A 72,089-nucleotide genomic window follows, 5' to 3' on the forward strand; every position below is an offset into this window, starting at 1 on the left:
AGGCGGTGCTGACTGGATCAGGATCTCCGGATCTCCGGATCTGTAGCCTCTATCTGATGCGTAACCTCCTAATGCGGGGCAGCCTGCTCTGTGGCTGCCCGCTGATGGGTCTCCTCCTGGAAATGAGTCTCCTCCTCGTGCTCATCCTCCTCCGCCTCTGATGGCTCAAATGGTGTGTCGGGCTCAGAGGGGATGTCACCACCCTGTCAGATCATCAGCTTCAGATGCGAATAGCGTCGCTGGCTGTGACGCTCCAATCTCTCATACCGGGGCCGGTTACGGCGCTCCATCTGATCAAGCTGTCAGAATAGGCGGTGCACGAGATGGTATGCAGGCTCAGAGGCAGGTGGAGGTGCAGTGGTAGCAGCAGGGGCAGCAGTGGCAGCTGTGGATGAAGAAGGTCCAGCAGACGGTGGGGCTGTCTCATCAGTAGCAGTGAAGGGTGGTGGTCTGTAGCCCAAGGCTAGGAAGTTCCTGCTGTGAGGAATGATCTTCCTGCAGTCCGCCGCTGGTGGTCTCTCATCGGCATCCTCCCATGGCACGTCAGCTCGACGGCCTAGCTGTGTAACCAGATACGGGAAAGGAAGGGTGCCTCGGACGTGGACCCTGGCCATATAATGCCGGATAAAGCGTGGTAGATAAAGGTCCTTACCCTCCAGCACACACCATAGGAGGGTGATCATAGCAGCTGGGATCTCCGTCTCATGAGTACTCATGCATGACATAATTACTCAAGATCTGGTGCCATAACCGAGCCTCATCATTTAAGTACGCCCTCTTGATCCCTCTAGGCATGGTGGTGTCCTGACCCATCTCCCAAGGAACAGTCGGGTCGAGAGCTATCCGTGCCTTTACAGCATCCCAATCAAACTGCATCATGCGCATGTCCTCCTCAGCCTTTGAATAACCATCAGGCTGATCGGACTTGGCTGGGAGCTGGTGAATGTTCTCGATGGCCTCCTCATTGACCAGAATTTGTTTTCCTCTCAGGTGTACGGCATCTAGGGTGGTGAGGTAGTAGTTGTAGTAGAATTCCCGGACCCAAGATGTGTTGACCTCTGTCAGTGTTCTCTCCAGAAAGAACCAGCCTCTCTGCTTGATTTGCTCAGTGGTGTACTGCTAGAGTGCTTCTGGAATCTTCAGAGTTCTCTCCAGGTATAGATTCCTGGAGTTTGCAAAAGCCGGGTACTTCAGCTCACAGTACCGGTTTGCAAATTTTATTGGATCATTTGCAGGGAGCAGCTGGTCAGCTTTTTCCTGCTGTGTAAAGTTCTTCTCCCACCATGAGGAATCATTCATGAGTGCAATGATGGACTGGGAGGAATCTCCTCTCTTGCGCTTGCCAGTAGCCTTGCCTTTTCCTTTCCTTTGTGAGGCAGACATGCTGAAAAATGGGAAACCAGGAGATGGATAAAAATAGGGAAGCAAATAGACAATTTAAACAAAGAAAACTCAAAGCGGCAAAGGAGAATTAGAATGAGGTAAATGAGTAAAGTAAATGTGCATTAAGGATTGTTTTGTAGGGTAAAATTTGGAAAGAAAGAATTGACAATCCAGAATGTATCAGAATTTCGAGTTAAATAGAAAAAAAAATCATTATGCCATGGTTAGAAAGTTAGAGGAAAGTAAAAAAATCAGAAAAGAGATTTTGAAAAGGTTAGTATGGTTAGAATTTGAAAAAGAAGTTAGTAAATTAAAATTAGTGAGTCAGTAAGTGGCATAAAGGAAATATTCCATATAACAAGGATTCACAATTATGACTAGAATTAACTCGCAACCGAACAAGGAAAACAGGGTGATGTTGATTCAAAGAGATATAAAGAAAGCAAGAATTGGAATCAGAATATCACAGATGCAGTTTATAAACCAGGAAATCAAAGAGGATAAGAAAGTCTGCCATAGCATTCATGAAGTGGTTTGGGTAAGGCAGAGGACAACAGAGTTTAGATTGCCAAACCAAAACATGAATGAAAACAATTCACAAAAAAATTGGGCAGCATTCCGGCTAAAATTGGATTGTCCCAAAAAATAAACAGCAAACAAGGCAGTTTATATGAATTAAAAACTTGCTGGAGGTATCTATAATTAATAGAAACATGAAAATTCAGAGTAACAAGCAGCAAATGCAGGAAATCACAGCATATGAACAAGGTCACAGGAACAACAGAATTACAATTTTGATAAAATGGAAGCATGAACAGTGTAAGTAAAGAGACCTAGATCCACTAACCACAGTCTAAGCTACTTAACAACCTAAAAATCCACTACAGCATGCATATCTATCTATCCTAATTATGAACAGAAACAGAAAAAAAATTGTAAAATAACGGCGAAGGACGGGAAGGCGGCGTTCATCGGAACCTGGTAGGCGTGAGGAGTAGAATAGGGTAAGAAAGCGGTTGGGTGGTGGCTGCAGTGGCGTCCGGCGCGGTGGCAGCTGAGGGGGGCAGGAGAAGGGGGTAATGGGGATAGGGTTTAGGGTAATTGATAGAGGGAGGGAGGGGGGTTGCTTCTGGGTGGCGGAGGGGGCGCGGCTAGGTTGGGTGCGGCGGTGTGAGGTGGACAGTGGCAGAGGGCGGTGGCGGAGAAGACGGGAGAAAGAGGAAGAAGGAGAAAGAAAGAAGGGGAGGGAGGAAGGGGGTCGGTGGCGGTGGTGTCTGGGCGGCGGCGGCGACTGGGTGGTGGTCGGGGCGGCGGCAATGGTGGCTGGGTGGTGGTTGAGAGAAGAGGAGGAAGAGAGGGAGAAGAGGGTTGGGGGGGCTGCGCGACTGATAGGGTTCGCGTGGCTGGAGGGGTTATATTTTTGAATCCATGCGGTCGCGTGGGGGACGCGGTCGCGTGGTGGGGGTGAAAATGGGGGTGACGCAATCGCGTAGGTCGCGCGATCGCGTGAGAGGGGTAGGAGAGGGGGTGACGCGATCGCGTGGGTCGCGCGATCGCGTCGCTGGACATTGTGCTAAACGCACGACTCCAGCACCGTTTCAGCACAACTCTCTGTCTCCTTCTAGGGTGATGTGCAATCCTTGCGACGCGATCGCGTCGCTCACGCGGTCGCGTGGAATTGGTACTGTGCAAGTGACGCGATCGCATGGGGCATGCGATCGCGTGGGCCAAATTGTGCAAAACGCACAAGGGCCGCACGATTCCAGCCTAACTCTCTGGACGTTGGATTTTTGACGCCGATCTCTACGGCACGCGGCCGCGTGTATGACGTGGTCGCGTGGATAGTATATTCGCAGTATGACGCGATCGCATGGGGCATGCGGTCGCGTCGTGCATCTTTTTTTTTATTTGAATGCAGGATGCAATGCTTAATGTGAATGCTATGCATGACTCCAGGTTTAATAAAAATAAAATTCAAAACTAAATAAAATTAAAATTGCAAAAGGAACGATCATACCATGGTGGGTTGTCTCCCACCTAGCACTTTTAGTTAAAGTCCTTAAGTTGGACATCGGAGGAGCCTCTTGCTATGGCGGCTTCTGTTTAAATTCGTCAAAAAATCTCCACTAGTGCTTGGAATGCCAATAGCCTCTGGGGTCCCATACTAGGCATGTAAAACTTCTGAGCAGCTTCAGACAAATTTTCAGACTCCCGGGGTGATGAATGTCAGAATAGATTCCAGGATCCCAATCTTTGCTATTAAATCCGCCTCCTTCTCGATCTATATGCTTCCATCCGGGCGGTTTAAAAGGTAGAATCTCACCATGGTAACCAAACGTTCTCCGTGATCCATGCAATGGAGCATGATACCAATCCGTGTACTTCGAGGTGAAGCGTGGAATCTTATTGAACCTTGTGCACCAACTCTGAGTACGAGCCATTTCCCTCTTACTCTTAAAGCCGCAAAGAGCTCTAAGCTGGCCATCTGTTTCAAGCAAATCATATTCAAGTGAATAAGTAAAGTTAAAGGCTAAGAATTGTACCCACTTGAAGCTTGTATTAGGTGGCAATGGCCTTGGGGTAGGTGTTTCTGGTGGTTCTATAAGTTCTTCTCCCTTGGGTTCTTCTGTGAATTTCTCCACTTCCTTGCAAGAGTCTTCCGATGTAGTATCACCCTGGTCAAAGTCTTCTATGTCTTCCTCATCACTCGAGTCATAGATTGGAGGTTGAGAGAAATCTACCTCTGCATCATCTTCGTATTCATCTGGGGAAGATTCTTCAATCTCAGAGAATTCACTTACGGATGCAAGTTCATTGCTAAGAGAATTTGACTTGTGACTATCATCATCAAGGGAATTTGTGTCCTGGGTTATTCCGTCTAATTCTTCATAAACAACTTGCCTTGGAGATTGTACAATATCCTCCTTAGCATCAACTGTAGCGTCCTTGACGGAGTTCTCCTCAGTTCTGGATTCCCATGGAGGTTCAGCATCTCCTAGATCTTCAACCAACTCTTCTTCTTGAACAATGACAGCTTCTTCTACTTGTTCTAGTACGAATTCATTCTCTGTCTTATCCACTGGAGTTTCTGGTATTTCCTTCATGCTACGCTCTTCGGTAGACTGTTCACATGGGGCTGTGGCTGATCCTTGTGTATTTGAGCGTCTAGAAACCCATTGAATTACTACTTGCTCCAGTTGTCGAATGGTTGTTTGAAATTTATTTATTGTTTCCTTTAGGCGAACCTCTGCTTCTCGGGTTGCCGGACTTGGGCATGATACATAGGAAAGTGGTGGTGATTGGGAGTGATTGGATTGGTACTGGGGTAAGGAAGGATCATATGGTGGCGAATGGTGAAGAGAAGCTTGTGAGTGTGATGGTTCGAGGTTATGTTGAAAGGATGGTTTATATGCACGGGGTGGGGTTTGTTGGTAGTTACAAGGTTGTCCACCATATCTTTCAGCTGGGTATGCACGGTAGAATGGTCTTTGTCCAGGATATCTCGGAGGGTGTTGCTGCCTAAAGGGTTGATTAGATCCTCTTGGCTCCAACCATCCTTGACTGGTCTGACCTTGATGCACATTCCTACTGTAACTTCTATTTCTTTCAACAAAGTTAGAACCAAACTCAAAGCGAGAGGGGTGAGAACTCATGGTAGCAAATAAAGATAAAAAGGAAAAACAAAAATAAATAAACAAGCAAAAGAAAAATATTTACAATAACCAATAATAAGGCACATGTTAGCAGTTCCCCAGCAACGGCGCCATTTTGATGAGAGAACTTTTGCGTGGTCAAGAAAATTGCGGATAAATCCTCGTTGCAAGTATAGTTTCTAAACCTTCAAAAGTCCTTTCATACAAACGTTTTGGGTGTCACAAGTAACAAACCCCTTTTAAAAATTGTTAACCGAGTATTCAAACCTCGGGTCGTCTTCTCAAGGAACTGCAAGGAAGTATGTTCTTATTATTGGCTATAAAGGTTGTAATCAGGGTTTAGAAGGTGAGAAGCAAGTGATTTGAATGACAAGTAGAGTAAATGGCAATTAAAATAAATAAATACTGTAAAATAAACTTCTGGCAAGGTAAGAGAAATTGGAAGTCCAACTTAGTTATCTCTCTCAACAATAATGAAAGTTGAATCTAAATTCCACTTAGTTAACATTTACTAAAGTAAAGAAAAGTCAAGGGACTAATTAGTTTAACCTTCGAATCCTTTTTATTTCCTAAGAAAAAGTTGGGATTATTGAAGTTCAGTTCAATTAGCAAGATAACGATTATCAATTATGCTGAGTTTAATAATGTTGAGTTACTGATTTCTTAACCAAGACCAAAAGGGAAAAAGTAAAATTGTTGGAATAAAAATATCCTTAGATAGAAAGCAATGATAACACAAATTAAGGAGAAAACAATCAATAACTGAAATACCTCAAATAATCATTAATTCAAATCATAACATGGGAAGGATTCATAAGTCAAGTTGGTAACATTTATAGGTACAAATAAAAGCATTGAAGTAAATATTAAACCTGGATCGAGAGTCACTCTTACAAACTAAGAGAAGTCCTAAATCCTAATCCTAATCCTAAGAGAGAGAGGAGAGAACCTCTCTCAAGTTAAATATAAATCATGGAAAGTGAAAATTGGCGAGCTCTCTCTGAATGGATGCGTTCCCCCACTTTGTAACCTCTGGTCTATGCCTTCTGGACTTGGATTTGGGCCAAAAAGGGCTTCAGAATTTGCTATGAGTGTTTTCTACAATTTTTAGTGCGTGGCCTCTGTCACACGTCCGCGTGGGTCACGCGGTCGCGTCATTCGGAGCATTTCTTTGCCACGCGGTCGCGTCAGTCATGCGACCGCATCATGTGCGTTCTGCTTAAGGCGCGTGGTCGCGTCAGTCATGTGGCCGCGTCGCTACTGATTCGCGCTTGGCACGTGATCGCTTCGTCCATTCGATCGCGTGGATGCCAGTTTCTTCAGAAGCTCCGTTTTGTGCTTTCCTTCCATTTTTGTATATTTCCTTTTCCATCCTTTAAGTCATTCTGCCTTAGAAAATCTGAAACTATTCAACACACTAATCACGACATCAAATAGAAATAAAGGTAATTAAAATAATTAATATTAAAGCTTTGGAAACATGTTTTTCACATACATCACATAATAAGGAAGGGAAAGTAAAACCATGCAATTAATATGAATAAGTGGGTGAAGGATTGAATAAATCACTCAAACTAAGCACAAAATAACTCATGAAATATGGGTTTATCAAGGTCACTAAGTTACTAGAGGCTGGGATTATTTATCCTATTTCTGATAGCCCCTGGGTGAGCCCTGTCCATGTTGTCCCTAAGAAGGGATGAATGACAGTGGTTCATAATGAAAAGAATGAACTGGTTCCTACAAGAACAGTTACAGGGTGACGTATGTGTATTGACTACAGAAGGCTCAATACAGCCACCAGGAAGGATCATTTTCCTTTACCATTCATAGACCAGATGCTGGAGAGACTAGCAGGTCATGAATACTACTACTTTTTGGATGGCTATTCAGGATACAACTAAATTACAGTAGATCCTCAGAACCAAGAGAAAACAGCATTCACATCTCCATCTGGAGTATTTGCATACAGAAGAATGCCTTTTGGTTTGTGCAATGCACCTGCAACCTTTCAGAGGTGCATGCTCTCTATCTTCTCTGATATGGTAGAGAAATTTCTGGAAGTCTTCATGGATGACTTCTCAGTATTTGGAGACTCATTTAGCTCTTGTCTTAACCATCTAGCACTTGTTCTGAAAAGATGCTAAGAGACTAACCTGGTTTTAAATTGGGAAAAATGTCATTTTATGGTGACTGAAGGAATTGTCCTTGGGCATAAAATTTCGAACAATGGAATAGAGGTGGATCAAGCTAAGGTAGAGGTAATTGAAAAATTACCACCACCCACCAATGTTAAGGTAATCAGAAGCTTTCTGGGTCATGCAGGATTCTATAGGAGGTTTATAAAGGATTTTTCAAAAATCACAAAACTTCTGAGCAATCTGCTAGCTGCTGACATACCATTTGTCTTTGACACAGGGTGTTTGCAGGCCTTTGAGACTCTGAAGGCTAAGTTGGTCACAGCACCTGTCATTTATGCACCAGACTGGACATTACCATTCGAACTAATGTGTGATGCCAGTGACCATGCCATTCACAGAGGCATAACAAGCTTCTGCACGTCATTTACTATGCTTGTCATGTTTTGAATGATGCACAGAAGAATTACACAACTGCAGAAAAGGAGTTGCTTGCAGTGGTTTATGCCATTGACAAGTTCAGATCTTATTTAGTGGGATCAAAAGTGATTGTGTACACTGACCATGCTTCTCTAAAATATCTCCTCACAAAGCAGGATTCAAAACCCAGACTCATAAGATGGGTGTTGCTTCTGCAAGAGTTTGATATAGAAATAAGAGACAGAAAAGGGACAGAGAATCAAGTAGCTGATCACCTGTCCCGGATAGAACCAGTAGCAGGAGCGACCCTCCCTCCTACTGAGATCTCTGAAACCCTTCCGGATGAGCATTTGTTTGCTATTCAGGAAGCTCCGTGGCTTGCAGACATTGCAAACTATAAGACTCAAGGTTCTCCTTCTGTAACAATGGAGAGGAAGCATGAAAAGCTTCTCTCAATATAGAGTCAAACAAAACCCCCACAACTAAACTCTAAGTTTGGTGTTGAGAGGCCACAACCAAACTCTAAGTTTGGTGTTTAGAGGCCCCAACCCTGCTCTGATTATCTGTGAGGCTCCATGAGAGCTCACTGTCAAGCTATTGACATTAAAGAAGCACTTATTGGGAGGCAACCCAATGTTATTTAATTATATTTATTTATTTTCCATTGCTATTTTATGTTTTCTTTAGGTTGATGATCATGTGAAGTCACAAAAAAAACTGAAAAATCAAAACTAGAATGAAAAATAGCATTAAAAATAGATCACCCTGGAGGACGAGCTTACTGGCGCTTAAACGCCAGTAATAAGCATCAGACTGGCGTTTAACGCCAGAAAGAAGCATCAAGCTGGCGTTAAACGCCAGAAACAAGTACCTGACTAGCGTTTAACGCCATAACAGAGCATCAAGTTGGCGTTTAACGCCAAGAAAGGGAGAAAACCTGGCGTTTAACGCCAGAAACAAGCAGCAGTCTGGCGTTAAACGGCAGGATTGCACACTAAGGGCGTTTTTGCACGCCTCAATGGAGCAGGGATGATAAGTCCTTGACCCCTCAGGATCTGTGGACCCCACAAGATCCCCACCAACCTCAACTCATTCTCTCTTCCCCAGGATCCCCACCTACCTCACCATACCAATTCAAACCATTCCCCTCCCAAACCCACCCATTCACACACCTTCATCTCCTCCACTTCTCCTTCTACTCCCTTCTATCTTCTTTTGCTCAAGGACGAGCAAACCTTTTAAGTTTGGTGTGGAAAAAAGCGTTGCTTTTTGTTTTTCCATAACCATTTATGGCACCTAAGGCCAGAGAAACCTCTAGAAAGAGGAAAAGGAAGGCAGTTGCTTCCACCCCCGAGTCATGAGAGATGGAGAGGTTCATCTCAAGGGTTCATAGTTCAGTGGTAGAGGATTTGACTGCAGATCAAAGAGCCATGAGGGAAGAGCAACAAAGGCAAGGAAGAGACATAGAGGAGCTCAAGAGCACCATTGGTTCTTCAAGAGGAAGAAGACGCCACCCTCACTAAGGTGGACCCCTTCCTTAATCTCCATGTCTATTTGTTTTTCTGTTTTTTGATTTATATGCTTTATGTTTTATCTATGTTTGTGTCTTTATTACATGATCATTAGTGTCTAGTGTCTATGTCTTAAAGATATGAATGTCCTATGAATCCATCACCTTTCTTAAATGAAAAATGTTTTTTGAAAAAGAAAAAGAAGTACATGAATTTCGAATTTTAAAATAGTTTAATTATTTCGATGTGGTGGCAATACTTTTTGTTTTATGAATGAATGCTTGAATAGTGCATATTTTTGAATTTGTTGTTTATGAATGTTAAAATTGTTGGCTCTTGAAAGAATAATGGAAAAGGAGAAATGTTACTGATAATCTGAAAAATCATAAAAATGATTCTTGAAGCAAGAAAAAGCAGTGAATAGAAAGCTTGAAAAAAAAAGGGGTGAAAAAAAAAGAAAAAGAAAAAAGCAAGCAGAAAAAAGCCAATAGCCCTTTAAACCAAAAGGCAAGGGTAAAATAAAAAGGATCCAAGGCTTTGAGCATCAGTGGATAGGAGGGCCCACAGGAATAAAATCCTGGCCTAAGCAGCTAAACCAAGCTGTCCCTAACCATGTGCTTGTGGCGTAAAGGTGTCAAGTGAGAAGCTTGAGACTGAGCGGTTAAAGTCGTGGTCCAAAGCAAAAAGAGTGTACTTAAGAGCTCTGGACACCTCTAACTGGGGACTTTAGCAAAGCTGAGTCACAATCTGAAAAGGTTCACCCAGTTATGTGTCTGTGGCATTTATGTATCCGGTAGTAATACTGGAAAACAAAATGCTTAGGGTCACGGCCAAGACTCATAAAGTAACTGTGTTCAAGAATCAACAAACTGAACTAGGAGAATCAATAACACTATCTGAATTTTGAGTTCCTATAGATGCCAATCATTCTGAACTTCAAAGGATAAAGTGAGATGCCAAAACTGTTCAGAAGCAAAAAGCTAATAGCCCCGCTCATCTAATTAAGACTGATCTTCATAGATGTTTTTGCAATTCATTGTATATTCTCTTCTTTTTATTCTACTTTGTTTTTAGTTGCTTGGGGACAAGCAACAATTTAAGTTTGGTGTTGTGATGAGCGGATAATTTATACGCTTTTTGGCATTGTTTTTAGGTAGTTTTTAATATGTTTTAGTGACTTTTTATTATATTTTTATTAGCTTTTAAATAAAAATTACATTTCTGGACTTTACTACGAGTTTGTGTGTTTTTCTGTGATTTTAGGTAATTTCTGGCTGAAATTGAGGGACCTGAGCAAAAATCTGATTCAGAGGCTGAAAAAGGACTGCAGATGCTGTTGGATTCTGACCTCCCTGCACTCGAAATGGATTTTCTATAGCTATAGAAATCCAATTGGCACCCTCTCAATTGCGTTGAAAAGTAGACATCCAGGGCTTTCCAGCAATATATAATAGTCCATACTTTGCTCAAAGATAAACGACGTAAACTGGCGTTTAACGCCAGTTCCATGTTCCATTCTGGCGTTAAACGCCAGAAACAGGTTACAAGTTGTATGCCTAAAACAGGTTACAACCTGGCGTTTAACTCCAAAAACAGCCTAGGCACGTGTAAAGCTCAAGTCTCAGCCCCAGCACACACCAAGTGGGCCCCAGAAGTGGATTTCTGCACTATCTATCGTAGTTTACTCATTTTCTGAAAACCTAGGTTACTAGTTTAGTATTTAAACAACCTTTAGAGATTTATTTTGCATCTGATAACATTTTACACATTTCACATTGTATTTCTGATGGCATTAGTCTCTAAACCCCATGATTGGGGGTGAGGAGCTCTGCTGTGTTTCGATGAATTAATGCAATTACTACTATTTTTCATTCAATCACGCTTGTTTCTATTCTTAGATATTCACTCGCACTTCACCCTGATGAATGTGATGATCCGTGACACTCATCATCATTCTCACCTATGAACGTGTGCCTTACAACCACCTCCGTTCTATCTGCACTAGCTTGAGTGTGTATCTCTTAGCCTCCTGGTTCATGATCAGAGTCTTCGTGGTATAGGCTAGAATTATTGGTGGCCATTCCTGAGATCTGGAAAGTCTAAACCTTGTCTGTGGTATTCCGAGTAGGATCTGGGAAGGGATGACTGTGACGTGCTTCAAACTCGCGAGTGCTGGGCGTAGTGACAGACGCAAAAGAATCAATGAATTCTATTCCAACATGAGTGAGAACCGAAAGATACTTAGCCGTGCGGTGACAGCACATTTGGACCATTTTCACTGAGAGGATGGATGGTAGCCATTGACAACGGTGATCCACCAACATATAGCTTGCCATGGAAGGAGACCTGCGTGCGTGAAGAAGAAAACAGTAGGAAAGCAGAGATTCAGAAGACAGAGCATCTCCAAAACCTCAATCTGTTCTCCATTACTGCATAACAAGTATCATTTATTTTATGCTATTTACTCTTCATAAATATAATCACTCTTATCATTGATTTTCTGACTAAGAATTACAAAATAACCATAGCTTGCTTCAAGCCGACAATCTCCGTGGGATCGACCCTTACTCACATAAGGTATTACTTGGACGACCCAGTGCACTTGCTGGTTAGTGGTACAAGTTGTGAAAAGTGTAATTTACAATTCGTGCACCAGCAATCAAAACCAAAGATGGAACAACTCTTCTTCTCATTACAATAATAACCAATCTTCATCTCAATACCACCATAACAACAACAACCAACAAGCCAACCAAAATCACCACAACCAAAACCAAAACAACTAAACCAAATACCAAGCACCACACCATAGACAACAATCCAACCAATCCTCTTCATCTTCCACCAATCAAGTTGATGAGCTTAGAGCCGCTGTGGATAAATGGGACGAGGGCTATAAGGCTCAATTCGAGGCCATGAGTGCTCAATTGGCCAATCTTACTGATATGATTTCAAGGATATCCATGTCCTCCTCCGACAACACCAATCAACCCTCAAGCTCTTCTAGCCTTCCTTCCCAACCCCAACCAAACCCCAAGGACGGTCTCAACACCATCACTCTACGGTCGGGGACCACATTAGAGGAGATACCTCCTAGGGTCATGGAAGACATTCATGAAGAAAGGTGGTTGTTGAAGCTCCACATGAAGAGGAGGAGGTAGGAAAAAGTCATGATGAAGAAGGAGTAAACCTTAAGGAACCCAAGAGGAAAGCTATAGTAGATGAGTCCATTCCTATCCCATTCCCTTCCTTGGTGAAGAAAGCAAAGAAGACCCCGGAATTTGATTTGAACATGCTTCAAGTGTTCAAGAAAGTTGAGGTAACCATACCACTTCTTGATGCTATCCAACAAATTCCAAAGTATGCAAAATTTCTGAAAGGCTTGTGTATACACAAGGATAGGATATGAAAGTTGGAGACATTATCCTTGGGAAGTTCAATTTCTTCCTTGATGGAACCTATTCCAAAGAAATGTGGTGACCCTGGACCTTGTTTGGTGTCTTGTTGTATTGGTGGACGCATTTTTCATGACTGTATGTGTGATCTAGGAGCTTGCGTAAACATCATGCCACTCCATTTTTGTGCAGTTGAATTTAGCTCCATTAAAGAAGTCGGCAGCGAAGTTTGCCTTAGCCGATAAGAGTGTGATCACTGTGATGGGAATAGCAGAAGATGTACTTGTGGCAATCAAGGACTTGGTCTTTTCGATTGACTTTTACATCCTTAAAATGCCTCCAACAGAAAATAGAAGCTCATCCTTCGTTATACTTAGTAGACCCTTCCTTAAGACCTCTAAATTCAAGTTAGATGCCTTCACCGGCACATATTCCTTTGAGGTTGGAGACAAAACTATCAAGTTCAATTTAGAAGAAGCCATGAAGCATCCTCCCGAAAAATATTCCGTTCTCTGATGTGATGTAATCGATGAAGTGGTAGTGGAAGTGCGAAAAGAAGACTACAACAAGTTATGCTACCCTATTGTTGAAGAGACGGATGACCAAGATGATGAACAAGATAAAATTGTTGAAAGTGAACTCCGTGAGCTTGATGAAAAGGAACCTCAGCTTGAGGGAAAGAGTGAACTGAAGCCTCTTCCATCTTATTTGAAGTATGCTTTCTTAGAGGACAACCAAAAGTTTCCGGTCATTATTGCTAGTGAGCTTTCTAGTGAAGAAGAGGAAAAGCTCCTAGATGTTCTAAGAAAGTACAAGAAGACAATTGGTTGGAGCCTAACCGATATTGTGGGGATTGACCCTTGCAAGTGCATGCATCGTATATTTCTCCAAGAGGGAGCTAGGCCGGTTAGGTGATGCACGGAAACTTGTCCCTTAACAAATCTCCCTCGGTAAGGATACCGAATTGTCATCAAGTAAAAACTCACAGTAGAGTGAGGTCGAATCCCACAGGGATTGATTGGTCAAGCAACTTTAATTGGAAGAATGTTCTAGTTGAGCTAAGCAGAAAGTGAGTTGAGAATTGCAGGAAATTAAATGGCGGGAAAGTAAATAGCAGAAAATAAATGACGGGAAGTAAATTGCAGAATCTTAAATGGGGAAGGGAAGTTTAGCATGAAGGTAAATGGCATAAAGTAAAGAGAATGGGTAAGATCAGAAATGGGAAATTCATTGGGCTTAGGAGATGTTGCATTCTCCAGATCAAGTTCATTTTCATCTCTTCCTCAATCAATGCATTCATTGATCTCCTTGGCAATCTTAAGTGATTGAATTCCAATTCCTTGGTAATTCAATCTCTCAAATCAGATCAATAGCCAATTCTTTGGTCTAATTACTCATGAGAAGAGATGAAGTATGGTCACTGATTATACTACATGTATTTCCAAATCAAAGTATTAGGAGAATTATATGTCAACATATCCGCCCAAACCCCAATTTGGTCCAACATGAGAAAACATTTCTAGCATGATCTCTTCATCCCTTTTCCAAGGTTCAGAAAAGATCCAAGTATGAATAGCTTCTTTTCCAAGATAACTACTCAATTGGATGAAGATTGAAAGCTTTCTAGTAAAATCAAGAGAAAAGAAAGAAGAAGAATAATGAAAACTATTATTGATCCATCAAACTACAACAGAGCTCCCTAACCCAATGAAAGGGGTTTAGTTGTTCATAGCTCTGGGAATGGAAAGCAAAGATGGAGAGTACATTCTGAAAGTTAAACTAGAAGTGCAGAGAAAGTAAAATACAGATAGTAATTCTAATAATGCCCAAAAGCTTTTTTCTAGTTCAAAGCTCTCCCTATTTATACTATTCTTCTGATCTTCTAGTTGGCTCTTCAAGTCTTGGATATGGGCCTTTGGATCTTGAGTTGAAGAAGTTATCTTCTTCAGTGGGCTCAGCTTTACTTGCAGAAAAAGTGTGAAGTAGGCAGGGACTTTAGCTTAGGGCGTTAGTGGTGTTAACGTTAAGTGAAAATGTGGGGTTGAGAACGTTAGTGACAATCACCTTTTTCACTAACGTTCCTAACCCAAAGTGGTCCACGTTGACTTCAACGTTAGTGGCACTAACGTGACCACTAACGTTGACCCTTGGCCCTTCGCAAAAGTTACTGGGGTTTACCTTTTTCAATAACGCTGAGAGTACCCCTTTCTCCCTACGTTAGAGTTCACGTTAGAATAGTTAACGTGGCCTTTAACGTAGGCTTGCCAAATCTTCGAGAGCGTTAGTGACACTTACCTTTGTCACTAACGCTTCAGAACGACCCAACTTCCCACGTTAGAGTTCACGTTAACTAGGTTAACGTGACTTCTAACGTGGTATTGATAGCCATCTCCAACGTTAGTGACAAAGGTGAGTGTCACTAACGTTAGCTCATCATCAATCTTCTCCACGTTAGCTTCCACGTTAATGTAATTAACGTGGCAACTAACGTGGCTCATAGTGGCTCAATCCAACGTTAGTGACAAAGGTGAGTGTCACTAACGTTGGTGATTCTTGCTCCCTCCACGTTAGAGTCCACGTTAACTAGGTTAACGTAGCTTTTAACGTAGCCAATATGGGCTTAGTCCAACGCTAGTGACAAAGGTGAGTGTCACTAACGTTGGCATCATCTTCTTCTTCCACGTTAGAGCTCACGTTAACTAAGTTAACGTGGCTCTTAACGTGGCCAATTGCCCCTTTTGGAATGTTAGTGGCACTTACTTTTAACACTAACGTTGGAGTTCTACTTCTCTTCCACGTTAGCATAGTTAACATGGCAACTGACGTGGGCTATGATGGCTCACGAAGGCGTTATTGGCAATCACTTTTCTCATTAACGTTGCAAGCTAGCCTTCATTCCATGTTAGTGGTCACGTTAGCTAGACTAACGTGGCTACTAACGTGGTTCTTCCTTGCTTCCTTTATCCTGAAATCAAGCAATAAAGTGTATCAAAGCTCTAATCCAAGTTATGAGACATGTATCATTCAATTTGTCCTTTAATTCATGCATAATTCACATGAAATCATGTAAAATTCACAATGTTTGCTTGAATCAAGATGTAAGTGATTATTTACCCAAAACTTGCTTATTTCCTAAGAAATTGCATGAAACTACCTTAAAACCATAAAGAAAAGGTCAGTGAAACTGGCCAAAATGCCCTGGCATCACAACACCAAACTTAAAGCTTGCTTGTCCCTAAGCAAGTACTAGAACAAGAGAATGATGAATGAAATGACAAGATGAATGGATCATTATTGTGGAAGTCATGTTCTAGGTTTTATGGGGTTTCATGCATAGCAACTTAGGTTCATTCCTTTACTGGGTTTCAAATCTTTATCATGCCTTGGAATACTCACTTGATTGCACCCTTTGAGACTTTTATTTATTGATCCCTTTGTCTTTCCAAGGTTTATTTCATCCTTAGGCTAAGTGTTCTGTGAGGGGGCGACTCTTTAAGATAAGCTTTCAGCCAACACTCCTGAACCAGTTGGTTCAAGGTGCTAGGTGTTGAAACACCCCTAAGAACTTACTCCCTCAAGTCTCTCTCCCCTATACATGCACACCACAGGCACATGGTTTGTTATTTTCTTTCCTTGAGGTCTTGGTGTCCAGCACCTCTTTGGGTTACTAAATGTTCTGTAGCAAGGTTGCTCTTGATAGTGGATTTTCAGTTGATAATTCCGGGTTAGTTAACCCAAGTTACCAAGTGATGAAGCACTCCTAAGAACTTATTCATCCAAGCAGATCCTTGGTACAAGAGCACCACAGACACATCCCTCAAGTTTCAAGCCCTTGGTGCCTAGCCTTATTCTTTATTAACTTTTCTTTCTTTTTCAACTCTCATTGTTCTTTTCCTTTTTCTTATTAGGATCTTATTATTTAGCTAGTCTCATGGGGTGTGTTTCAAGTATATGATTCAGGACAGATAGTTGCCTTCCCACCTTGTTGGTGAACCAACTTAGCTAAGTGATTACTACACCACAAATTTAAGGACCTGCTCCACAACTTGAATATCACTCTGGTCTTTCATAACATCTCTTTTTATTGGACTTAAAAGGACAAGCATACAATAAGCAAGATGAAAATGAAGGCAGACAATTTGACTAGCAAGCATAGACCTAAGCAAAAACAAACTTAAAGACAGAATTGAAAATTCCTAAGCTACTATGAAAGCATGTTCTATTTCATACATGATTTTCCTTATTTAAAACTTGAAAAAGATGGGACAGTGAGGGAACTCCACCACCTTTTACTCATGGGGTTGTTCGCGCTCTCCTTCTTGTTTGTCCTCTTTGTGTCCACTTGTGCTTTCTTGCATACGTGCCAGTCTAGCATTTTTCCAATCTTCAAGTGCCTTTCTTACTGATTCATGACTCTTTTCTACCCTCTCTCTTTCTTCTCGTGCTAATTCATCCTTCACTTCTTCATAGCTTATGATTCTCGGAGGTAGTATAGGCAGTTGTCCGACTAAGTATCCGAGCCTGGCCTGAGTGTTCACCTGGTGTCCAGTCTGGCTCATGTAAACTCCTTCTGAAAACGCCCTGTGTTCGTCGAAGAGTTCTGCCTGTTCTAATTGTTTTCGATGCATTTCATGTATGTGTGCACCTTGATGTGCTTGGATATTGATTAGCTTTTGGATGGCTTCTTGTTGTTGATCCTGCCTTTGTTCCAACCTGTGGAAGAATTCTCCCCATTGTTTTCCTTGCTCCAGTTGCTGCTCCATCAATTGTCTTTGCCACTCCCCTTGTTGATTCATCCATCTAGATAGTGACTCTTCTTGACGGTTTATTAACTGTAGGTGAAGCTCTTTCTGTGCCCCTTGATTTTCCAAGTATTGTCTAGATAAGCCATCAATGGCTTCCTGTAGTTGGTGCATGTCCAAAGGGGCTTGCTCCTCTAGGTTCTGTCCTTCTACCACTTGGTGCACTGGCCTCTTTCTTATCCTTCGTTGGGGTAGGGGAGATACAACAGCATGCATACGCCGGACAGTAATTGGGATACCAACTTTTATCCATTCGGGATTTTCATCTTCGAACACCACCCCTGCCTTGTCACACAGGCGGAAAATGGTGCTGGGATAGCCTAACCTTTCCCCAGAATCACTTTTCTCAGCCATCTTCCTAATGCCTTGTGCTATGAGTTCATGCACCTTGATCTCTCCCCCTTTAAGTATACATTGCACCATTGTTGCTCTCTTAAGATTCACCTCTGAATTGTTTCCGACAGGGAGGATGGATCTCCTTACAATTTCGAACCACCCCTTTGCTTCAGGGGTGAGATCACCTCTTTTATGAATTTGGGCTTTCCATTGGGATCTCTCACCCAATCCGCTCCTTGTACGCAGATATCTTTCACAATTTGGTGATAATTAGGATTACCATCTATTCGAGATTGATAGCTTTCTTCCTTGAATGGTATGGTTCGTAGCTTCAACACCCTCATGATGCTCATGGGACTAAAATCCACAGTTACTCCTATCACAAAGCTTATATAACATTCCTCTTTCCTATCATACCTCACTGTGTTTGCGTAAAACTCTCTTACGGACGTTGCATTTATCCTCGCGGTGACTGGATCGATAAGGAGCTCCCATCTTTTCTTTTCTACCTTCTCTGTGATTTTGGGGCACTCAGTTTTCTTGACTTGAAAGCCTAGCTCATATATGATCTCCTTATCAGCCATCCATCCAAATTGAAGTGCATGGTAAAAAATTGTAAACTTCTTTTCATCAAAGGGGCATTGCTCCATAGGCTCCTTCCCCTTTCTTCTTTTAGAGCTTGATGATGCCATGAGTAAGAGTTGATGTGTGAAACTGTTGAGGGGTTATGGATAAGTGGTGGAATTTGGTTAGGTTTGGATAGGATGTAGCTTGAAGAATTGTACTTTGAGAGTGAGAAGTTTGAAGAAATGGTTGCTGGAATGTGAAGGGAAGTACGGACTAGGAATCACTTATATAGGAAAGTGATGAGTGAATGAAAGGTGTGGATTGATGGGGTGGTTGTGTGATGGACGGATGGGGTTTAGCATGGGATGAGCACAAGGATCATCAACTTTATGATGGTGTTGGTTCAGTTTCCAAGCTTGTTCTTCTTCCAATGTTTCATGGCAACAATTCCCAATTCAATCCCCTTGGAGACACGTGTACAGTCCTCTCCTTTTGTAGTAGCCGACCCCTTCAATTGTCCCAACGATTCTCCTACAAAATAAAAGAAACGTGATTAAAAGAAAACTTGTGGAACGTGGCTACAAAATTTAAAAAGAAGAGAATAACTACTTTTTAAAGTTTTTGTTGTTAACTACTAAGTGCTATTCACAAATGCAAACCAACTGACTAATTAAATTTCCATGTATGCAACTTTGGTGACACCAAACTTAGTTTGTGGCAATGTGGTGTACGATGATTTGTTCAAGGTGCTAAGAGTGACATGCTATGAGTTGCATTCATGTCCTCTTAGTGTGCCTAGAACACCAAACTTGTTCTTCACTATATGTTGCATAAAAGGATTTATTCAAGGATATGTCAAAGTTGATTTGCGATCCATGAACCTTGCTTTATTAACTACTTTAAAAGCATGTAAAACACAAGTTGCCTCCCATGAAGCGCTTCTTTAGCGTCACTTGCTTGACGTTCTTCCTTTGTCAGGGTGGTTGGTAATGCTTCAAATCTTCCCCTCTTGCAATAAACCTATATCCATTGGCTTCATCAATGATCTCTACATGTTCTAGGGAGAGAACTTTGTTGATAGTGAAAACCTTAGGTAACTGAGATGGGATGGTGGGGAGATGAGGTGGCATATCTAGGAAGTAAAATGAGATCACTTTATCCCCTAGAGAGAAATCTTCTGTAGGGATCTTTTTGTTCCTCCATCTCCTTAGTATCTTCTTCTTTGTTTCTTTTGCTGTTATCCTGCTCTTTGTGGTCTCTTTTCCTAGGGGGATTTTATTGCTGGTCCCATATGATTCTGGTGGTTTTGGCTCCACTTGAGTTTCCTTTAGCTGTGACAGCTACTGATTATTTTGTTCATCACCCAAAGGAATTCCTGAGTGTACAGCTTGTGCCTCAATGCTTGTTTCTCCCACCATTGCTCTGTCATGCTCTGTCCTTAGTTCCTTGCCTTCCTGACTTGCTTCTTGTGAGGGTTTGAAGATATTGAAGGTGAGTTGTTCGTCATGTACCCTCAGTATTAGCTCTCCTCGCTCCACATCTATGAGCGCTCTGGCTGTAGCTAAGAATGGTCTTCCCAATATGATTGGGTGAAGATGACTTTCTTCTATTTCCAGTATGACAAAGTCTGTGGGAAGGAAGTAGTTCCCAACCTTCACCAGCACATTTTCAACCACTCCTATTGCTTGTTTTTGAGTTTTGTCCGCCAGTCTGATGACTACGTCTATAGGCATCAGCTCATTGATTTGCAGCCTCTTCATAAGGGATAAAGGCATTAAGTTGATGCTTGCTCCCAGATCACAGAGTCCTTTATCAAACATTGTTTCTCCTATGGCACAGGGGATGTGAAAACTCCCTGGGTCCTTCCTTTTGTAGGCAGCTCTAGTTGAATGAGAGCACTGCACTCCTTATTCATCACTATGATTTGTCCTCCCTTGAGTGAGCTTTTCCTGGTCAGCAGCTCCTTCATGTACTTAATGTATGAGGGCATTTGTTGGAGGGCCTTGATGAATGGTATGTTTACATGGAGAGATGCAAATATGTCAAGAAACCTTGAGTATATTCTCTTCTCTACACCACCATTGAGTAATTGGGGAAAGGGTGCATAGAGTCTCAGCAGCTCCTTCTGTGTAATTGTGGTTTCTTGATGATTCTCTTCCTGCTTTCCTGCTGATGTATCTTCAGGTTGTTCTGATGGTTTGTTCGGCTTTTCTTCAGTCTCCTTATCACTTATAGTAACCATCTTGCAATCTTCCCATCTGACTTTCTTTGCTTCACCTCTCGGATTTTTCTCTATGTCACTTGGGAAGCTATCAGTAGGTTTAGGAATCTTCTTAGATAGGTATCCTACTTGAAATTCCAGCCTCTTGATGGTGTCTCCCTAATTCTTGATATTGGCTCGCACCTCCTCTTTGAACACCTTGTTATCTTGAATCTCCTTGCATATGCCTTCAAGTAGAGTCTCAATCCTTGATAGTCTTTCTTCCGATGATGGAGAGTTGAGATTGGAAGGATGAGAAGGTCCATTTTGACTTTGGTATGGATGTTGAGAAGTGTTGTTGGGTGGGTGTTGGTATAACCTCTGTGTGGAGTGTTGGTGAGTTGCATTGTTGTTGGGGTTGTGGCGTCTCTGATCTTGGCCTTGGTCTTGTTGATTTCCTCAGCCAAAGTTTGGGTGGTTCCTCCAACCAGGATTATACATTTTGGAGTATGGGTCATGATTCTGCCTAGGTGAATTCCCAATGTAGTTGGCTTGTTCCTGATCACCCTCTGCTTCTTCATTCACTCCTTCTTGGGTTGCTGCTGAAGTGGTGATTGCTGCTACTTGATTCCTCTCCATCTTCTTGGTGAGGTCAGCATTGCTTGGTAATCATCTTGTTTTGAGCTAGCAGTGTATCCACATTGTTCAGCTCCATCACTCCTCTACTGTTGCCTCTTTCAGAAGCATAGAAGTAGTCATTCTCTGCTACAGTCTCAATGACATCTATGGCTTCTTCAATGGTCTTCTTCTTGTTCAGAGATCCCCGGGATGAGTGGTCTACTGCCTTATTTAATTCATACAAAAGGCCTTCATAGAAAATGTGCAACTATACAAAAGGCCTTATTTAACTTCAACGTTAGTGGCACTAACGTGACCACTAACGTTGACCCTTGGCCCTTCGCAAACGTTACTGGGGTTTACCTTTTTCAATAACGTTGAGAGTACCCCTTTCTCCCTACGTTAGAGTTCACATTAGAATAGTTAACGTGGCCTTTAACGTAGGCTTGCTAAATCTTCGAGAGCATTAGTGACACTTACCTTTGTCACTAACGCTTTAGAACGCCCCCTATTTCCCACGTTAGAGTTCACGTTAACTAGGTTAATGTGACTTCTAATGTGGTATTGATAGCCATCTCCAACGTTAGTGACAAAGGTGAGTGTCACTAACGTTGGCTCATCATCCCTCTTCTCCACGTTAGCTTCCATGTTAATGTAATTAACATGGCAACTAACGTGGCTCATAGTGGCTTAATCCAACGTTAGTGACAAAGGTGAGTGTCACTAACGTTGGTGATTCTTGCTCCCTCCACGTTAGAGTCCACGTTAACTGGGTTAATGTGGCTTTTAACATAGCCAATATGGGCTTAGTCCAACATTAGTGACAAAGGTGAGTGTCACTAACATTGGCATCATCTTCTTCTTCCACGTTAGAGCTCACGTTAACTAAGTTAACGTGGCTCTTAACGTGGCCAATTGCCCCTTTTGGAACGTTAGTGGTACTTACTTTTACCACTAACGTTGGAGTTCTACTTCTTTTCCACGTTAGCTTCCACGTTAGCATAGTTAACGTGGCAACTGACGTGGGCTATGATGGCTCACGAAGGCGTTATTGGCAATCACTTTTCTCATTAACGTTGCAAGCTAGCCTTCATTCCACGTTAGTGGTCACGTTAGCTAGACTAACGTGGTTCTTCCTTGCTTCCTTTATCCTGAAATCAAGCAATAAAGTGCATCAAAGCTCTAATCCAAGTTATGAGACATGCATCATTCAATTTGTCCTTTAATTCATGCATAATTCTCATGAAATCATGTAAAATTCACAATGTTTGCTTGAATCAAGATGTAAGTGATTATTTACCCAAAACTTGCTTATTTCCTAAGAAATTGCATGAAACTACCTTAAAACCATAAAGAAAAGGTCAGTGAAACAGGCTAAAATGCCCTGGCATCACAAGGCAACCGCAAAGGAGGCTCAACCCGACCATCCTTGATGTGGTCAAGAAGGAGGTCACTAGGCTAATTGATGCGTGTATCATATACCCAATTTCTGACAGTGAGTGGGTTAGCTCGGTCCAGGTTGTTCCCAAGAAATCGGGCATCACTGCGGTTAAAAAGGATGATTGTGAAGTGGTCACCAAGAGAGTACAAAATGCGTGGCGAGTGTTCATCGATTATAGAAGATCGAATGCCGCCACAAGGAAGGACCACTACCCTTTGCCCTTTATCGATCAGATCTTGGACCGTTTGGCGGGTAAATCCCATTATTGCTTTCTTGATGGATTCACTGGTTACTTCCAGATTCACATTGCTCCTGAAGATCAGGAACAGACCACCTTCACTTGCCCTTTTGGCACCTTTACCTACAAAAGGATGCCATTTGGACTATGTAATGCACCTGCTACTTTGCAGCGGTGTATGAGCAGTGTCTTTTCCGATCTAATGGAGAATTGTCTGGAAGTCTTTATGGATGACTTCAGTGTTTATGGAACTTCATTTGATTGTTGCTTAGAGAATTTGGCCATGGTCTTAGCTGGATGTGTTGACACTAACCTTGTCTTATATTGGGAAGCAAATGGAACAATTAGCCAAAAACCTCACAGAAACGAGTGAGAAGAAAGCAAAGCCTCACTTAGAAGGACAATGGGACAAGGAGAAGGAAGCTCAGAATTTGAGCTGAGCAAGCACAGAGGATGTCAAGCTAGTGACAATAAAAGAGCGCTTGTTGGGAGGCAACCCAACCGGAGGTAACTATCTTTTCATATCTATTTCAATAAAAAGGTTAATTAGTTTTATCTAGATTGCAAGAAGCTAAGTTTGGTGTACACACCAAAACAATATAAAGGAGAATGAAGGATTCTAAGTTTGGTGTCCACCAAAACCCCATTGTAACACACATTCTCACTTTCTGCATAATGTAGGCTTCAAGCATACTGGATGAACTAGTTAGCCATTTTACTGTTTTTCTTAGTTTTCAGTTCTATCACTTTTGAAAAAGAAAAAGAAATTATCACACATGATTAACCGTTGGCAAGGTACTAAGTTTGATGTTCCCACACCAAAGTAAGTTCAAAAAGCCCGCAAATAAATCATGAAAATTAACCATTGTTTCCAAGTGCTTGGGGAATAAGCAACTTTCAATATCACTGCAGAGTATCATACAAGCTTTTGGAGATGTTTAGCATCATCAATCAAAGAGGTGAAAGATGAACATGAAGGCCAGCAATGATGATGATGAGAAGAAGGAAAGCAAGTAAACTTCAACAGGTTGTATTGTTAAGTGATTGTTTTACATCAAATATTGCTGTAATTGAAGGTTGGATTGTATCCTTATCTGCCCTACTTGTCTGCATAATATAGTTTTTTTTTTACCCCTGCCTGCCTGCATAGCATAGTCTTTCTGTGATTCAAGAAGCAAGATGCTTGATCATTCACAACATTCTTATCTTCAAAACTTGTTTGCACTCAATTTTCAAGAAATGCATCACATGAAAGTTCTTTGAAAAGAAGGATTGAGGAATCAAACAATTTTGAGGCAAGCAAAAGATTAGGAGAAGTGGTGGTTCTAGTTGTATGATTTTGTATTGAGGTTGCATGCTTGTGAAAACTTGCATGGGAGCTCATAGGCAGGACATGAAGTTCAAAGAAGTATTGTAGAGATTCTCAAAAATTTTTTGATCCAAGAAGCAGCAAACAAAACAAAAGAAAGAAAAGAAAATACAAAGACAAAAAGAACATGGCCCAAGGCTCTGAGCATCAATTACTAGGCAGAAAAGAAAGAAGAAATAATGACTCAAAGAGTTGTTAGCCTAGTAAAATGCTTGTGGTTGAGTTGTGTCAAAGAAAGAGGCTTGAGCAAGTAAATCCTTAGGGGTGCTTTAACACCCAATACCTTAAAACCAACTGGTTTAGGAGTATTGATTGAAAGCTTAATTAAAAAGCCGCTTTGAGACATGATAGTTAGAGTCGAGGCCAAAGCACAGAAACTATAAGCTGCTTCAAGGTGATTACATATAAAGAGATCTCCATGATACCATTTGGATGAAAATCTTAAGACCTAAGACTCCCAATATGTGAGGACTAGTAAGCACTGAAGCCCTTGCAAGAGCACATGATTTAGAGTTAACCCCACTGTACCTGATCACTTCACTCACTGGACTTTACAAGTTATTCTTCAATCCATCTTAATTGAAAGAACCTTGGAGCATAAATTTATTTCTTGCTTGGGGACAAGCAAGCTTTAAGTTTGGTGTTGTGATGACAAGTCATCTTAGCCTAGTTTCACTAGCCTTTTTCTTTAGTTTTCAATTGAATTATGCACTTTCTTGAGCCATAAGCAAGCTAATTGGGTAGATTTTCATGTTTCCTTTGATTTAATCAACCATGTATGAATTCATGCTATTTCATGAGTTTTTATACTATAATTGTCACATATTATGAAAGAATGAATATCTCATGATTTTAAGCATAGCTTTGATGTGTTTGGTTGATTAATGATAGGTGAAGAAAGCTTGGAGAAAGGTTGAAGCAAGAAGGAATAGCTAGGAGTAAAGAGAGGACAATGGAATAAGTGAAATTGAACCAGGAAGCAAAAAGCTGGACCTAAAGTTAGCCTCAAACTTTTGCACAAACTTTTGGGTGAAAAGTTAGCCCCAACGTTAGCCCCTAACTTTTGGGCTAACGTTGGAACTTGAAAATCACTCCCTGGGCACCAAAAGTTTGCGCCAACGTTAGCCCCTAACTTTTGGGCTAACGTTGGCACATGAAAATCACCCCTGGGCACCAAAGGTTTGCGCCAACGTTAGCCCCTAACTTGGTGGCTAACGTTGGCATAAGAAAAACCTCCCTGGCCACCAAAAGTTTGCGCCAACGTTAGCCCCTAACTTTTGGGCTAACATTGGCACATGAAAAATACAAGGGGAGGAGCAAAAGTTTGCGCCAACGTTAGCCTCTAACTTTTGGGCTAACGTTGGCGCCATGAGTACACATTAGGAGGCCAACGTTGGAGCAAAAGTTAGACCCCTAACTTTTGCCCCAACGTGGATAGCAGCAAGTTATGGTGGTTGATTTGAAAAGTTGGAGCAAAAGTTAGCCCCTAACTTTTGCTCAAACTTTTACTCCAACTTTTGCAAAACTCCAACCCGGTTCATTTGGTTCACTTTGGTTCTTCTCCAAACTCCAAGAGCGATCAACCAAGGCCTCTTTCAACCCAATTCCACCAAGAGCAAAGGCCCAACTCAAGGCTTGAAGATCATTTGAAGAAAGTGTATAAATAGGATAGAATTTAAGTTTTTCGGGGAGCTTTCCTTTTGAATTTTCATAATAGTTTTCGGAGAGCTTTGGATATTGAGTGATCTTTAATTTCTTAGTCTTGGGGAAGGAGAATTCACTTCTCTTCCCCTTAGTTTTATTGCTTTCAATTTCAATTACAATTGTCTTGGATCTTGGGTTGGAGAATTGAAGAAATTCTGTTTCAATCTCATCCTTGGATCTCTCTGCTTTATTTACTGCTTGATTGAATTTAATTTCTGTTAATTGCTCTTCATCTACTTTCCTTGCAATTTACAATTCCCTTGCAATTGTTCTTGTTGGATCTAGGAAGGCATTGAGATCTAGACTCGGTTTTCTAGTCTCTGGGTCCTGAGATCTGAACTTTCAATTTCTAATTCTCTGTTTACTGTTTTCATGTTCATTTACTTTTCTGCTTCAAGATCCGATTTAACCCAAACCCTCTTCTACTTCTCTGCTTGATGCAAATTTACTTTTCCTTGTTTAATTTCTGCAAATCCAAGTCCCAATCCCCTTTACAATTCAAGTCATTTACATTTCTTGCACTTTAAGATTCCGCAATTTACATTTCTTGCATTCTAAGTTTCTGCCATTTAATTTCTTGTTCTTTAAGATTCAGCAATTTATTTCCTGTTCTCTTTAATTCCATGCAATTTAATTTCTGCAAATCACAAAATACTCAACCAAATCTTGATTCGCTTGACTAAATTAACCACTAAGCTAAAATTGCTCAATCCTTCAATCCCTGTGGGATCGACCTCACTCCCGTGAGTTTTTATTACTTGATGCGACCCGGTACACTTGCTGGTTAGATTTGTGTGTTTTGGGAGAAATTTATTGTTCCACCAAAATACTCATCAAACGTTTGCGCCAACGTTTGCCTCAAACGTGAGGTCAAACGTTGGCGCCAAAGAGAAGAGAAATGGCATCCCTGGAGGCAGCAACGTTTGAGCCAACGTTTGCCTCAAACGTGAGGTCAAACGTTGGCTCCAAAAAGAAGAAAGTTGGAGCTCCTAGGCACAGCAACGTTTGAGCCAACGTTTGACTCAAACGTGAGGTCAAACGTTGGCACCAAACAGCATGAAGGGGCATACTTCAAACAAGAATAACTTGAGTTGTAGATGTCCAATTGAGGTGATTCCAAGTGGGTTAGAAAGCTGACATTTAGAGCTTTCCAACTATATATAATAGTCTCTATTGGGCACAAAATTGGCAACGCGACAAGAGGACAAAGTAGCCCCTAAGAAGCATACAAGAAGGGAGGTCCACGTTTGAGCTCACGTTTGACCTCAAACGTTGAGCCAAACGTGGAAGACAACACATGGCCTAGCTGCATAATGCCTCACTCAAGTAACGTTTGAGTCAACGTTTGCCTCAAACGTTGGCTCAAACGTGAATGGTTCATGGCCTGGTTCACTAATGGATTTCCTCTCAACACCAAGAGCAATCAACAGAGGCCACTATCAACCTAATTCCATCAAGGCTAAAGGCCCAATTCAAGGCTTAATGATCATTTGAAGAAAGTGTATAAATAGCTTAGGATTTGAAGTTTATGGGAAGCTTCCCTTTTTGTTTTTCAGAATAGCTTTCTTTTCAGTTTTGCTCAGAGTTCACTTTATTTTTCTTAGCATTGTTGTTTAATTCAAGAGAATTTGGGAGGAGAATTGATATCTCTTCTTCCTTGTTCTTGCCCAGCACTCTTTACTTTTCTTGTCTTGGATTTTGGGTGGAGAATTGAAGAAATTCTGTTTCAATCTCACCTTGGGATCTTGTTTAATTTTCTGCTTAATTAAATTTCAGTTTCGGTTCATTGCTTTTCATCTACTTTCTTTGCAATTTACAATTTCCTTTGCAATTGTTCTTGTTGGATCTAGGAAGGCATTGAGATCTAGACTTGGTTTTCTAGTCTCTTGGGTCCTGAGGTCCGAATTTCCCATTTCCGATTCCCTGTTTTGCTCATTTACAATTCTGTTTCTAGATCTGATTCAATCCAAGTGTTCTTCTATTCCTCTGCTTGTTGCAAATTTTACATTTCCTTGTTTAATTTCTGCAAATCCAATTCCCACTCCCCTTTATAATTCAAGCCATTTACATTCCTTGCACTTTAAGATTCTGCAATTTACATTTCTTGCGTTCTAAGTTTCTGCCAATTTAATTCCTTGTTCTTTAAGATTCAGCACTTTTATTTTTCGTTCCCTTTAATTTTCTGCAATCTACCCCTCTCCCTTTACTTTTCATGCAATTTAATTTCTGTTAATCACAAATCACTCAACCAACACTTGATTCGCTTGACTAAATCAACCACTAAACTAAAATTGCTCAATCCTTCAATCCCTGTGGGATCGACCTCACTCATGTGAGTTATTATTACTTGATGCGACCCGGTGCACTTGCCGGTGAGTTTTGTGTCGGATCGTTTTCCGCTCATCAAGTTTTTGGCGCCGTTGCCGGGGATTGATTAGATTGACAATGATTACGTGAAGTGGAGATCTAGATCAAGCACTTTTTCTTTTCTGATTCTTTAATCTTGGACTAACCCACTAACTGTTCGAATTTTTGCTTAAACTAAACTTCATTCTAGCAATAGATTGAAGTGATTTTGTTGGTGTTTCTTTTGTTTTGTTTGTATGTCAGGTACAGGGAGATCCATTCCTATTTTATCTGAAGGTGACCAGAGAACTCTTAGAAGGTTAAGAAGAGCCAAAAGAGGGAAAAATATTGTTGGAGAAGAAGAATCTGAGGAAGAATATCACGAGATGGAAGGAGATACATCTAATCCAGGAGGAGGAATTAACAATCACCCACAACAGAGGAGAGTATTGGCCTCCTACACCTTTGCAAATGCTAGACATTGTGGAAGCAGCATTCTCACCCCTAATGTCAATGCAAATAACTTTGAACTGAAGCCACAACTCATCACATTGGTCCAGAACAACTGCTCATTTGGGGGAGGACCATTGGAGGATCCAAATCAACATCTATCTACCTTCTTAAGGATTTGTGACACTGTCAAATCCAATGGCGTGAATCCTGAAACCTACAAGCTTCTGCTGTTCCTGTTCTCATTAAGGGACAAGGCCGCACAATGGCTTGAAACTTTTCCCCAAGGAAGTATCACTAGTTGGGATGACTTGGTGACTAAATTTCTAGCCAAATTCTATCCACCCCAAAGAGTCATCAGGCTGAAAACCGAGGTGCAGACATTCACACAATTAGATGCCGAATCCTTGTATGAAGCATGGGAGAGGTACAAAGCCTTAATCAGAAAGTGTCCCCCAGAGATGTTCAATGAATGGGACGTGCTGCAAAATTTCTATGAAGGCCTGACATTGAAATCTCAGGAGGCATTAGATCATTCTGCTAGAGGTTCACTACAACTGATGAAAACTGCTGAGAAAGCCCAGAATCTTGTGGACATGGTGGCCAACAATCAATATTTCTTTGCTCATCAAAGAAACCGCCAACCATCACAAAGGAGAGGAGTAATGGAGCTAGAAGGAGTAGACTCAATCTTGGCTCAAAACAAGATAATGCAGCAGCAAATTCAACAACAATTTGAGCAAATGGCCAAGAGGATTGATAGCCTCCAAGTTGTAGCAGTTAACACAAGCCAACCATCATCCACATGGGTGCAAAATGAAGAGACTCAAGAGGAGCAACAGCAAGAACAAATCCAGTACATGCACAACCAAAACTCTGGACAGAATGAAGTGTATGGAGACACATACAATCCATCCTGGAAGAACCACCCGAACCTTAGATGGGGAGACAATCACAACCAGAACCAACAACCATGGCAGAGGAACTCAAACCAAAACACTTCAAGAAACAACCAAAACCACAACCAGCAGCAAACTAACCAAAACCCTTACAGAAAACCTCAAAACAACTACTCCAACCCCAACCATTATCAATCCAATAACCAACCCACCAACCAAAAAGCCTACCATCCACCATCCACACCTCACAACCCACCACAAGCGTCACCAGAATCTCAAAGAATCACTAACTTGGAAACCTTGATGGACAAGATGTGGAAACACCAAGAAATGACAACCAAGAACCATGAAGCTTCCATGAAGAGCTTAGAGAGGCAGATTGGGCAAATCTCCAAACAGATTTCTGTTGAGAAACCTTCAAGCTCACTTCCGAGTGACACCATTCCTAATCCAAAAGAAGAGTGCAAAGCTATACAATTACGGAGTGGAAAAACATTGATAGACAACAACAAGGAGGTAACCAAGAAGCCTTTGGATAGCAACAAAGAATCATCAGAGAAAGGGGAAGCTAGCAATGAAGACATGACAACAAGAAGAAGTGCCCCAGAGAAGCTCAAAGAGAAAGACAACCAGCCACATAGTTCAAAGGAAGTGATTCAGGGACAGCAGCAAGTGGAGAAGAGCATTACACCTCCACTACCATACCCTCAGAGGTTCAACAAAGAAACCAAAGATCAACACTTCCACAAATTCATGGAAACTTTTAAGAAACTGGAAATCAACATTCCCTTGGCTGAAGCATTGGAACAGATGCCCTTATATGCCAAGTTCTTGAAGGAACTCATTAACAAGAAAAGAAGTTGGCTTGAGAAGGAAACCATTATGCTCACTGAAGAATGTAGCGCTGTGATCCAGATGGGTATCCCACCAAAGCTCAAAGACCCAGGGAGTTTCGTAGTCTCATGCACCATAGGCAAGATAACATTGGAAAATGCTCTATTTGATTTAGGTGCCAGCATCAACTTGATGCCTCTATCACTGATGAGAAAGCTTGCTATAGAAGAAGTCAAACCTACCAGGATGTCACTAGTAATGGCCGATAGATCAATCAAGATACCCAATGGAATTGTAGAAAATTTACTAGTGAAGGTTGGAAAGTTTATCTTCCCTGCAGACTTCGTAATCTTAGACACAGAAGGGGAAGGAAACAACTCAATCATTTTGGGGAGACCGTTTCTAGCCACAACAAGAACCACGATTGACGTGGAGAAGGGAGAAATGACCTTCAGGGTGCATAATGAACAAATGGTAATCAATGTCTTCAAATCAATGCAACACCCCTCAGAGCAAGAGAACTACGTGAATGTGGATATGATAGAAGGGCTGGTAGAAGAAATGTTTGAAGAAGACTATTTGGAGCATCAGGAAGAACAAGGAGAGGAAGTGGTAGAAATATCTATTGAAGACAAGAAAGAGGATAAACCAAAATAGGAGTTGAAGCCTCTCCCTCCTCACCTCAAGTATGTGTTTCTTGGGGAAGCCGAGGCACTGCCAGTTATCATAAATTCCTCCTTGAACATGGATGAAGAAGCAAGGTTGATTAAGGTATTAAAAGCTCACAAAACAGCTTTGGGGTGGACAATTGAGGACATCAAAGGCATCAGCCCTGCTATTTGTATGCACAAAATATTATTGAAGGAAGAATCAAAACCTGTGGTTCAACCTCAAAGAAGACTCAACCCAACCATGAAAGAGGTGGTTCAAAAAGAAGTGATGAAGCTATGGAATGCGGGGATAATTTTCCCAATCTCAGACAGTTCTTGGGTGAGTCTGGTACAAGTTGTGCCAAAAAAGGGAGGAATGACAGTCATCACCAATGAGAAGAATGAATTGATCCCCACTCGGACAGTGACTGGGTGGAGAATGTGTATAGACTACAGGAGATTGAATGATGCAACAAGAAAAGATCATTTCCCTCTACCCTTCATTGATCAAATGTTAGAAAGACTAGCAGGCCATGCTTACTATTGTTTCCTAGATGGGTACTCTGGATACAATCAAATAGTGGTGGACCCCAAGGATCAAGAGAAGACATCCTTCACATGCCCATTTGGAGTTTTCGCCTATAGGAGGATGCCCTTTGGGCTGTGCAACGCAGCAGCCACTTTTCAAAGGTGCATGCTTTCCATCTTTTCTGATATGGTGGAAAAATTCTTAGAAGTCTTCATGGATGATTTTTCTGTTTTCGAAAATTCATTTAACACTTGCTTGCATAACTTAACTCTTGTTTTGAAAAGATGCCAAGAAACTAATTTAGTGTTGAATTGGGAAAAATGCCATTTCATGGTTCCGGAAGGAATAGTTCTTGGGCATAAAGTGTCATGTAAAGGTATAGAAGTTGATAAAGCTAAAATAGAAGTTATTGAAAAACTCCCTATACCTGTTAATGTGAAAGTAGTAAGGAGTTTTCTTGGGCATGCTGGGTTCTACAGAAGGTTCATCAAAGATTTTTCAAAAATAGCAAAACCATTGAGCAAATTACTAATGAATGATACTCCCTTCATCTTTGATGACACTTGTAAACATGCCTTTGAAACTCTCAAGAGAAAGCTCATTACAGCACCAATCATCACACCTCCTGATTGGAATTTACCTTTTGAACTTATGTGCGATGCAAGTAACCTTGCTATTGGTGCTGTACTGGGGCAAAAGAAAGACAAATTGCATTATGTCATATATTATGCTAGCAAGGTGTTGAATGAAACACAGAAAAATTATACCACCACTGAAAAAGAACTGTTAGCAATTGTATATGCATTTGATAAGTTTAGACAATACTTGATCGGTTCAAAAGTTATAGTGTACACTGACCATTCTGCTCTCAAGTATTTAATGTCTAAACAGGATTCAAAGCCAAGGCTTATTAGGTGGGTGTTGCTGCTACAAGAATTTGATATTGAAGTTAGGGATAGAAAGGGAAGTGAAAATCAAGTAGCAGATCATCTATCAAGAGTGCCACAAGAAGCCAAGCAAGATAAACCACAGCAAGTAAATGAGAACTTCCCTGATGAACACTTATTCCAAGTTCAACAAACACCTTGGTTTGCGAACATAGCAAACTATAAGGTAGGAAAGAAGATACCTCAAGAATTTTCCAAGCAACAAACGAAAAAACTGATCAATGAAGCAAGGAAATTCTTGTGGGATGAACCCTTCCTATTCAAGAGATGTTCTGATGGAATGATTAGGAGGTGTGTTCCTGAAAATGAAGTGAAGGACATATTGTGGCATTGCCATGGCTCAGCATATGGTGGACACTTTGGATCAGAAAGAACAGCTGCAAAGGTACTACAGAGTGGATTTTATTGGCCAACTATGTTTAAGGATGCCAGAGAGTTCGTTCACCAATGCAATGAATGTCAAAGAGCTGGAGGATTGACAAAAAGAAATGAGATGCCTCAAAATTTCATCTTGGAAGTAGAGCTATTTGACCTATGGGGCATTGATTTCATGGGACCTTTTCCCCCTTCCTACTCGTTCAGATATATCTTGGTTGCAGTTGAGTATGTCTCAAAGTGGGTGGAAGCCATAGCCACAACCACCTGTGATGCACAGATTGTCCTCCAATTCCTTAAGAAGCACATCTTCACAAGATATGGAGTACCCAAGGGTCTTGTTAGTGATGGTGGTGGTCACTTTTGCAGCAAACAAATGGAAAAACTCCTCCATAAATATGGAGTGATCCACAAAGTAGCCACACCATACTACCCTCAAACCAATGGCCAGGCTGAATTAGCAAATAGGGAGTTGAAGAAGATCTTAGAAAAGACAGTGGGAAGCACAAGAAAAGATTGGGCGAGGAAGCTAGAAGATGCACTTTGGGCATACAGGACAGCTTTCAAAACTCCCATTGGAAAGTCACCCTTTCAGCTATTGTATGGAAAATCATGCCACCTTCCTGTAGAGCTTGAACACAGAGCTTTTTGGGCCACTAAAATCCTCAACCTTGACTCCCAAGCTGCGGGAGAGAAAAGGTTGCTACAACTGAATGAGCTGGATGAATTCAGGCTAGAAGCTTATGAGAGTGCTAAGATATACAAGGAAAGAGTTAAGAGGTGGCATGATAAGAAAATCATAAAGAAGGAGTTCAAGCCAGGACAGCAAGTGCTCTTGTATAACTCAAGGCTCAAGATCTTCCCTGGCAAGCTCAAGTCCAAATGGACAGGTCCGTATCTAGTAACAAAAGTCTTTCCTTATGGAGGTCTTGAGCTGCTAGATGAGGCCACACAGAGCCACTTCACAGCAAATGGACATAGAGCAAAGCCTTATTTAGGAGACCAATGGGACAAGGAAAAGGAAGTTCAGTACCTGAGCTGAACAAACACAGAGAATGTCAAGCTAGTGACATTAAAAGAGCGCTTATTGGGAGGCAACCCAATCTGAGGTAGTTTTCTTTTCATAGCCTTTTCAATAAAAATGTCGAATGATTGGTATGCATTGCAAGAAGCTAAGTTTGGTGTTGCACAACAAAACAATTTAAGGGATAATGAAGGACTCTAAGTTTGGTGTTCCACCAAAACATCATTTAAAAGCACATTCTCACTTCTTGCGTAATACTAGCTCCAGGCAATCAAACAGATCATTCAACTACTTAATTGCTCTCTAGTTTAACCCCATAACCTTTAGCAAGAGCACAAGATTTTACACATAGTAACTTGTTGCATCAGAGGAAGTGGCAAGGAACTAAATTTGGTGTTCCCACACCAAATTAAATCCAAAAGCCGCACTCAATTTATGCATACTAATCAGTCACCCAAAGGGCTTGGACAGCAAGCAACTTTTGAGAATTGTGCAGGAAACTAACCACAAATTGAAGACATTACGCACCATGACGCAAAAAGGGAACAACAGAAAGGAAGACAAAAGAACTTCAAACCAATAGGTTGTATCTATACTTAACTTCTGCTGTTGAGAAATGCTATGATTTATATCTTGCTAAAGTGTTCAGCTAGTACAAGTAAAATTTTTTTTTAAGCTAGTCTAAGTGTGTGCTTGTGTGGTTACTTTCACTTAACTAATGCATGCCTTGTCCCCTGCATCTTTTTAATTCAATAAAAGAAATGTTTGAAACATGAAGTAAGATGGTTCATTGTTAGCTAGAAGTCAAATAATAGTAAGTGGTGGCATATATGTGTGATTGTGTGGCAACTCACTATCAGTGAATAAAAGGAATAGATTGTTCTCTCTTTAAGAAGAAAGCAGCTCACTGTCTATGAATCTCAATCAAATAAAAGTCCTTGTGTGAAAAGAAAAACAAAAAGAGAAAAGAAAAAGCCAAAAATGGCAACAGAACAAAAGAAAAATAAAAAGAAACAAAGCTAGACACCAATAGCTTGAACCTTAGAATATATGCCTGTGGTGTCTTTGTATTGGGATCTGCTTGGATTATTAAGTTCTTTGGAGTGCGTCAACACTTGGTGACTTGGGTTAACTAACCCGGGATCATCAACTGAAAGTCCACTATCAAGAGCAACCTAACTACAAGGCATTTAGTAACCCAAAGAGGTACTGGGCATCAATGTTCTAAGAAGGAATGTGAGCCAAGTGTCTATAGTGAATAATGTGTCAAGCATAAGTAAAGAAAAGAGCTTGTTACACATGACACTGAACTAAAGCTTATAGAAAAATAGTAACCAAGGACAAAGGAATAATGAGAGGTCATAGCAGTGTATTGCTTGATGCTTAAAGGAAACTTTCTAGGCCTAATTGTCAATAAAAAGTGGATAAGTTACATATCTGCATAAAACCCCATGAACTACCAATAATATTCTGCTAACATGAGCATTCTCTTTTGTTTTCATTCTTTCTTCTTAATAATTCATTTCTTGCTTGGGGACAAGCACGCTTTAAGTTTGGTGTTGTGATGACAAGTCATCTTAGCCTAGTTTCACTAGCCTTTTTCTTTTGTTTTCATTTAGTTTTATGCACTTTCTTGCATTATAAATTAGCCATTTGAATTGGAATTGCTTGGTTTCCTTAAATCAATCAACCACCTTTTAATTGATACAAAATCATGAGGTTCAAGCCAACTTTAGTTGATAATTAATTGATTTATAAACCTTGTGAATTTTGTGATACTTTGATTGGTTGTTTTGATTACTTGTAGGTGAAGAAAGGAAACAAAAGGTGTGCCAACATTATGGAAGAAGGTTGCAAGAATGGGTTTGAGAAAATGGAATTCACGTTTGAGCTAACGTTTGCCTCAAACGTCAACTCAAACGTGAGTAGCAGTTGAAGAACACCCTGGGGAAAAGCCAACGTTTGCGCCAACGTTTGCCTCAAACGTTGAGGTCAAACGTTGGCTGAAGAATGAAGCTCCTGGAAAGCAACGTTTGAGCCAACGTTTGCCTCAAACGTGAGGTCAAACGTTGGCTCCAAAAGAGAAGGGAATTGAAGCTCCTGGGAAGGCAACGTTTGCGCCAATGTTTGCCTCAAACGTGAGGTCAAATGTTGGCGCCAAAGAGAAGAGAAATGGCATCCCTGGAGGCAGCAACGTTTGAGCCAATGTTTGCCTCAAACGTGAGGTCAAACGTTGGCTCCAAAAAGAAGAAAGTTGGAGCTCCTGGGCACAGCAACGTTTGAGCCAACGTTTGACTCAAACGTGAGGTCAAACGTTGGCACCAAACAGCATGAAGGGGCATACTTCAAACAAGAATAACTTGAGTTGTAGATGTCCAATTGAGGTGATTCCAAGTGGGTTAGAAAGCTGACATTCAGAGCTTTCCAACCATATATAATAGTCTCTATTGGGCACAAAATTGGCAACGCGACAAGAGGACAAAGTAGCCCCCAAGAAGCATACAAGAAGGGAGGTCCACGTTTGAGCTCACGTTTGACCTCAAACGTTGAGCCAAACGTGGAAGACAGCACATGGCCTAGCTGCATAATGCCTCACTCAAGTAACGTTTGAGTCAACGTTTGCCTCAAACGTTGGCTCAAACGTGAATGGTTCATGGCCTGGTTCACTAATGGATTTCCTTCCAACACCAAGAGCAATCAACAGAGGCCACTATCAACCCAATTCCATCAAGGCTAAAGGCCCAATTCAAGGCTTAATGATCATTTGAAGAAAGTGTATAAATAGCTTAGGATTTGAAGTTTATGGGAAGCTTCCCTTTTTGTTTTTCAGAATAGCTTTCTTTTCAGTTTTGCTCAGAGTTCACTTTATTTTTCTTAGCATTGTTGTTTAATTCAAGAGAATTTGGGAGGAGAATTGATCTCTCTTCTTCCTTGTTCTTGCCCAGCACTCTTTACTTTTCTTGTCTTGGATTTTGGGTAGAGAATTGAAGAAATTCTGTTTCAATCTCACCTTGGGATCTTGTTTAATTTTCTGCTTAATTAAATTTCAGTTTCGGTTCATTGCTTTTCATCTACTTTCTTTGCAATTTACAATTTCGTTTGCAATTGTTCTTGTTGGATCTAGGAAGGCATTGAGATCTAGACTTGGTTTTTTAGCCTCTTGGGTCCTGAGGTCCGAATTTCCCATTTCCCATTCCCTGTTTTGCTCATTTACAATTCTGTTTCTAGATCTGATTCAATCCAAGTGTTCTTCTATTCCTCTGCTTGTTGCAAATTTTACATTTCCTTGTTTAATTTCTGCAAATCCAATTCCCACTCCCCTTTATAATTCAAGCCATTTACATTCCTTGCACTTTAAGATTCTGCAATTTACATTTCTTGCGTTCTAAGTTTCTGCCAATTTAATTCCTTGTTCTTTAAGATTCAGCACTTTTATTTTTCGTTCCCTTTAATTTTCTGCAATCTACCCCTCTCCCTTTACTTTTCATGCAATTTAATTTCTGTTAATCACAAATCACTCAACCAACACTTGATTCGCTTGACTAAATCAACCACTAAACTAAAATTGCTCAATCCTTCAATCCCTGTGGGAACGACCTCACTCATGTGAGTTATTATTACTTGATGCAACCCGGTGCACTTGCCGGTGAGTTTTGTGTCGGATCGTTTTCCGCTCATCAATATCAATCATGCATGCATTCATTGTTTTGATTCAAAATTTTCATGCATTGAGTCTTTTTGTTGTTTTTCTCTCTCATCATAAAAATTCAAAAATAAAAAAAAATATCTTTCCCTTTTTCTCTCATCAAATTCGAAAATTTGGATTGACTTTTTCAAAAATTTTTAAAATCAAATTGTTTCTCATGAGTCAAATCAAATTTTCAATTTGAAAATCTTATCTTTTTCAAAAATCAAATCTTTTTCAAAATTCTTAGTTATTTTCGAAAATTCCAAAAATATTTTTTCTTCAAAAATCTTTTTCTTAATTTTACATCATATTTTCGAAAATAACATAATCAATTAATGTTTTGATTCAAACATTTCATGTTTGTTACTTGCTTTTTAAGAAAGATTCAAACTTTAAGTTCTAGAATTATATCTTATGATTTCTTGTGAATCAAGTCATTAATTGTGATTTTAAAAATCATATCTTTTTCAAAAAACTAACTTCTATCATATCTTTTCAAAAATATCTTCTTATCTTACCTTTTTCAAAAAAATTGGTTTCAAAATATCTTTTCTAACCTCCTAACTTCTTATCTTTTCAAAATTTGTTTCAACTAACTAACTAACTTTTTGTTTGTTTCTTAACTTTTTCAAAACTACCTAACTAACTCTCTCTCTCTAATTTTCGAAAATATCTTCCCTCTTTTTCAAAAAGTTCTTTTTAATTAACTAATTATTCTTATTTTTATTTTTGATTTTAAAAAAAATTTCGAAAAAAATACTAACCTTTTTCAAAAACTATTTTCGAAAATCACTAACTCTTTTTCAAAAATTATTTTCGAAAATTCTCCCTCTCCCATCTTATTCTATTTATTTATTCATCTACTAACATCTCATCTCACATCTCTACCCTCCTCACAGTTGTGTTTCTTCCATTCCATTACATTCTTTATCTCCCTCTTTTCTTTCACTCACAAAGAAATCCCTATACTGTGGTATAAAGGATTTCTATTATTATTATTTTTCTGTGCCCTCTTCTTTGTCATATGAGCAGGAGCAAGGACAAGAACATTCTTGTGGAAGCAGATCCAGAACCTGAAAGGACTCTGAAAAGGAAACTAAGAGAAGCTAAAATACAACAATCCAGAGATAACCTTTCAGAAATTTTCGAACAGGAAGAGGAGATGGCAGCCGAAAATAATAATAATGTAAGGAAGATGCTTGGTGACTTTACTGCACCTAATTCCAATTTACATGGAAGAAGCATCTCCATCCCTGCCATTGGAGCAAACAACTTTGAGCTGAAACCTCAATTAGTTTCTCTGATGCAGCAAAACTGCAAGTTTCATGGACTTCCATCTGAAGATCCTTTTCAGTTCTAAACTGAATTCTTGCAGATATGTGATACTGTTAAGACTAATGGAGTAGATCCTGAAGTCTACATGCTCATGCTTTTCGCTTTTGCTGTAAGAGACAGAGCTAGATTATGGTTGGATTCTCAACCCAAAGACAGCCTGAACTCTTGGGATAAGCTGGTCACGGCTTTCTTAGCCAAGTACTTTCCTCCTCAAAAGCTGAGCAAGCTTAGAGCTGATGTTCAAACCTTCAGACAGAAAGAAGGTGAATCCCTCTATGAAGCTTAGGAAAGATACAAACAGTTGACCAAAAAGTGTCCTTCTGACATGCTTTCAGAATGGACCATCCTGAATATATTCTATGATGGTTTATCTGAGCTATCAAAGATGTCACTGGACACTTCTGCAGGTGGATCCATTCACCTAAAGAAAACGACTGCAGAAGCTCAAGAACTCATTGACATGGTTGCTAATAACCAGTTCATGTACACTTTTGAAAGGAATCCTGTGAGTAATGGGACGCCTATGAAGAAGGGAGTTCTTGAAGTTGATACTCTGAATGCCATATTGGCTCAGAATAAAATATTGACTCAGCAAGTCAATATGATCTCTCAGAGTCTGCATGGAATGCAAGCTGCATCCAACAGTACTCAAGAGGCTTCTTATGCAGAAGAAGCTTATGATCCTGAGAACCCTGCAATAGCAGAGGTAAATTATTTAGGTGAACCTTATGGAAACACCTATAACTCATCATGGAGAAATCATCCAAATTTCTCATGGAAGGATCAAAAGCCTCAACAAGGCTTTAATAATGGTGGAAGAAACAGGTTTAACAATAATAAACCTTTTCCATCATCCACTCAGCAACAAACAGATAACTCTGAACAAAATGCTTCTAATTTAGCAAATCTAGTCTCTGATCTATCTAAGGCCACTGTGAGTTTCATGAATGAAACCAGGTCTTCCATTAAGAAATTTGGAAGCACAAGTGGGCCAGCTGAGTAAAAGGATCACTGAAATCCCTCCAAGTACTCTCCCAAGCAATACAGAAGAGAATCCAAAAGGAGAATGCAAGGCCATTGACAGAAGCACCATGGCCGAACCCAATGAGGGAGAGGAGGACGTGAATCCCAAGGAGGAAGACCTCCTGGGATGTCCAGTGATCAATAAGGAGCTTCCCTCTGAGGAACCAAAGGACTCTGAGGCTCATCTAGAGACCATAGAGATTCCATTGAACCTCCTTATGCCCTTCATGAGCTCTGATGAGTATTCCTCTTCTGAAGAGAATGAGGATGTTACTGAAGAGCAAACTGCCAAGTTTCTTGGTGCAATCATGAAGCTGAATGCCAAATTATTTGGCATTGATAGTTGGGAAGTTGAACCTCCCTTGTTCATCAATGAACTAAGTGATCTGGATCAACTGACATTGCCTCAGAAGAGACAGGATCCTGGAAAGTTCATAATACCCTGTACCATAGGCACCATGATCTTTAAGGCTCTGTGTGACCTTGGTTCAGGGATAAACCTCATGCCCCTCTCTGTAATTGAGAAACTGGTAATCTATGGGGTGCAAACTGCTAAAATCTCATTAGAAATGGTAGACAATTCAAGAAAACAGGCATATGGACAAGTAGAGGACGTGTTAGTAAAGGTTGAAGGCCTTTACATCCCTGCTGATTTCATAGTCCTGAATACTGGAAAGGAAGAGGATGACTCCATCATCCTAGGAAGACCTTTCCTAGCCACAGCAAGAGCTGTGATTTATGTTGACAGAGGTGAACTAGTCCTTCAATGGTATGAAGACTCCCTTGTGTTTAAAACTCAAGGATCTCCCTCTGCAACCATGGAGAGGAAGCATGAAAAGCTTCTCTCAAAGCAGAGTCAACCCAAGCCCCCACAGTCAAACTCTAAGTTTGGTGTTGGGAGGCCACAACCAAACTCTAAGTTTGGTGTTGAACTCCCATATCCAAACTCTAAGTTTGATGTTGGAGAGTTTCAACAATGCTCTGCACATCTGTGAGGCTCCATGAGAGCCCACTGTCAAGCTATTGACATTAAAGAAGCGCTTGTTGGGAGGCAACCCAATTTTTATTTATCTAACTATATTTTTCTTATTTATATGTCTTTGTACGTTCATGATCATGTGGAGTCACAAAATAAATATAAAAATTGAAAACGGAATCAAAAACAGCAGAAGAAAAATCACACCCTGGAGGAGCATCTGTCTGGCGTTCAGCGCCAGAACAGAGCATGGTTCTGGCGCTGAACGCCCAAAATGGGTAGCTTCTGGGCGCTGAACGCCAGAACAGGCATGGTTCTGGCGTTCAACGCCAGAAATGGCACACAAATGGGCGTTGAACGCCCAAAATGGCCACCAACCTGGCGCTGAACGCCCAGAGTTGTTTACAAGGGCATTTTACATGCCTAATGGGTGCAGGGATGTAAATCCTTGACACCTCAGGATCTGTGGACTCCACAGGATCATCTCAGGATCTGTGGACCCCACAGGATCATCTCAGGATCTGTGGACCCCACAGGATCCACTCAGGATCTGTGGACCCCACAGGATCCCCACCTACCTCCACTCACTTCTTCTCACCACTCTCTTTCACACAACCCCATAAACACTCTTCCCAAAAACCCTTCACCAATCACCTCAAACTCTCTTCCCCATCACCTCTTCACCACTCACATCCATCCACTCTTCCCCATAAACCTACCTCATAAACTCCACCTACCTTCAAAATTCAAAACCAATTTTCCACCCAAACCCACCCATATGGCCGAAACCTTCCCCCCCTCCCTTCCCTATATAAAGCTCTCCATTCTTCATCAAATTCACACAACACACCCCTCTACACCCTTCTTGGCCGAAATACTCCCCACTCTCCCTCTCCTCCATTTCTTCTTCTTCTTCATTTATTCTTTCTTTTATTGCTCGAGGGCGAGCAAAATTCTAAGTTTGGTGTGGTAAAAGCATAAGCTTTTTCTTTTTCCATTACCATTGATGGCACCTAAGACCGGAGAATCCTCTAGAAAGGGGAAAGGGAAGACAAAAGCTTCCACATCCGAGTCATGGGAGATGGAAAGGTTCATCTCCAAAGCCCATCAAGACCACTTCTATGATGTTGTGGCCAAGAAGAAGGTGATCCCCGAGGTCCCTTTCAAACTCAAAAGAAATGAGTATCCGGAGATCCGACATGAAATTCAAAGAAGAGGTTGGGAAGTTCTAACAAATCCCATCCAACAAGTCGGCATCCTAATGGTTCAAGAGTTCTATGCCAATACATGGATCACCAAGAACCATGATCAAAGTAAGAACCCGGATCCAAAGAATTATGTTACAATGGTTCGGGGGAAATACTTAGATTTTAGTCCGGAGAATGTGAGGTTGGCGTTTAACTTGCCCATGATGCAAGGAGATCAACGCCCCTACACTAGAAGGGTCAACTTTAATCAAAGGTTGGACCAAGTCCTTATGGACATATGTGTAGAAGGAGCTCAATGGAAGATTGACTCCAAAGGCAAGCCGGTTCAACTAAGAAGATTGGACCTCAAGCCTGTGGCTAGAAGATGGTTGGAGTTCATTCAAATGCTCAATCATTCCCACCAGCAACCGGTCTAAAGTTACTATAGACCGGGCCATCATGATCCATAGCATCATGATTGGAGAAGAGGTGGAAGTTCATGAGATTATACCTCAGGAACTCTACAAGATGGCTGACAAGTCCTCCGCTATGGCAAGGTTAGCCTTTCCTCACCTCATCTGCCACCTATGCAATTCGGCTGGGATTGACATAGAGGGAGATATCCTCATTAAAGAGGACAAGCCCATCACTAAGAAGAAGATGGAGCAAGCAAGAGAGCCCATTCATGGAGCTCAAGAGGCGTATGAAGCTCATCACCATGAGATCCCAGAAATGCCTCAAATGCACTTTCCTCCACAAAACTATTGGGAGCGAATCAACACCTCCCTAGGAGAATTGAGTTCCAATATGGGACAACTAAGGGTGGAACATCAAGAGCACTCCATCATGCTTCATGAAATAAGAGAAGATCAAAAAGCAATGAGGGAGGAGCAACAAAGACAAGGAAGAGACATAGAAGAGCTCAAGGACATCATTGGTTCCTCAAGAAGGAAATGCCACCATCACTAAGGTGGATTCATTCCTTGTTCTTATTTCTTCTGTTTTTCATTTTCTATGTTATGTGCTTATCTATGTTTGTGTCTTCATTACATGATCATTAGTGGTTAGTAACTTTGTCTTAAAGTTATGAATGTCCTATGAATCCATCACCTCTCTTAAATGAAAAATGTTTTAAATCAAAAGAACAAGAAGTACATGAGTTTCGAATTTATCCTTGAACTTAGCTTAATTATATGGATGTGGTGACAATGCTTCTTGTTTTCTGAATGTATGCTTGAACAGTGCATATGTCTTTTGAAGTTGTTGTTTAAGAATGTTAAATATGTTGGCTCTTGAAAGAATGATGACTAGGAGACATGTTATTAGATAATCTGAAAAATCATAAAAATGATTCTTGAAGCAAGAAAAAGCAGCAAAGAACAAAGCTTGCAGAAAAAAAAAATAGGCGAAAAAAAATAAAAAGAAAAAGAAAAAGCAAGCAGAAAAAGCCAAAAGCTCTTAAAACCAAGAGGCAAGAGCAAAAAAAAAGCCAATAACCCTTAAAACCAAAAGGCAAGGGCAAATAAAGAGGATCCCAAGGCTTTGAGCATCAGTGGATAGGAGGGCCTAAAGGAATAAAATCCTGGTCTAAGCGGCTAAACCAAGCTGTCCCTAACCATGTGCTTGTGGCGTGTAGGTGTCAAGTGAAAACTTGAGACTGAGCGGTTAAAGTCAAGGTCCAAAGCAAAAAAAAAAAAAGAGTGTGCTTAAGAACCCTGGACACCTCTAATTGGGGACTTTAGCAAAGCTGAGTCACAATCTGAAAATGTTCACCCAATTATGTGTCTGTGGCATTTATGTATCCGGTGGTAATACTGGAAAACAAAGTGCTTAGGGCCACGGCCAAGACTCATGAAATAGCTGTGTTCAAGAATCATCATACTGAACTAGGAGAATCAATAACACTATCTGAACTCTGAGTTCCTATAGATGCCAATCATTTTGAACCTCAATGGATAAAGTGAGATGCCAAAACTATTCAAGAGGCAAAAAGCTATAAGTCCCGCTCATTTGATTGAAGCTATGTTTCATTGATAGTTTGGAATTTATAGTATATTCTCTTCTTTTTATCCTATTTGATTTTCAGTTGCTTGGGGACAAGCAACAATTTAAGTTTGGTGTTGTGATGAGCGGATAATTTATACGCTTTTTGACATTGTTTTTAGTATGTTTTTAGTAGGATCTAGTTACTTTTAGGGATGTTTTCATTAGTTTTTATGTTAAATTCACATTTCTGGACTTTACTATAAGTTTGTGTATTTTTCTGTGATTTCAGGTATTTTCTGGCTGAAATTGAGGGACTTGAGCAAAAATCAGATTCAGAGGTTGAAGAAGGACTGCTGATGCTGTTGGATTCTGACCTCCCTGCACTCAAAGTGGATTTTCTGGAGCTACAGAACTCGAAATGGCGCTCTTCCAATTGCGTTGGAAAGTAGACATCCAGGGCTTTCCAGCAATATATAATAGTTCATACTTTGCTCGAGAATAGATGACGTAAAGTGGCGTTCAACACCAGCTCTCTGCCCAATTCTGGAGTTCAGCGCCAGAAATGGATCAAGAACCAGAGTTGAACGCCAGAAATGGATCAAAACCTGGCGTTCAACTCCACAAACGACCTCTGCACGTGCAACACTCAAGCTCAGCCCAAGCACACACCAAGTGGGCCCCGGAAGTGGATTTATGCATCAATTACTTACTCATGTAAACCCTAGTAGCTAGATTATTATAAATAGGACCTTTTACTATTGTATTAGGTATCTTTGAACGCATAGTTCTTAGACCATGGGGGCTGGCCTCTCGGCCATGCCTGGACCTTTCACTTATGTAATTTTAATGGTAGAGTTTCTACACTCCATAGATTAAGGTGTGGAGCTCTACTGTTCCTCAAAGATTAATGCAAAGTATTACTGTTTTCTATTCAATTCATCTTATTTCGCTTCTAAGATATTCATTCGTACTTCAACCTGAATGTGATGAACGTGACAATCATCATCATTCCCTATGAACGCGTGCCTGACAACCACTTCCGTTCTACCTTAGACTGAATGAGTATCTCTTAGATCTCCTAACCAGAATCTTCGTGGTGTAAGCTAGAATGATGGCGGCATTCAAGAGAATCCGGAAGGTCTAAACCTTGTCTGTGGTATTCCGAGTAGGATTCAATGAATGAATGACTGTGACGAGCTCCAAACTCGCGATTGCAGGGCGTTAGTGACAGACGCAAAAGGATAGTAAATCCTATTCCAACATGATCGAGAACCGACAGATGAATAGCCGTGCCGTGACAGGGTGCGTTGATCATTTTCACTGAGAGGATAAGATGAAGCCATTGACAAAGGTGATGCCTCCAGACGATTAGTTGTGCCGTGACAGGGCATTGGATCATTTTCCCGAGAGATGACCGAAAGTAGCCGTTGACAATGGTGATGTATCACATAAAGCCAGCCATGGAAAGGAGTAAGACTGACTGGATGAAGATAGCAGGAAAGCAGAGGTTCAGAGGAATGAAAAGCATCTCCATTCGCTTATCTGAAATTCCTACCAATGATTTACATAGGTACCTCTATCCCTATTCTATTAATTATTATTCGAAAACACCATTATCAATTTATATCTGCCTAACTGAGATTTGCAATGTGACCATAGCTTGCTTCATACCAACAATCTCCGTGGAATTCGACCCTTACTCACGTAAGGTATTACTTGGACGACCCAGTGCACTTGCTGGTTAGTTACACGGAGTTGTGAACCATGGTCTTGGCATCATGTTTTTGGCGTCATTACCAGGGAAAGAAAGAGCGATGAATTTTACATAATTAAAGTGTAATCACGATTCCGCGTACCAAGTGTCACTAACGTTGTCGACAACTCTCACTTCTTACGCTAGCTCCCACGTTAACCAAGTTAACGTGGAAGTTAACGTTGTGTGTTGCATCCTTAGGCCAACGTTAGTGACAATGTTGAATGTCACTAACGTTGGCTTCTCTTCCCCCTTTAATGTTAGAGGCCACGTTAACGAGGTTAACGTGGGCTCTAACGTGGCCACTCATGAGTGTTTGCCAACGTTAGTGACAATGTTAAGTGTCACTAACGTTGGCTCAACTTTCCTTCTCCACATTAGAGTGCACGTTAACATAGTTAACGTGACTCTTAACGTGGGCAATGATGGCTTTGAGAGTGTTATTGGCAATCACTTTTCTCATTAACCTTGCAAGTTACCTCCCTTTCCTTGCTTCCTTTGGTCCTGAAATCAAGCAACAGAGTGCATCAAAGTTCTAGTCCAAGTCATGGGTAATGCAGCATACAATTTGTCACTAAATTCATGCAAAATCCTCATGAAATAATGTAAAATGCACAATGTGTGCTTGAATCAAGGTGTAGGTAAATATCTACCCAAAACTAGCTTATTTCCTAAAGAAATGCATGAAACTACCCTAAAAACAGTAAAGAAAAGGTCAGTGAAACTGGCCAAGATGCCCTGGCATCAATTACTTTGTGTATGAATGCATTTACATGATTGAGGCCATCATTTCAATAGTCACTTTTCCCAAACGGCCTTAACCCTTATATCTACCATTGCTACCAAATTTTGAGCCCATGATAACCCCCTTTTGTTCTTAAATAGAGCACATCAACAACCCCAAGCGAAAAATAATGAATGACCCTAGATTTGGATCCATGATTAGCCTAGGTAAGTGGAGGTGTATATCATTCAAATGGGAGGATGTACTTGGGAACTTGGGTAGATGTAAAGGTGTGTATTTGTAATTGAAATTGAAAATTCTGGGATTTGGGAACATACTCATATATTGAATGATTGAACCATATGCATTGAAACCTTTGTACATGAAACCCCAAGAAAAAAGGGGACCAAAAAAAAAGAGAAAGCAATGAAAGGGGACAAAAATGCCCCAAGACAAAGTAATAATAACAATGCATATGGGATGTGAATTGGAAAGAATGCATGAGTATACAAAAAGTGAAACCCATGGGTAGCTAGGAGATAAACCACTATTTCATGGTTTATCTTGTGCTCAATTGAGTGGTTTTTATCAACTCTTTACCCACTTATTCATACTAATCGCATGTTTTACGTTTTCCTTCCTGATTTTGTGCTATGATTGAAAACATGTTTCTTTGGCCTTTAAATTACTAACTTTAATCCTCTCTTATTATCATTCGATGCCTTTAAACATGTGTGTTAAGTGATTTCAGAGATTACAGGGCAGGAATGGCTCAGAGCATGGAAAGGAAGGATGCAAAAGTGGAAGGAATACAAGAAGTTGAAGAAATTGCTAAGCTTTCCAGCCTGACCTCTTCGCATTCAAACAGTCATAACTTGAGCTACAGAGGTCCAAACGACGCGGTTCCAGTTGCGTTGGAAAGCTAATGTCTGGGGTTTTGATTTGATATATAATATATCATAGTTTCTCTAACGCTAGGCGACGCAAATGCATGCTTCATGCGGACGTGTCGCAATAATGAAAATTAGCGTGGCAGATTTCTTCTCCAGCGATTTCTGGGCTGTTTTTGACCCAGTTTGTGGCCCAGAAAACACAGATTAGAGGCTATAAAGTGGGAAAATCCATTCATTCATAATAATCAGCTCATAATTCATAATTTTTAGTTTTAGATGTAGCTTTTAGAGAGAGAGGCTCTCTCCTCTCTCTTAAGATTAGGATTTCTACTTTTATGCTGTTGAGTTGGATATTACTACCTCCATTGAGGACTTTATTATTCTAGTTTGTTTTCTATTTCCTTACTCTTTTATATCTTTAATCTTTATTTAGAGTTACAATTGGAAAGCTTTTATGACATTATTAATGCAAGGAGTATTTTTCTATTTACCCCATTATTTGTTTGATTATCCTCAAGTATTTATTTAGTCATTTATTATATGAAATTGGCATCCATGTCAATGGAGTAGGTTCCCAACTTGATTTTGGAGTTGATTAATATTTGGAGACCCTTGAGTTGGAAGACTCAAGAGTTAATTGTGATTGGCTCTCTGGCCACTAACGCTAATCCAAACACAAGGGTGAGGATTAGGACTTGTGAATAGAAGTTGGCTCCCAACTTGATTTTTCTTTATTTAGTAAATGATAACTAAGTAGAACAACAACCATTTACCAGTACACTTGGAAAATCTAACAAGGATAGAACTTCCAATTAATCTTCTCCGGGTCGAGGCTTTTAATTTAATTACATAAAATTTCTTATTTATTTTTATTGCTTTAATTTATAATTATATCTGTGCCCATTGCCCAAACTCCAAATTTCCGAGAAAACCCATAACCAATAATAACACACCTCCTTGCAACGAGGATTTATCTGCGAATTTCTAGACCACGCAAAAGTTCTCTCTTCACTAGGTATTGTATTATAGTTGTATAGGTTGTTCTACATGTCTAGTGGGATCCTAAGTTAACCAAGGATTCAAATTTTAAGCTCACTTGACCATATACATCCTTACCTTCACCCTAGCCCCATTACAACCCATGAATAAGACCTCATGATACTTGTAAGCATGCATTAAGTAATTGTTGATTGTTAGATGAAAGACAAATCTTGGAAAGCATAATTAGGAGAGGATTGAGTGACAAACCCTATACACTCGAGCGAATAGAGTGGATACACTTCCGGTGAGGGTTCGATGCTCAACTCCTTGTTCCCGACTTTCACGAGCGTTCATCTAACAAGTTATATGCACTCCATAGTAATGTTCAATTTGGTAGGATTTATGAACTACATATCACTTTCACCCCGTATGCTCATATGAGTTCTTGGAGGATAGATTTACCCTTGACCAAGTAGATAGATGATTTTACATTAGTTTCATACGTTCATTTAGGAAATTTGCATTTCATAAACCCTTTCTTGCCATTATCTTTGGTCTTTTTATTTTTAGCATGAGGACATGCTTGGTTTAAGTCTAGGGAGATTTGATCAACCCCAATTTTGTGGTTTATATTGTGTAGAATTTGGGGGGGGTTTTGTCAATATTTTTCACACTTATTCACAAGAAATGCATGATTTTGTGTTCCCCTCCTAATATTGCTCCATGATAAAAAACATGCTTATTTTGCCTTAGAATTGCTATATTTTGATCCCCTTTTATTACCATTTGATGCCGTGATATATTTGTTGAGTGATTTCAGCATTTATAGGGCAAGAATGGCCTAGAAGAGAGAAACAAAGCATGCACAAAAGGAAGGAACATGAAGATTTGAATTTTGGGAATTCCAGCATGGGCGTGCACGCGCACCTCGCGCGCACGCGTGGATGTAGACAGCTGGAAGCGGCACGCAAGGATGGACGCATCCTTGCAGATTAGGAAATCCACACCGACGCGCACGCGTATAGGGTGTGCACGCATGGATCACAAAAGCAATCGGCGCGCACGCCCGCATGGCGCGCACACGTGGAAAGTTGCACATGACCTCATTAAAGGAAATCGTGCCTAGCGATTTCTGAGGCTCAAGAGGCCCAAATTCAAGCTGGTTCTGCATGGAAAAGACCTAAGGATGCTAGGGGGAAAGGGGGGATCAATCATTTTACACAGAGACATAATTTTTAGCTAGTTTTTGGTTCTTGTTCTTCTAGAGAGAGAAACCCTTGTTCCTCTCTAGATCTAGCTTTAATTTGATCTTCCCTTGTTGAATTTTGAATTGGATCTTGTTAATTACTAGTTTTAATTATTTAATTGGAATTCTCTAGTATAATTTTGTTTGGATCTTGTGTTACATTTATGATTTCTAGTCAATTGTCATTTTATACCCATTTCATGAATCTTGTGGATCTTGATTTGTTATTGTTGTATTGATGATTTCCATGATTAATTATGTTGTTTGAGTGATTGTATGTGGATAATTGTTAGTGGGTTAGTTCCAATTTAGTTGCAATTTGAATATCTCTTTTATTAATGCTTACCATGTGTTTGATGAAATGTTTTCTTTGATTATGGAGTAGTTCTCTTTACTCTTGGCCTATGCTAAGGGAATTGGATAAACTTGACTCATTGGGTCTAATGGATTTGATAATTTGGGAACCCTTAGTGGTCAATTTGATAGCCATTGACACTGGCCTACTACTAAGTTAATTAGTAGTTAGGTTGGACCTTATGGGTTGATGTTGACCAAACCATTTAACATACTTCAAGTATAGAAGTAGACTTAATGAGTTTGGTTCCTCATAATTGTCAAGATATGGTTATTAGACAAGGATAGTGACCCCAACTCCCATGTCTAGCCAAGAGTTGCTTTTATCATTCTTATTTAAAAACCCAAAAATCTTGATTGCTTTGTCTTAGTTATAGTTACTTGTTTAGTTTAGAATAGAGTTACATTGGATGTTATTTTATTAGTTTAGAATTATTTACATCTTGCTTTAGTCAATTGAATTAGTTTCTTACATTCCAAGATTACTTGCTTGTTAAGATTCCTAGTTTAATTTCTTGCTCATGACTTGCAACCCCGGATTTTTAACCAATGTTGAAGCACATGTTTGCCCATTCCTTGTGAGATGACCCGAGGTTTGAATACTTCGGTTACTTTTATTGGAGTTGAACTTGTGACAACCAATTCCTTCTAAATTTGATTCGCGGACTATTTGTCGGTTGAGGACTATACTTGCAACGCGAAAAATCTTGTGAAATTCCTTATCGACGGTATTCGTGAGCCATCAGGCGCGAGAACTCGAACTTGATCCTTCAAATTCTCATAAGCAGCATTCACACTGCCTACAAGATGACCCTGGAGTTCGGCATAGTCAGCTCGAACAGATTCCAAACTCTCCCTAAGATCCATCATCTCCCCATAAGTTAAGACATAGCTCTCTGATAAACCACTATTTTATAGTTTATCTTGTGCTCAATTGAGTGGATTTTATCAACTCTTTACCCACTTATTCATACTATTTGCATGGTTTTACATTTACCTTCCTAATTATGTGCTTTGATTGAAAACATGCTTCTTTGATCTTATATTTGCATATTATTAATCCTCTCTTATTACCATTAGATGCCTTAATATGTGTGTTAAGTGATTTCAGATATTATAGGACAGGAATGACTCAGAGGATAGACAGGAAGCATGCAAAAGTGGAAGGAATACAATAAGTTGGAGAAATTGCTAAGCTGTCCAGCCTGACCTCTTCGCACTCAAACGTCTATAACTTTAGCTACAGAGGTCCAAATGACGCGGTTCCAGTTGAGTTAGAAAGCTAACGTCCGGGGCTTCGATTTTATATATAATATGCTATAGTTCCTCTGACGCTAGGCGATGCGATAGCATGATCCATGCGGCCGCGTTGCAGTGACGGAAATCCAGCGTGGCAAAATTCGAAACCAGCGAATTCTGGACTGTTTTTGACCCAGTTTGCGGCCCAGAAAACACAGATTAGAGGCTATAAAGTGGAGGAATACATCTATTCATGAGGAGGCTCACACAATTCACAATTTTAGGAGTAGATGTAGTTTTTAGAGAGAGAGGTTCTCTCCTCTCTCTTAGGATTAGGATTTAGGATTTCTCTTAGTTTTAGGAGTGACTCTCAATCACAGGTTCTTTATTTTTATTTATTTTTCCAATTTAATTTATGAACTCTTCCATGTTACATTTGATGTCTTTGTTAGAGTTAATTGAGGTATTCCAGACTTATGATTGCTTTTTTTAATTTATTAAAGTTCTCGATTTATCCAAATTATTTTCATTCAAGTAGAATTTCTCCCCTTTTGGCTTTGGTTAAATAATTGGTGACTCTTGAGTTATCAAACTCATTGTTGATTGAGAATTGGAATTCTTCAAGAATTAATTCATCCACTTAACTTACCTTCATAGTTAGAGGTTAATAAAGTGGGAGAAAAATCCAATTCTCATTACAATTGATAAGGATAACTGGGATAGGACCTCCAGTCTTCATACCTTGCCAAGAGTTTATTTATTATTACTATTTTATTTTATTCTTTTTGTGCAACATACTGCTTCCTTACTTCCAAAACCCCCAATTTACAATCTTCATAACCAATAACAAGAACATACTGATGAGTATTTTGGAGGAAAAATAAATCTCTCCCAAAACACACAAATCTAACCGGCAAGTGTACCGGGTCGTATCAAGTAATAAAAACTCACGGGAGTGAGGTCGATCCCACATGGATTGAAGGATTGAGCAATTTTAGCTTAGTGGTTGATTTAGTCAAGCGAATCGAGTGTGGATTGGATGATTTGTGACTTGCAGAATTAAATTGCATAGAAAGTAAAGAGAACAAGAAATAAATTGCTGAAACATAAAGGACAAGAAATTAAATAGCAGAAACTTAAAGTGCAAGAAATGTAAATTACGGAATCTTAAAGTGCAAGAAATGTAAACAGCTGGAATTGTAAAGGGAATTGGGGAATGGATTTGCAGAATTTAAACAAGGAAAAGTTGAATTGCATTAAACAGAAGAGGGAAAGGGAATTGAGATTAAACCGGATATGAAGCAGAAAAGTAAATGAACATAGAAAGGAAAGAAACAGAATGTAAATTGGGGATTTGGATCTCAGGACCCAGAGACTAGAAAACCAAGTCTAGATCTCAATGCCTTCCTAGATCCAACAAGAACAATTGCAAGGGAATTGTAAATTGCAAAGAGAATAGATGAAGAGCAGTTAACCGGAAATGAAATTCAATTAACAGTAAAGAAACAGAGAGATCCAAGATTGAGATTGAAACAGAATTTCTTCAATTCTCCAATCCAAGATCCAAGACAAATGTAAAATGAAATTGAAAGCAATGGAAACAAAGAAATTAAAGTTCACTCAATAACAAAAGCTCTCCGAAAACTATTATGAAAATTTCAAAAGGAAAGCTCCCCGAAGAACTTGAATTCTATCCTATTTATACACTTTCTTCAAATGATCTTCAAGCCTTGAGTTGGGCCTATGCTCTTGGTGGAATTGGGTTGAAAGAGGCCTTGGTTGATTGCTCTTGAAGTTTGGAGAAGAACCAAAGTGAACCAATTGAACCGGGTTTGAGGTTAGCAAAAGTTGGACCAAAAGTTGGAGCTAAAGTTAGGGGTCTAACTTTGGCTCCAACTTTTCATAGCAGCCCACAAAACTTGCTGGTATGAACGTTGGTGCCAATGTTAGGGGTCTAACTTTGACCCTAACGTTGGCCTTGCCTTGTGTATTTGTGGCGCCAACGTTAGCCACCAAGTTAGGGGGCTAACGTTGGCGCAAACTTTTGCTCCTTCCCCATTGAATTTTCATGTGCCAACGTTAGCCTCCAAGTTAGGGGTCTAACGTTGGCGCAAACGTTGGTGCCCAGGAGAGAAATTCATGTGCCAACGTTAGCCTCAAAGTTAGGGGGCTAACGTTGGCGTAAACTTTTGAAGCCCAGGGGAGAATTTTCAAGTTCCAACGTTAGCCTCCAAGTTAGGGGGCTAACGTTGGGGCTAACTTTTCAACCAAAAGTTTGTGCAAAAGTTTGATGCTAACTTTAGGTCCAGCTTCTTGCTTCCTGGTTCAATTTCACTTATTCCATTGTCTTCTCTTTACTCCTAGCTATTCCTTCTTGCTTCAACCTTTCTCCAAGCTTTCTTCACCTATCATTAATCAACCAAACTCATCAAAGCTATGCTCAAAATCATGAGATATTCATTCTTTCATAATATGCAACAAATATAGCATAAAACCTCATGAAATGGCATGAATTCATATATGGTTGGTTCAATCAAGGGAAACATGAAAATCTACTCAATTAGCTTGCTTGTAGCTCAAGAAAGTGCATAATTCTAATGAAAACAAAAGAAAAAGACTAGCTAAAATAGGCTAGGATGACTTGTCATCACAACACCAAACTTAAAGCTTGCTTGTCCCCAAGCAAGAAATGAATTATGCTCAGAGATTCTTTCAGTCAAGATGGATTGAGGAACACTTGTAAAGTGCAGTGAGTGAAGTGATCAAGTATCAGTGGGGTGAACTCTAAATCATATGCTCATGCAAGGGCTTCAATGCTCACTAGTCCTTACATATTGGGAGTCGTAGGTCTTAGGATTTTCATCCAAATGGTATCATGGAGATCTCTTTATATGTAATCACCTTGAAGCAGTTTATAGTTTCTGTGCTTTGGCCTCGACTCTAAGTATCATGTCTCAAAGCAGCTCTTTAGATAAGCTTTCAATCAATACTCCTAAACCAGTTGGTTTTAAGGTATTAGGTGTTAAAGCACCCCTAAGGATTTACTTGCTCAAGCCTCTTTCCTTGACACACTTCAACCACAAGCATTTACTAGGATAACAACTCTTTGAGTTTTTGTTTCTTTCTTTCTTTTTCTGCCTAGTAATTGATGCTCAGAGCCTTGGGCCATGTTCTTTTTTGCTTTTGTATTTTCTTTATTTCCTTTTGTTTTGTTTGCTGCTTCTTGGATCAATAAGTTTTTGAGAATCTCCACAATACTTCTTTGAACTTCATGTTCCGCCTATGAGCTCCCATGCAAGTTTTCACAAGCATGTAACCTCAATACATAATCATATAACTAGAGCCACCACTTCTCCTAATCTTTTGCTTGCCTCAAAATTGTTTAATTCCTCAATCCTTCTTTTCAAAGAACTTTCATGTGATGCATTTCTTGGAAATTGAGTGCAAACAAGTTTTGAAGATGAGAATGTTGTGAATGATCAAACATCTTGCTTATTGAATTATAAAGAAAGACTATGCTATGTGGTAGCACAAATTGCGAATCACACTTTTCACAACGCGTACCACTAACCAGCAAGTGCATTGGGTCGTCCAAGTAATACCTTACGTGAGTAAGGGTCGAATCCCACAGAGATTGTTGGTTTGAAGCAATCTATGGTTATCTTGTAAATCTTAGTCAGGAAGTCAATTATGTTTATCAGTTGAATTATGAATAACCAATAGAGCATAAATTAAACGTTACTTGTTGTGTAGTAATGGAGAATATGTTGGAGTTTTGGAGATGCTTTGTCTTCTGAATCTCTGCTTTCCTCTGTCTTCTGATTCACGCACACGTCCTCCTATGGCAAGCTGTGTGTTGGTGGATCACCGTTGTCAATGGCTACCTTCCATCCTTCCAGTAAAAACTACGCTCACGCGCTCTGTCACAGCACGGCTAATCACCGATTGGTTCTCGATCCGGTTGGAATAGGATTTACTATCCTTTTGCATCTGTCACTAACGCCCAGCCTTCAGGAGTTTGAAGCTCGTCACAGTCATTCAATCCTTGAATCCTACTCGGAATACCACAGACAAGGTTTAGACTTTCCGGATTCTCATGAATGCTGCCATCAGTTCTAGCTTATACCACGGAGATTCTGATTAAAGAATCTAAGAGATACTCATTCAATCGGATATAGAACGGAGGTGGTTGTCAGGCACACGTTCATGGTTTGAGGAAGGTGATGAATGTCACGGATCATCACCTTCATCACAGTTAAGCGCGAATGAACATCTTAGATAGGAACAAGCGTGTTTGAATGGAAAACAGAAATACTTGCATTAATTCATTGAGACACAGCAGAGCTCCTCACCCCCAACAATGGGGTTTAGAGACTCATGCCGTCAGAGAATACAAAGTTTAGATCTGAAATGTCATGAGGTACAAAATAAGTCTCTAAAAGTTGTTTAAATACTAAACTAGTAGCCTAGGGTTACAAAATATGAGTGGACTATGATGGATGATGCAGAGATCCACTTCTGGGGCCCACTTGGTGTGCTGGGGCCCACTTGGTGTGTGCTGGGGCTGAGACTTTAAGCAATCCACGTGCAGAGGCCATTTGTGGAATTGAACGCCAGTTCTTGTGCCAGTTTGGGCGTTCAACTCCAGTTTTTGATCCTTTTCTGGCGCTGAACGCCAGAATTGGGCAGAGAACTGGCGTTGAACGCCAGTTTACGTCGTCTATCCTTGTGCAAAGTATGGACTATTATATATTGCTGGAAAGCCCTGGATGTCTAATTTCCAACGCAATTGGAAGCATGCCATTTCGAGTTCTGTAGCTCCAGAAAATCCACTTTGAGTGAAGGGAGGTCAGAATCCAACAGCATCAGCAGTCCTTTTTCAGCCTGAATCAGATTTTTGCTCAGCTCCTTCAATTTCAGCCAGAAAAATACCTGAAATTACAGAAAAACACACAACTCATAGTAAAGTCCAGAAATATAAATTTTTCCTAAAAACTACTAGAAATAGACTAAAAACTAACTAAAGCATACTCTAAACTATATGAAATTATCCCCAAAAAGCGTATAAAATATCCGCTCATCACAACACCAAACTTAAACTGTTGCTTGTCCTCAAGCAACTAGACAAATAAAATAGAAGACTAATAGGTTGAGAAGCAATAATATCTCAGAGTTTTTGATTGAAGCTCAGATCCTAATTAGATGAGCGGGACTAGTAGCTTTTTGCTTCTGAACAGTTTTGGCATCTCACTTTATCCATTGAAGCTCAGAGTGATTGGCATCTATAGGAACTCAGAATTCAGATAGTGTTATTGATTTTCTTAGTTCAGTGTGATGATTCTTGAACACAGCTTCTTTATGAGTCTTGGCCGTGGCCCTAAGCACTTTGTTTTCCAGTATTACTACCGGATACATAAATGCCACAGACACATAACTGGGTGAACCTTTTCAGATTGTGACTCAGCTTTGCTAAAGTCCCCAATTAGAGGTGTCCAGAGTTCTTAAGCACACTCTTCTTTTTGCTTGGACCTTGACTTTAACCGCTCAGTCTCAAGTTTTCACTTGACACCTTCACGCCACAAGCACATGGTTAGGGACAGCTTGGTTTAGCCGCTTAGGCCAGGATTTTTATTCCTTCGTGGCCCTCCTATCCACTGATGCTCAAAGCCTTGGGATCCTTTTCATTACCCTTGCCTTTTGGTTTTAAGGGCTATTGGCTCTTTCTGCTTGCTTTTTCTTTTTCTTTCTATATTATTTTTTTTTTCGCTACTTTTTTTTTTTTTTTTGCAAGCTTTGTTCTTTGCTGCTTTTTCTTGCTTCAAGAATCATTTTTTATGATTTTTCAGATTATCAATAACATGTCTCATGTTCATCATTCTTTCAAGAGCCAACATATTTAACAGTCTTAAGCAACAAATTCAAAAGACATATGCACTGTTCAAGCATTCATTCAGAAGACAGAAAGCATTGCCACCACATTTAACTAATTAGAATTTCTCTTATTAAAACTCGAAATTTTATTGCTTCTTATTCAAAAGATCTACTACTTTATTCATGTTTGCTGATGATGAGAAAAATAAACTATAGCTTAATTGGAGATAAAATCAAAATAGATACTAATTACAACTATATGACTCCTAAGGTAAAATTAAAATAAGAACAGTTATCACAGAGTTAAGGCTAAGATTAGAACTCAACAACCTTGAGGTTTGGAAAGTGGATGTTCCTATAGTGTGTGAGGTGCTTGGTCCTTCAAGAGAGAATTTCTGCGCTTTAGTTCCTTTAAATCACGCCCTTGCTCCTCTTGGAGTGGGTTGTTTTCCTTTAGGGGCCATGATCTTAGTGATCACGGATAAGCACACCAAACTTAGAGCTTTGCTTGTCCTCAAGCAAAAGAAAAAGAAGGAGATGGGTAGAAGGAGAGCTCCTTCCCACCATCCTGGCGTTTGAACGCCCAAACACTGCCTGTTTTGGGCGTTCAACGCCCAAATGCTGCTCTCCTGGGCGTTCAACGCCCAGTTGTTGCCCTTTTCTGGCGTTGAACGCCAGATAGCTATCCTTACTGGCGTTCAGTGCCCACTGGATGCCCATTTTGGGCGCTGAACGCCCAAAATGGCCTTCACTGACGTTTTCTTGCCAGTAAGCTCCTTATCTTTGTTTTGTGTGTAGATTCCTTCTGTAACCCTGTAAACTTATGCAAATGATTCTTTACCTTAGTGTTAGTGAACTTTATATAAACAAATAAAAATAAAAATAGGGTAAAATGCTTAGAGGATTGTTGCCCCATGGCTGGGTTGCCTCCCAGCAAGCGCTTCTTTATTGTCTTTAGCTGGACCTTGCTGAGCTTTTAATCTAGCTTCAGCCTTGAGCATTCTTGCTCAGTGTTGCCTTCAAGATAATGCTTGATTCGCTGTCCATTGACAATGAACTTCTTATCAGAATCAATATCTTGAAGCTCCACATAACCATATGGTGACACACTTGTAATCACGTATGGTCCCCTCCACCGGGATTTCAGTTTCCCGGGGAATAGCCTGAGTCTAGAGTTAAACAACAGGACCTTCTGTCCTGGTTCAAAGATTCTAGATGATAGCTTTCTGTCATGCCATTTTTTTTATTTTTCTTTATAAAGCTTGGCATTTTCGAAAGCTGTGAATCTGAATTCCTCTAGCTCATTTAGCTGGAGCAATCGTTTTTCTCCTGCTAATTTGGCATCTAAGTTTAGGAATCTGGTTGCCCAATAAGCTTTATGTTCCAGTTCCACAGGCAGGTGACATTCCTTACCATACACAAGTTGGTATGGAGAGGTCCCTATAGGGGTCTTGAATGCTGTTCTGTAAGCCCACAGAACATCATCCAAGCTCCTTGCCCAATCCTTTCTACGGGTATTTACTGTCCGTTCCAGGATTCTCTTTAATTCTCTGTTAGAGACCTCAGCCTGCCCATTGGTTTGTGGATGATATGGAGTGGCCACTTTGTGGCGAATTCCATACCGAACCATGGCAGAGTAAAGCTGTTTATTGTAGAAGTGAGTGCCCCCATCACTGATTAACACTCTAGGGACACCAAACCTGCTAAAGATATGTTTCTGGAGGAACTTCAGCACTGTTTTAGTATCATTGGTGGGTGTGGCAATAGCCTCAACCCATTTTGATACATAGTCAACTGCCACCAGAATATAAGTGTTTGAGTATGATGGTGGGAAAGGTCCCATGAAGTCAATTCCCCATACATCAAACAACTCTATTTCCAAGATTCCTTGTTGAGGCATGGCGTAACCATGAGGCAGATTACCAGCTCTTTGGCAACTGTCACAATTACGTACAAACTCTCGGGAATCTTTATAGAGTGTGGGCCAATAGAAGCCACATTGGAGGACCTTAGTGGCTGTTCGCTCACCTCCGAAATGGCCTCCATATTGAGATCCGTGGCAATGCCATAGGATTCTCTGTGCTTCCTCTCTGGGGACACACCTACGGATAATTCCGTCTGCACATCTCTTAAAGAGATAAGGTTCATCCCACAAGTAGTACTTTGCATCAGTAACTAATTTCTTCTTTTGTATTCTATTGTACTCCTTGGGTATGAACCTTGCAGCTTTATAGTTTGCAATATCGGCAAACCATGGTGCTTCCTGAATGGCAAATAGATGCTCATCAGGGAACGTCTCAGAGATCTCAAGAAAGGGGAGGGACGTCCCTTTCACTGGCTCTATCCGGGACAGATGATCAGCCACTTGGTTCTCTGTTCCTTTTCTGTCTCTTATTTCTATATCAAACTCTTGCAGAAGCAATACCCATCTGATGAGCCTGGGTTTTGAATCCTGCTTTGTGAGTAGATACTTAAGAGCAGCATGGTCAGTGTACACAATCACCTTTGATCCTACTAAGTAGGATCTGAACTTGTCAATGGCGTAAACCACTGCAAGTAATTCCTTTTCTGTGGTTGTGTAATTTTTCTGGGCATCATTTAAAACGCGACTAGCATAATAAATGACATGCAGAAGCTTGTCATGCCTCTGTCCCAGTACTGCACCAATGGCATGATCACTGGCATCACACATTAACTCAAATGGCAATGTCCAGTCTGGTGCAGAAATGACTGGTGCTGTGACCAGCTTAGCTTTCAGCGTTTCAAACGCCTGTAGGCATGCTGTGTCAAACACAAATGGCGTGTCAGCAGCTAGCAGATTGCTTAGGGGTTTTGCGATTTTTGAAAAATCCTTTATAAACCTCCTATAGAATCCTGCATGCCCCAGAAAGCTTCTGATTGCCTTAACATTGGCAGGTGGTGGTAATTTTTCAATTACCTCTATTTTTGCTTGATCTACCTCTATTCCCTTGTTTGAGATTTTATGCCCAAGAACAATTCCTTCAGTCACCATGAAGTGACACTTTTCCCAGTTTAAAACTAGGTTGGTTTCTTGGCATCTTTTCAGAACAAGTTTCAGGTGATCAAGACAGGAGCTGAATGAGTCTCCATATACTGAGAAGTCATCCATGAAGACTTCCAGAAATTTTTCCACCATGTCAGAGAAAATAGAGAGCATGCATCTCTGGAAGGTTGCAGGTGCATTGCATAGCCCAAAGGGCATCCTTCTATAAGCAAACACTCCGGATGGACATGTGAATGCTGTTTTCTCTTGATCCTGGCGATCTACTGCAATCTGGTTATAGCCTGAGTAGCCATCCAAAAAGCAGTAATAATCATGACCTGCTAGTCTCTCTAGCATCTGGTCTATGAATGGTAAAGGAAAATGATCCTTTCTGGTGGCTGTATTGAGCCTTCTGTAGTCAATACACATGCGCCACCCTGTAACTGTTCTTGTAGGAACCAGTTCATTTTTTTCATTATGAATCACTGTCATGCCTCCCTTTTTTGGGACGACTTGAACAGGGCTCACCCAGGGGCTATCAGAAATGGGATAAATAATCCCAGCCTCTAGTAATTTGGTGACCTCTTTCTGCACCACTTCCTTCATGGCTGGATTTAGCCGCCTCTGTGGTTGAACCACTGGGTTGGCATTATCCTCCAATAGGATTTTGTGCATGCATCTGGCTGGGCTTATGCCCTTAAGGTCACCTATGGACCACCCAAGAGCTGTCTTGTGTGTCCTTAGCACTTGAATAACTGCTTCCTCTTCCTGTGAATTTAAAGCAGAGCTTATGATCACTGGAAAGGTGTCACCTTCTCCTAGAAATGTATATTTCAAGGATGGTGGCAGTGGCTTGAGCTCTGGTTTAGGAGGTTTTTCCTCTTTCAGAAGAAAGTTCAGAGGCTCTTTCATGTCCCCTGAATCCTCCAAATCAGGCTGAACATCTTTAAAGATGTCTTCCAACTCTGATTCGAGACTCTCAGCCATGTTGATCTCTTCTACCAAAGAGTCAATAAGGTCAACTTTCATGCAATCTGTTGATGTGTCTAGATGCTGCATGGCTTTGACAGCGTTCAACTTGAACTCGTCATCGTTGACTCTCAGGGTTGTTTCCCCCTGCTGGACGTCAATGAGGGATCGTCCAGTTGCTAGGAAGGGTCTTCCTAGAATGAGAGTAGCACTCTTGTGCTCCTCCATTTCCAGCACAACAAAGTCAGTGGGAAAGGCGAATGGCCCAACTCTGACAATCATGTCCTCAATCACGCCTGATGGGTATTTAGTAGAACCATCAGCAAGTTGGAGACATATCCGGGTTGGTTTAACTTCCTCAGTTAAGCCAAGCTTCCTGATAGTGGATGCAGGTATTAGGTTGATGCTTGCCCCAAGATCGCATAAAGCTGTCTTGGTGCAATCACCTTCTAATATGCATGGTATCAGAAAACTCCCAGGGTCTTTAAGCTTTTCAGGAAAGCTTTTCAGAATGACTGCACTGCATTCTTCAGTGAGGAGAACTCTTTCTGTTTCTCTCCACTCCTTTTTATGACTCAAGATCTCTTTCATGAACTTGGCATAAGAAGGTATTTGCTCAAGTGCCTCTGCAAATGGAATCTTTATTTCAAGAGTCCTTAGATAATCTGCAAAGCGAGCAAATTGCTTATCCTGCTCCTCTTTCCGGAGTTTTTGAGGATAAGGTATCTTGGCTTTATATTCCTCAACCTTAGTGGTTAAAGAAGCCTTTTTAGAGGGGTTGTTGTCAGCACTTATGTGTGTCTGATCCCTCACTGGCAATTGCGTACCAGAGTCAGAAGCTGGAGTGACGTTAGACGCCAGCTCACTGCCTGTTCCTGGCGCCTGAACGCCAGAAATGTGCCCCTGTTGGGCGTTCAGCGCCAGATTCTTGCCCATTTCTGGCGTTGAACGCCACCCCTGCCTTGTTTCTGGCGCTGAACGCCAGTTTTGGGCATGGTCTGGGCGTTCAGCGCCAGCCTTCCACCCATTTTCTGGCGTTTTAGTGCCAGAATTATTTTTCCCTGGGCTCTTACTGTCCTCAGGGGAATCTTTGGTGGGTTGCTTATTTCTTGAATTTTTGATGCCTTGAGGTGGGGTATTTAATGTTTTCCCACTTCTTAATTGAACTGCTTGGCATTCTTCTGCTATTTGCTTTGATAGCTGCTGCTTTGTTTGCTTAAACTATTCTTCCATATGTATATTAGCTATCCTTGTCTCCTGTAACCTGTCTTTGAATTCAGCTAGCTGCTTTGTTAGAAAATCTAATTGCTGATTGAATTCAGCAGCTTGTTTTACAGTACTGAATTCAGCAGTTACTGTTTTAACCTCTTCATTCATGGAAGGGTTGCTGCTTAGATACAGATGCTGATTCCTGGCAACTGTATCAATGAGCTCTTGAGCCTCTTCGATTGTCTTTCTCATATGGATAGATCCACCAGCTGAGTAATCTAAAGACATCTGAGCTCCTTCTGCAAGCCCATAGTAGAAGATGTCTAACTGAACCCACTCTGAAAACATTTCAGAGGGGCATTTTCGTAGCATCTCTCTGTATCTCTCCCAGGCATCATAAAGAGATTCATTATCTCCTTGTTTAAAGCCTTGGATGTCCAGCCTTAGCTGTGTCATCCTTTTTGGAGGGAAATATTGATTCAGGAATTTTTCTGTCAGCTGTTTCCATGTTCTTATGCTGGCCTTAGGTTGGTTATTTAACCACCTCTTGGCTTGATCTTTTACAGCAAATGGAAACAGTAATAGTCTGTAGACATCCTGATTTATTTCCTTATCATGTACTGTGTCAGCAATTTGTAAAAATTGTGCCAGAAACTCTGTAGGTTCTTCTTGTGGAAGACCGGAATACTGGCAACTTTGCTGCACCATGATAATGAGCTGAGGATTCAACTCAAAGCTACTAACTCCAATGGAGGGTATGCATATGCTACTCCCATATGAAGCAGTAGAGGGGTTAGAATATGACCCCAGAGTCCTCCTGGACTGTTCATTTCCACTTATGTCCATGATGGATTTCTATGGATATAACTTGGACTGATTTATCTTTTTTTATTTATTTTATTTTATAAGAGGTAAATACTTAAATAAAATAAAATAACTAAAAAGAATTTGAATTTTGAAAATTATAATTTTTTTTTAAAAAAATTAAAAATAATTAGTTAAAAAAAACGAAATTTTTTTGAAAAAGAGGGAAGATATTTTCGAAAATTAGAGAGAGAGAGTTAGTTAGGTAGTTTTGAAAAAGTTAAGAAACAAACAAAAAGTTAGTTAGTTAGTTGAAACAAATTTGAAAAGATAAGAAGTTAGGAAGTTAGAAGGGATATTTTGAAAAGATATTTTTGAATTTAGTGAGGAGAGAGAAGAACAATAAGATAGTACAAGATTTAAAATTTTTAGATCTAATGCTCCTTATTTTCGAAAAATTTGGAGGGAAAACACCAAGGAACACCAAACTTAAAAATTTTAAGATCAAGACACAAGGAAAACTCAAGAACACTTTGAAGACTCACAAGAACACAAGAACATGAAGGAAGAACACCAAACTTAAAATTTTTAGAAAACCAAACCAAAATTTTCGAAAATCAAAGGGGAATCAACAAGAAAACACCAAACTTAAAGTTTGGCACAGGATTTAATAGAAAAATTATTTTTGAAAAAGAAGGTTTTAAAAAGAGTATAAAAGATTCTAACCCAATCAAATTAATGTTCTAGCCAAATGAGTTATGGGACCTTATTAAAGTTTGGCACAGGATTTAATAGAAAAATTATTTTTGAAAAAGAAGGTTTTAAAAAGAGTATAAAAGATTCTAACCCAATCAAATTAATGTTCTAGCCAAATGAGTTATGGGACCTTTTAATAGAAAAATTACTTTTGCATCTGTCACTAACGCCCAGCCTTCAGGAGTTTGAAGCTCGTCACAGTCATTCAATCCTTGAATCCTACTCGGAATACCACAGACATGGTTTAGACTTTCCGGATTCTCATGAATGCTGCCATCAGTTCTAGCTTATACCACGGAGATTCTGATTAAAGAATCTAAGAGATACTCATTCAATCGGATATAGAACGGAGGTCGTTGTCAGGCACACGTTCATGGTTTGAGGAAGGTGATGAATGTCACGGATCATCACCTTCATCACAGTTAAGCGCGAATGAACATCTTAGATAGGAACAAGCGTGTTTGAATGGAAAACAGAAATACTTGCATTAATTCATTGAGACACAGCAGAGCTCCTAACCCCCAACAATGGGGTTTAGAGACTCATGCCGTCAGAGAATACAAAGTTTAGATCTGAAATGTCATGAGGTACAAAATAAGTCTCTAAAAGTTGTTTAAATACTAAACTAGTAGCCTAGGGTTACAAAATATGAGTGGACTATGATGGATGATGCAGAGATCCACTTCTGGGGCCCACTTGGTGTGCTGGGGCCCACTTGGTGTGTGCTGGGGCTGAGACATTAAGCAATCCACGTGCAGAAGCCATTTGTGGAGTTGAACGCCAGTTTTTGTGCCAGTTTGGGCGTTCAACTCCAGTTTTTGATCCTTTTCTGGCGCTGAACGCCAGAATTGGGCAGAGAACTGGCGTTGAACGCCAGTTTACGTCGTCTATCCTTGTGCAAAGTATGGACTATTATATATTGCTGGAAAGCCCTGGATGTCTACTTTCCAACGCAATTGGAAGCATGCCATTTCGAGTTCTGTAGCTCCAGAAAATCCACTTTTAGTGCAGGGAGGTCAGAATCCAACAGCATCAGCAGTCCTTTTTCAGCCTGAATCAGATTTTTGCTCAGCTCCTTCAATTTCAGCCAGAAAAATACCTGAAATTACAGAAAAACACACAACTCATAGTAAAGTCCAGAAATATAAATTTTTCCTAAAAACTACTAGAAATAGACTAAAAACTAACTAAAATATACTCTAAACTATATGAAATTATCCCCAAAAAGCATATAAAATATCCGCTCATCACTATGCAGGCAGGGGTAATTAAAAAAACTATGCTATGCAGATAGGCAGGGCAGATAAGAATACAATCCATCTTTCAATTACAGCAATATTTGATGCAAAACAATGACTTAACAATACAACCTGTTGAAGTTTACTTGCTTTCCTTCTTCTCATCATCATCATTGCTGGCCTTTAGGTTCATCTTTTGTTTCTTTGGTTGATGATGCTTAATCCTTCTAACAGCTTGTATGGACCTCTGTAATGATATTGAAAGTTGCTTGTTTCCCAAGCACTTGAAAAATGGTTAGCTTGCATGATTTATTTGTGGGCCTTTGTACTTACTTTGGTGTGGGAACACCAAACTTAGTACCTTGCCAATGCATTAGATTAACCATGTGTGAAACTCTTTTTTTTCTTTTTCAAAAGCAATAAGACTGAAAACTACGAAACAGCAGAATAGTTGACTAGTTTATCCAACATGTTTGAAGCCAGCATTATGCAGAAGGTGAGAGTGTGTTTTATGATGAGATTCTGGTGGGACACCAAACTTAGAATCCTTCATTCTCCCTTAGATTGTTTTGGTGTGCAACACCAAACTTAGCTTCTTGCATTATAGATAAAACTAATTAATTTTTTTTTTATTAAAATAGTTATGAACAGAAAACTACCTCGGGTTGGGTTGCCTCCCAACAAGCGCTCTTTTATTGTCACTAGCTTGACATCTTGCTCTTTGATTATGGAGGCTGGAAATCATAATGCCTCAGTTTCTCTCCTCTTGCTGTAGGATTCCTTTCCTCCATGACCTACACAATCACAAACAATCCAAATGAAAATTGGATATTCTCATGCCAGAATGTAGTCAGAGGATTAGTTGACACCATGTGTCAAACAGTTGGTAAACTTGAGAGATTAATGAACGAAAATCACTTCTCTCGTTTATTTATCAAGCTATGAGAATCATATTCAGCAAGATAAACCAAGGAAACTTCACTCTATGGCTAAAGTGAGGTTTCAATTAGCTCAGGCAAAAATTCAAACAGTTAGTGTGTCAGTCAAAAATTAAAGAAAAAGTGCTTGATCTAAATTGCCACCTCACTTAATCATTGTCAATCTAATCAATCCCCGGCAACGGCGCCAAAAACTTGATGAGTATTTTGGAGGAAAAATAAATCTCTCCCAAAACACACAAATCTAACCGGCAAGTGTACCGGGTCGTATCAAGTAATAAAAACTCACAGGAGTGAGGTCGATCCCACAGGGATTGAAGGATTGAGCAATTTTAGCTTAGTGGTTGATTTAGTCAAGCGAATCGAGTGTTGATTGGATGATTTGTGACTTGCAGAATTAAATTGCATAGAAAGTAAAGAGAACAAGAAATAAATTGCTGAAACATAAAGGACAAGAAATTAAATAGCAGAAACTTAAAGTGCAAGAAATGTAAATTACGGAATCTTAAAGTGCAAGAAATGTAAACAGCTAGAATTGTAAAGGGAATTGGGGAATGGATTTGCAGAATTTAAACAACGAAAAGTTGAATTGCATTAAACAGAAGAGGGAAAGGGAATTGAGATTGAACCGGATATGAAGCAGAAAAGTAAATGAACATAGAAAGGAAAGAAACAGAATGTAAATTGGGGATTTGGATCTCAGGACCCAGAGACTAGAAAACCAAGTCTAGATCTCAATGCCTTCCTAGATCCAACAAGAACAATTGCAAGGGAATTGTAAATTGCAAAGAGAATAGATGAAGAGCAGTTAACCGGAAATGAAATTCAATTAACAGTAAAGAAACAGAGAGATCCAAGATTGAGATTGAAACAGAATTTCTTCAATTCTCCAATCCAAGATCCAAGACAAATGTAAAATGAAATTGAAAGCAATGGAAACAAAGAAATTAAAGTTCACTCAATAACAAAAGCTCTCCGAAAACTATTATGAAAATTTCAAAAGGAAAGCTCCCCGAAGAACTTGAATTCTATCCTATTTATACACTTTCTTCAAATGATCTTCAAGCCTTGAGTTGGGCCTTTGCTCTTGGTGGAATTGGGTTGAAAGAGGCCTTGGTTGATTGCTCTTGAAGTTTGGAGAAGAACCAAAGTGAACCAATTGAACCGGGTTTGAGGTTAGCAAAAGTTGGACCAAAAGTTGGAGCTAAAGTTAGGGGTCTAACTTTGGCTCCAACTTTTCATAGCAGCCCACAAAACTTGCTGGTATGAACGTTGGTGCCAATGTTAGGGGTCTAACTTTGACCCTAACGTTGGCCTTGCCTTGTGTATTTGTGGCGCCAACGTTAGCCACCAAGTTAGGGGGCTAACGTTGGCGCAAAATTTTGCTCCTTCCCCATTGAATTTTCATGTGCCAACGTTAGCCTCCAAGTTAGGGGTAACGTTGGCGCAAACGTTGGTGCCCAGGAGAGAAATTCATGTGCCAACGTTAGCCTCAAAGTTAGGGGGCTAACGTTGGCGCAAACTTTTGAAGCCCAGGGGAGAATTTTCAAGTTCCAACGTTAGCCTCCAAGTTAGGGGGCTAACGTTGGGGCTAACTTTTCAACCAAAAGTTTGTGTAAAAGTTTGTTGCTAACTTTAGGTCCAGCTTCTTGCTTCCTGGTTCAATTTCACTTATTCCATTGTCTTCTCTTTACTCCTAGCTATTCCTTCTTGCTTCAACCTTTCTCCAAGCTTTCTTCACCTATCATTAATCAACCAAACTCATCAAAGCTATGCTCAAAATCATGAGATATTCATTCTTTCATAATATGCAACAAATATAGCATAAAACCTCATGAAATGGCATGAATTCATATATGGTTGGTTCAATCAAGGGAAACATAAAAATCTACTCAATTAGCTTGCTTGTAGCTCAAGAAAGTGCATAATTCTAATGAAAACAAAAGAAAAAGACTAGCTAAAATAGGCTAGGATGACTTGTCATCACATACCTCCCTGCAATTCCTTGAGAAGACGACCAGAGGTTTAAATACTTCGGTTATCAATTTATTTAGGGGTTTGTTACTTGTGACAACCAAAACGTTTGTATGAAAGGACTTTTGAAGGTTTAGAAACTATACTTGCAACGAGGATTTATCCGCAAATTTTTAGACCACGCAAAAGTTCTATCATCACTCTCCTTATGCTTCAGCGCCATATCCTAAGCCAACTTCGCAGAAGCCACAGCAACAGTAGCCCAAGTCTTCTCACCCTCCAACTCTTTTTCTAGCCTCGCCACCTTCACCTCAAGCTCCTCCTTCAAACCCTTGATTCGGTCGAACTTCGATTTGGCCTCCTCCATAAAGGCCTTCGTTGCATGAATAGGAAGATCCTGGGCAGTCCGGTATAAAGCTGCTCCCATATATGCCATTTTAATGCTGCTTCGAGTAATAAAATCCAAATGACAAAGAAGAGAGACGTCGTTAGTATGAATAACACCATAAGGAGCAATCTGCTGATCAACAAACCCAACGGCATCAATGTCAGGAGCATCCAAATTGAAGGGCTCAACAGTCCTCTGTCTTTTTGGAGAAGGACCAACAGTAGAAGAAGTAGCAACAGAAGTCAGGGGAAGATCAACTAAATGGATCTGAGGAGTTGGAATCATCCTCCTCGGCCAAGTAGAACTCAAGATTGTCTTCTTAGGAGGAACTTGAGAAGATCCCTCTCCTGCAGCTTTTGCCGAGATGTTCTGGGCAGTAGTGGCCTTCCTCGCCTTCTCGAAAGCTTTCATGGAATCATTGATCTTTTCCATCTCTGAAGAAAAAAATCAACAAAAAGCAAGTTTCAAATTGAAAGGAAAAGAAGTAGCAGTAAATAAAACAAGAGAAAAAAAAGTCGGGCACTACCCAGTGCAGTTCGGACAAGAAAGGGGTCCCCCAAAAATCTCTTGTATCGGGATGGGGAGGTTCCCCCCAAATATCTTCCAACACATTCACAAAAGCTTGCTCAACCTTGTCAATCATCTCCCACGACTATCGAGACACCACAACATTCTTTTGCCAACACAAGGGGAAGGCAGGTTCATTATTCGACTCTAAGAAAAAGGGTCGAGCTCCCTCAACAGCTTGAACTTTAAAAAAAGTAATTCTTAAAGTCCCTAAAGGACTCGTCATACATAGCAAACACTTTATGCCCTTGAGCAGATCGAAAGGAAATCTGAGAAAGATTTCTTTTTTGAAGAAATCCCGGGCTTAGTTAAAACAAAAAGATAAAGAAAGAGAGTTTGAGAAGGTTTGACATCCAACTCTTGGCAAAGTAACTAAAAAATCTTGATAAAACCCCAGGAGTTCGGATGGAGCTGGGATGGAGCTACGTTGCACGACCACAACAAGTCGGTCTCAAAGGAGGTAAAAGGAAGGGTGATGTTCATTTGGCTGAAAAAGTAGTCGTAAGCATAAAAGAAGGGGCGTTCCCCCTGGGTCAGAGCAGGGAAGCAAACCCTTTCATCAGAGTCAGGCGCTACCAATTCATAGTTTTTCTCTTGGTCCCTACAACTACAGATTCGATGATGTTTTCTAAGCTCCGCACAGAATTCAGAATTAACTACAGAAACACACATCAGGACGAGGGAGTCCAGCCAATCGGACATACCCTCGGGAACCTTGGAAGATGTCTCGACAATATTTTTGCGAGAAAACATGGTTAACTAGTCCTACAGCAAGAAAAAGAAAATGGGTTACCAACCAAAACATCTCAAGCAAAATCAAAGAAATCAGCTCGAACAAAACATGGCTCAAACATACAAACAGTAAAAGGAAAACCCTAAGACACACACCAAGGTCCAGGGGCATCCTTTGGAGGCAGTGACACAGAGTAAGGACTCAGAAAAATTTACAAAGCTAACATCCCAGCAAAACTCTCATCCAGCAAGCAAATGCGCCGAGAAGAAAAATGCAAATCAAAGCAAGTAATCAGAAAATCGTTATCTTTTACAAATATATCAGCAAAGAAAACTATCAACGGGGCAAAAGTCATCAAAGGAGCAATCTTTTTTGGAAGCAAAACAACAGTTCATAAACCTCAAACATCAAAGTACAATCAGAAGTAGCAACAGTAGGTGAAACCCTAAAAGCGTCAAACTACCAGGGAATCCACCTAGGAGCATATATAAAATCAAAAGAGTACCAGAAAACATGCATCACAGTGACAACCAAGCACGGTAATACGAAAAGGTTTAAGCTCTCCAATGTAAACTGAAGCAAAACCAAAACTTTACCAAAAATAGAACAATGCAAGCACAAGGAAAGAACGATGAAAGAAGAACCAACCTGCAAAAAGAGGAAGGCGATGAACAGGTTGAAAGCAGGGAACGAGACCAAGAATCACCAGTCGAAAAAAAGCGAAGCTCCAGTAAACCACCAATGGCGCCACAGAGAGAAACGTCAAAACGCGAAAACAAAAGTCCCAGGCGAGCCAGAAAAAACGAAAGGGAAAGGATGGAGTTACAGTAAGCGATAGAATGAGAAACAGAAAAGAGAAAGTTTTGGTGTAATTCAATAAAATGAAAAAAAGAAGCGGGAGACAATGAAAATGGAGCATTAAGGAGTTAATGGGGCATTAAAAACCCTCGCACGATCCCAAGGCAAGAAACGCCTGTTTTTAAAATTGAAGAAAAGAAAAAACGCTCCATATTCAAAGGAAAACTCTACAAAGAAAAAATCGACAATACTCGAGCTCGGCTTCTCTAGAGAAGGATTGAAGTCCTAAAAACTAAGGACTCGACCTCAAAGGGAAGACCACACTCGACCAGGGGCACTGTTCATACCCTGGGTCGAGACGTCCGACCCGGGATGATCGATGACAAGCCGAGCAACCTCTTCAGGTCAGGACTAAATCCAAGGGTAGCCCAAACCTATAGAGAGAATGGCGGTTCCCTTGAAGATAAGATGACTTCACTCAAAGATAAGATAAGATAAGATAACTATCTTATCTCCAAGAAGGTCACTCCTCACCCTTATAAATACACTGGAGCACCTAGGTATAACTCATACTCTGGTTCTACTAAAAAACCTGCTTAATACCCATGCTAACTTAAGCATCGGAGTTCCTTGCAGGTACCATCACCCTCCGGTGACAAAGGATCAGCATCACTAACAAGTCCAACAAGTCGGACACAGCGGCTCTGGCCACCATCCTCCAGTCGGACACAACAGCTCCGACCGGTACAGAAGATCTCGTCCGAGATCGACCTACAGTTTTAGGTAACCCTTCGAACAGGATCATTCTAGGAGATCCCTCTTCTATCTCCACTGGGATCATTGCCTCTATTCTGTAAGTGAGTCGGAAGGGTGATTCTCCTGTGGTGGAGTGCGGAGTTGTCCGATATGCCCATAGGACTTGTGGGAGCTCTTCGGCTGAAGCTCCCTTTGCGTCCTGTAGTCTCCATTTTAACCCAGCTAATATGACTTTGTTGGCAGCTTCTGCCTGTCCGTTGGCTTGTGGGTGTTCTACGGATGTGAATTGCTGCTTTATTTTCAAGTCAGCTACCAAGTTTCTGAAACCTGTGTTAGTGAATTGGGTGCCATTATCTGTGGTGATGGAGTAAGGGACCCCGAACCTTGTAATAATGTTCCTGTATAGAAATTTCCGACTTCTTTGAGCGATGGCATTAGCTAGGGGCTCTGCCTCAATCCATTTTGTGAAATAGTCTACCCCTACAATGAGGAACTTGACTTGTCCCGACCCCAGGGAAAAAGGTCCGAGGAGGTCGAGTCCCCATTTTGCGAATGGCCAGGGTGATGTAACACTGATGAGCTCCTCTGGTGGAGCGATATGGAAATTGGCATGCTTCTGACATGGTGGGCATGTTTTAACGAACTCGGTTGCTTCTTTTTGCAAAGTTGGCCAGAAGAACCCTACTCGGAGTACCTTTTTGGAAAGAGCTCGTGCCCCCAAGTGGTTGCCACACATGCCACTGTGTACTTCTTCCAGGACTTCCCTTGTATTGGAAGTCGGTAAGCATTTTCGGAGGGTGTTGAGATCCCTCTCCTATATAAGATGTCGCCCACTATAGTGTAGTACTGTGCTTCTCGTATTAGCCTCTT

The 72,089-nt window shown here is 40.5% G+C and overlaps 1 non-coding gene across 1 annotated transcript; it reads right to left on the reverse strand.

The window, feature by feature from the left end:
• Positions 1-39,075: 39,075 nt before the first annotated feature.
• On the reverse strand, positions 39,076-39,183 carry LOC148545340 (small nucleolar RNA R71). Its single transcript, XR_015901396.1, has one exon. It is a non-coding gene; the product is annotated as a small nucleolar RNA R71 (small nucleolar RNA).
• Positions 39,184-72,089: the final 32,906 nt, after the last annotated feature.

The sequence above is a fragment of the Arachis ipaensis genome, chromosome B9 (genome assembly GCF_059453495.1).
Source record: "Arachis ipaensis isolate K30076 ecotype BB chromosome B9, ASM5945349v1, whole genome shotgun sequence".
Taxonomy (NCBI): Eukaryota; Viridiplantae; Streptophyta; class Magnoliopsida; order Fabales; family Fabaceae; genus Arachis; species Arachis ipaensis.